Below are 72,089 nucleotides of genomic sequence, written 5' to 3' on the forward strand. Positions count from 1 at the left end.
TAGATTCCCCTCTTTTTCCCATGACACAAGTAGAGCTGCAGCAACTCTTGATATGAACCCCAAACGAGTTGCCCCCCTCACCCCACCTGTGTGCCGAGACGAGCGGATGAAAGGGATTGAAAGCACTTAGAGAGAGGAACGCTCAGGAGGGTGAAAGACCAGTCGAGGTACAGCAAAATGCACAAAGGTGAGAAACAAGCCCGAGCAAAATGTCTTCAAGGGTCTTGAAGGGGGTATAAATATAAAGACCCTGCCCCTAAATATAAGCTGAAAACCGCCTTTACATTTGTGTAGATAGAAAGTTGAGATGCATTCACCCCCACTACGCTATTCATTATAATTGACCAACACTGGTTGTTTAGCCGACCCTGTATAATGGGTGAGGAGACCGACATCTCACTGGTTTGACTATGCATTATAAAGGGCCAGCATCACATCGATCTGTCCTTTTATTGACAGAACCTCATGATCTGTATTACCCCTTTCCTCTGTAGTTTTGTCTCTTGGATTGAGTAATTTTTCACAAATTGACTGGAATAACTCAATGGAGAGTTTACTTGGGGAGTCTACATGCCCAGGCACCACTCATCTTTATAGTTCTTTCCGCATCCCTATCCTTATGGGCATGAAATGGTTGACCGGCCCAAATCAGCGTACCTCTGACTTGACGAAAGCAATTGACAAATAAGCACGCACAATTCCTGCTACATTTTACAAGGTTCTACATCAGGTGTACATTTCCCCATCCAGCAATTCCCTTACAGTTTGCTGCCCCAATGCACCTACAAAAGCGCCGATTGGGTACACTGCCTGTGCCAACATCCAGACCTTCTGGCGATCTGTGTGGCGATACGCAATGAAAGATCTAAAACTCACATTCCCTTTTACATGTTTATAATTTTGAGAATCACACGGGATATTCTTAAACAGGCACCACTTAGACAAATCCTTATAGCCGCGGGCTTAAAGATGATCTTGCATCATTGGACAGAAACCCTCAGGCCCCCCTAGGTCTCTCTTTAAAGCAAAGTTGCTCTTTTCTTTTTCATATTTTGTGGCTCTCTGTTAAGAGTCTCACCCAGAGAGTAACAGCATTTTTTTTAAAAACCTGGCAATTACATCACTCCTTGCCACAAGGCTTTAGGTTAAACTGGTGAACTCTCCTTGCAACTTCTACAGGACTCTTCTGGGCTATGCGCCCCCCAATTTTACTTGTACGTTGGTGGACTTTGTTGACAGAGGTACAGTGGACTGACCTATATCAGAGATGCATTTCTTGATTTACGGACTTGGACAGATGACTGGCTCTTGGCATCTTTGTTTTTTTCTTTTGTCTCTACATGATACAATGATCGCAAAGTGATATCAAGGGATGATGGAAATAACATGAACATTTGCATGAAATGCTGTCACCATGCCTTAGACTGAAAGATGGAAGTTAGCCCAGAGATTAAAGAAAAAAGTAACTTTAAGTGATAAAAAGGCAAAAAAGGCTCAGCAGAGACATTTATTACATAAAGATAAGCCTTAGTGTTTTATTTATAAAATTGTTTTACTAAATAAGGAAATGACACTAATAATTGTCCCACAACTTTCATTATATAATTTGCTGTACAGAAAAAAAGGGAAAAAACACTGGTATCTGAAATAGAATTCCTTGTATTCCATTTACAAAATATAACAACGCTGCCTTCTAATATACAATAGCTTTCATATCCTGCTTTAAAGCTGTTTAGAATAGATTAACGTTGTATAAAAAAACAGCAAGCATAGATTTACATTTTAATCAAAAATAAACCCTTTGCAAAAAAAACTTTAACCCAATAATCTAACAGTAAATAATTTAGCTACTAAAAATAACATTTTCCTCTTTAAGAGAATGGGTTGTAGTACGAATTTTAAGTTCTTTCATTGCTGCGTGAGTTCAGATTGTGTGTGTCTGTTACCCATCGTTTCTGTGTGTCTTTTGCCATGGACTTGGTAGCTGCACATAAATTGCCGACAACTCTTAGTAGGTCTTGCACATTGTCGAGAGAATTTTACCATCGCCATTTGAACCATTGAGAATAATAGAATTAAGCAAAAAATGGATAAAAAAAAAAAAAAAACACACACAAAACTGTTCAACACAGCATTGTGAATCTTCATCATTGAGAAATCAAAGAGAATCTTTAATGCTTCACGATCTGGAAAAAAAACAAGAAGTCATTGTTGATAACACGGTCATATACAGCAAAACAATGTATACAGCAGAATAATAGACCTTTTACGATTATTATTATTATTTTAAGAGCATACGATTTTAGTAAGGTGGGTTGAGGTGAGATGAATCTTTTTTTTTTTTTTTTTTTTCCATTTATTGATACACCGATTACGTGTGAAAAATACATATAATACGGAATGGAGGACTAAAGTACAAGATAGTGGCATGGCCACAAGCATCTGCAGGTAAGAAGTCAAATACATGTACCATCGCAGGGCATAACATTAGGAGTGCAATACCGTGTAGATCAATACATTCCATATATCACATGGATCATGAGACGAAAAGTTGTACAACGTACAACCATCTCAGATTGTGTTGATGTCCTGGAGGACCACAGCAATTCCTCCATTTGAGCCAAGCCTTCAAGAGTGGAGGATTGGGGGACTTCCAAAACTGCAGTATAACTGCTTTTGCCGCATTGAGTAAGTGAATTGTTAAAGAGCGTTTGTAGGCGGCGTGTGGAAGGGGATTAAGATGTAGAAGCACGGTTTCAGGTGTGTACTGCATGTCAGGAGCACAAACTAACTCTATGACCTTCCAGACTGCACGCCAAAAAGTTTGGATCGTGGGGCAAGACCACCAAAGGTGGTAAAGGGTTCCCCTCACCAACCCCACACCGCCAAATGAATCATTTTAACTCAGACATTATGACAGACCAATCCTGGGGAGTTTCACCAGTAAGGGATTTTTACAGGCCATGTTGGATCCAGAGAGGTAACTCAATAGGTTTGATCTAATCTGATATATTTCAACGCAGCCCCCCCCCCCGGGGCTGGGTGGGCCCAATATAATACACTTTATAGCCAATACCTACAGATCAGACCTAGACGGTTCCCCGGGTTAATAACTCACACTTTGTCTGTTGCAACCCAACAATATAGCTAAAACATTCAAATAATTGGAGCTGCAGAACGAAGGCATGTGTTACAGTATGTATACGCACATCTCATAGTGAAACACACATAGTATAATTGCAGCACATGAAAAAGGCCATAAAATTGTAAAAAGCCACATTATACATGGACGGACTGCTCCAGTGTAGTAGAGTCTGAATATTCCTTTATACTTTGTCTAGACAATACCAAAAAAAAGTAAGTACGAGTGGGTAGAGTAGTGTTTGGCAAAATTATATTCAAGTCTTTGCTTGGGTTGCATGTGACACTGAATAAAATGCCCCATGAACTGTAACTAGTACCTGGTTATCAGACAATGTGTGGCATGTCCAGCCATTCCATACAATGACTTTTACCAATAATACGTAGCATATATGCAGCAGACGCTGATAGGGCTTTAAGTTACTCACCAGAAAGCTTGAAGCTGTGCATCCAGTTTCTGGATTCTTCGGAGGAAGGTGTCAACCTCAAACACCAAGATTCCATTGTGCTCCAACTCATCTACGATCGGGCAATGCTTGTCTATATAAAGAAACCAAAATCCATTACTTTCCAAGAACAGAGAAACAGATATATTGTCAATTATGTTTTTTTTCTATCCCATTCTTAATAGAACAAGGTTTCTTCAGTGAAAGTTGGCACGTTGCCGACAGTACTGTTGTCTGCCATGGGGACAGATGCACTCAGGTACAGACTGGTAACCAAGTGCCTTTTCAGTCATTCCTTAAACATGCAGAAATCTGAAAATAATTATTTTGTAAATATGTTGGATACAAAGGAGGGAACTTATAGGAACTTATTCAACATGCTGTTCTAGAGTAAAAAACGAGTCTGGGTGAATGTTGGTGATATAAGCATGTATTCTATAAGGGGAACTAATAATTGTTTTATGGTTTGGTGGAAGTGGTCAGGAGATCAGGAAAGTTAAATTTAAGATAACATCACCTGTCAAATACACTGCAAGCCTTGAATGGATACGCTGACCCTGGAGATTAAACATACAGCTAAGATTCTCCGTATGGCCATTTAACCGCGAGTCACACTGATGATAAGGCAGAATTTCAACATTGTTCATTGTTTTGTGCAATTTCAGCACCCGCATCTTCATCTGAGAAACAGATTCTTCTCTGTTGAAACAAAACTCTGCCTGGTCAGTACCTGAGCAGTTTCTTATAGCAAAAAGCTGGACAAACTACAGTTTTCCTGTCTCAATAAATCTACATGCAACACAATGTAAAAAAAAAAAACAATATTACAAACAACTAATAGGATAACCTGTACAGACGTTTAAACAGCAACTGGATGAATACTTGCAAAAACATAATATTCACGGATATCATTTTTAAATTATGGGGAAACAGCTTCTTGATGCAAGGAGAGATCTGACTGCCATTCTGGGGTCAAGATGGATTTTTCCCCCTAGTTTGTTACAAAATTGGAAACGGCTACAAACTGAAATTTTTTTTGGCATCTTTTGTATCAACAGCAACAAACAGATATGGGAAAGGCTGAACTTGATGGACGCATGTCTTTTTTCAGCCTATATAAGTATGCAATACTTTCCCTAAACAGACAGACTGGAAACACACCCAAACCATCTTCTAATCCTTACTACCTCTTGCAGCCATGTTAAGGCCAACCAGTCTGTGCCATTCAGGGGACTTAACAGAAGAAGTGTGTTATTCCTTTAATGAGACTTTGGATGCTCCGGCATGTCAGTATGTATAATCTCTCCACCAATGCCGTCTTACACGTACTCCATTTTTTTCAATCCATTTAAATACCGGTGGGGAGTTCTCTGGTTCAAGTTAGAACAGAAAAAGGTGCATGAAGACACGGGGAAGGATTGTTACCTTTTATCTTCTTTCAGTTTTCTCATCTCTCTAAAATGAATGAGCCACTTCCAAGGGGACGTTTGGTTCAACTTCTCCAGCACTGCAGCAACTTCTTTTAGTGTCGCTAAATATGTAAATGAATACAGAGGCCTCTGTTAATTGTGTAACATTTCATTATTGTTACTTTTTTTGTTTTCACCTTTATACCAACTTTTCATGGTGTCTTGTTTAAAAGAAAATACAATGATTTGTGCAAAATTAAATCTTAAGCTCAGCACACAGGAAAATGTGTTCACCACAGGGTGGCCATCAGCAGGGCTCACTCTTAACCAGACAAGTATTCAGTAAGTATGAAGAGGAAGATAATAACCTTCATTGTTTAAAGAATATTATTGGTGTTATCTGCGGAGAAAGCACGAAAATTAAAAAGACTAACCTAAGGACATTGTTTCCAAAACAGATTGATCAGAAACCACAAATCCACCATCTTGCAACAATTTCTCATACAGAGAATCTGTTATGTCTTCTGGGCTGTCGACACCAGCAAACGATACGTTTGGTAGAAGCTTTAGCTGCAGCAAGCAAGGAATCTGCAGAGATGCACAGAAACACCATTACTGCACACAAATTTAGACAGAGATCACTCTAACAGCCATGAGTTTTCTATTGTAATGTGTATTCGTCACATTAAACCAACCACCAGTCTTCTAGTAATTCAGTTATAGAATGAAAAATCTATAGAAATGCCTGTTATCCAGAGGCTAAGATGAGGACTTTATATTCACCTGTTACACCAGAACAGTTTGACATCCTACCCCACTCATTAACATCATTTATTAATAGGAGTAGGGCATTGGGGAGACCCTGAATGATGAAGACAGGGTGGGAACACATTGGACAGACTCCTAGACCTCTATAATGCACTGGTATACCCCCCCTGTTTCCTAAATACCGTATCGTGTGTCCATGCCAGCATAAGTCCACACAATGGACTTATGCTGGCATGGACACAAGAGCTCATGGATATATGTACAAACGTAGTGTCAATGTCTACAGAGTTATTGGGCGCTAGTAAGGTTTTAGAGAGGCACTCATCAAGTACAAACCGCCATTGCTAAATGTGATTATGGTATAAAGTATGAAAAATGTTACTGCCATAGCAACCAAATGGAATGGTCCAACAAAATACTGTTTGTTGGAATAGAATAGTAGAAGGACATTGTTAAAGCTGCATGGAAAAAACTTGATCCCCATGGTTTCCTGGGGTGATCTGGCATCATCGTTTACAGTTTAGCTTTCCAAATTTAAAATCCTGTGAATTTCAGATAGCGATATTAAAATTCACTTTGCATACCTTGTGAATATGAGAAGATATATCTTCATTCCTTATAACAATCAGTAGATTATCCGAGTCGGCATGCTTACTGTTACAGAAGTGCTGCAAATTCACCGTGGTGTAGCCTTTCTCCTCCAACAAACTCTGTGGAAATATCAGCACCAAATACTTAAAGCTTTATCTTAAGATGAAACATGACACCTTTTGACTCTGGAATACCTGGCCAATTTTAATAGTTTTCCTACTTTATCTAGGGAAACCTAGGTTAAACTATTCAAAAATTCATAATTTAAAGCAAACCATTCATCACATCACATGAAATAATGGTTCAGACCAAATAATAAAAGTTTCTGAAAACAAACTATTTGAAGAAAATAGACTTACAGTTTTATCTTAGCATGTAAGGATTGTGGCCAAATTATTACATTCCCTGTTACAAAAGAAGATACTGACCTACCAAGTTGTCCCTGGGCAATAGGAATTTTCCAGTAAAAATAAAATAAAAAATAAAAATATCTTAAAGAGATAAACATTCTTTTTAAGAGTTGCAAAGCACTGAAGTGTCTACACCTACTTATAGAGGAGATTTCCACAGGTACTCTGTAAACATTTCAAAAAAAACAGATTGCCTTTTGGTACACATTGAACTCTTGTTCCAGAAGTTTCTGTGACAGTCCATGAAGAATTTTCTGCCCACCGTTATGGCATGATTGTCAGAAACTTAAATTTATTTATTTGCCTCCACTACAATCAATGAAATTGCTTGGGTAGGTGGACCTTGGTTTTTCAGGTTATATTTCCATATCATAGACACACAATTACGCACACAAAAATAATTGTTGAACCTAAGCAAAATAAAAGTTAATTAATATTTTAGTTACCTTTGTCGTAGAGAAGAAGGGGTCATCGTTGGTTTCATGGATGTAAAACCCAAGATTCCTTCTGTTACATTCTTTTGCAACACTCTGTAACTTAAAATGAAGACTGCTACAGACATCTGCAATTATGTTCGTAACAGCTGGAGGTTTTTGGTAAACCGGAACAAATGTCTTTCTTGAATGTAGGAACGCATCTGCCGGCTCTCTGTTCTCTGTACAACCCATTGCAGAGTTACCCAAACTAACCCTGCTCATCTTTAACCGATGAGACTGAACACATTCCTTAAGAATCCCTGAAATGTCACTGTTAGATTTTGCAAATCCATTATCATACTTTAACCGTCTGAAGTGGAAAGGTGACCATGTCCTGCATGTTCTGACTTGGGTATCTGAAGTTCTACTGTAGTATGCTGGTCTGTCCACTAGTTCTTCTTCATCCCTTGTGTGGGGATAATAGGTGCTTGGATGCCCTCTGTCATGTCTTATTTTGTCTCTTCTCCTGCTTGAACAATGTATTGTAATGAGGAGGGGACTGGCTTTCTTGACAGGCCTGGAATAACCAGGAGTTCTCCTTGACCCAAAGATTGTATGACAAGGCGTTTCATTGTAGACATTTTCAATGCGGGCATTTCGTAAAACCCCTTTCAACCTATGAATAAAACGCAAGTGCTCCATATCAAGAGTGTTTTGTGTGAGGTCATCTGAAATAATCCCTCGATTGAAAAATAAACTGTCCAGGGCAGACTTGCCAGAAACGCATGTGTCCCTGTGTGCTGTATGTAAGGCTGTATCGGTGTCTTTTGCATTGTGAGTAATAGTGACATTTCTATAACTCCTAGAGCAGCGATAATCTGAGCGTCTGTGGTACCTTCTTGAGTACTCATCTGTGTCCCACACAGATTGAGAATCACGCTGGTTTCCTAAACACTTTGGCTTTTTTGTATTGGTAGGTTCATGGGGGACCATTATATTTTCAGTTGGTGAACTTGGACACAAAGTATCAGGTTCCCTAGGAGGAGTCATGCTAATTGTCCCCCCTGGGTCATTTCTATCTTCTTGATGATCCTCATAATGTTTGATAAACGTTATGTCCTTATGTGAAGTTTCCGACCAGTGTTCATATTGTTCCTTACTTATACTTGCAGTGCTAGCTATGAAGCAAATATCCGAATGTTCCTGGATAATATTTTGTGCCATACTCTCGCTACATAGTCCTTGGGTTGGAGGTGTGCCTTTATTTTGATCAGGCGCGTCAGATGCGTCTGCGGGAGACTGTGATTCCTCAGGTGTACTGCTGTCTAGGATAATCACCTCACATGTGTTGCCGTCAATTGCCTTGTCTCTATCGGGACTTGTACAGCCAGCAGACACGTCAGTGATGTCAGAATAACATTTATCACTATGAACGTCAGACAGTTCTTCATGACTATTTTTCAGGTTGAATACTTCCGTGTGCTTATCTTCAACTATTTTGTCAGCCAACTCAATCGCTGCATGTTCATCGTGTTTAGCATATACTGGATGTGCATCATCCAACGTCACAGTGTTTAATATGATATTTTCACTCGGTGCTGTTGCCGTTGATCCACAGCTTCTACTCATTTCTGCACAACTGGTATCTAGTGGCCCACGATGGTCATGGGAATCAGAAATATTCTCCTTCAGATTACAATCTACCGTACTGCTGACATCTTTCACTAAGCCATCGTCGAAGTAGGGTTCTTCGGTTAATGTATTAACGTCAGACTTTTCACTTCCAACACAAATTCCATTGTCTGATTTACCACTCTCAATAACATCAACCTTTACCTGACAGAATGCATCCACCTGACCACTATTTGGTAGAACATCTGGTAGCTTTGATTCTTCATTTAAACAGTACACCTGGACTTCACATTCATTATCTGTGATCACTGCTTCGTTTGACACATTTCCATAATTTCTTTGATAACAGACAGTTCTAGGCTTAGAGGTGTTGTCTGAGATCAAAGCAGCATCTCCTTGTGATTCTAGTCCATCATGACACATTACTTTCTCAGCTAGCTCAGCCTCCCTCTCCATATCCTCCACACAGTGAACATCATTACTAACGTTTTCGACAGGAGATACTTTAGATTCAAGCTTATTTAACTGGTCACTTTCACCATTGTCCATTATTTCCATGGAATTTACATTTTCCTTCTCCACGTTTGAAGTGTTTAACCCGGATATATTGTCTGCTGACTCTAGCATGTGAAGGTCTGCAGTGATCTCAGGGCATGGAAGCTCCAAAGAGGTCTCAACTGATATTTCAGGCTCTTCTCTTGTTACGCTATCCATCTGTAATGTAAACACACAGAAGCATTGAAAAGATGTAACTAAGAACAATGTTTTATGCATCAAGTCTGGTTTTTATAATTTCTATGCTCTGATGAAGACACACTGTGTTAGGTCTGAAACATCAATTATGATGATGAAATATTTGCATGTAAACAGAAAATTGTAACGGTATTCATTCTGCGCATTTATGAATCCCCATTCTTTTACTGGACTACTGTTTTCCAACTTAGAAGTGCGCTAGTTCCACAGAGATACCCTTTTTGGTATGGGTGTCAAATGTGAGGTGGTATATATATATGCTTATTTTATAGATCTCCTTTAGGGTTTATTACATAGCATTGTAGCTGTGAATGTAGATAGATTTAAACTGGACGATCTAGACATCAATCCCTGGTTATCATACTTTCCTCTAACTTCATATACAAATCACTTAGCATCTGCATTAGCTCCTGCCATGCCAATGTTTTTGCTTAATTTCCATGCCACTGACATCTCCAAATGTCACATGCTGCAATCAAATAATCCTTGCCCAGGCAGTTCCTCCCTTGTGATTTTAAGAGTAGGGTCACCTTTTCCCTTTGAACCAGTATATCTTCATTATGTCAATGCTACTGCCAATGTAACTTTTAATATTAACTTTCAGTCTCTATTATTTATAGTGCCACTAATCTCCTGGCATTCAATGAATATGAATTGGGTTGGGGCTTCGCATTACTAGGAGACTTCTCCTACATGAAGGATTAAGAGGATCTTGTATAATACACCATAAATTGGTAAAATTTCTTTAGTACCATCTCACTGCTAAGGATAAATATTAACAGCATTGGGTCCCGAAGTTAAACTATGCATTACATATGAATACATATTCAGACCAATTATACACCCCCCCATTTGAAGTCTTTAAAGTGGGGGTGCGGCCTATATTCGGGGTTTAGCGCAGGGATGCGCAATTCGTATCACCAGATGCCTGGGATGGGTGTTTTTTATTCATTTAGCCCTGCTGTGGGCAAGCAGCAGGGTTAGGATCCAGGTACCCCGCAGCACAGCCGCGATGCGCTCAGACAACCTCGCTTGCTGCCAACACTTCCGCTGGGGCTTCTATGGTGGAGCACCGGAAGGTTATGTCACGCCGGTGCTCCATTATGGAAGCCCTGGCGGAAGTGCCGGCAGCGGCATACCAGGGGGGCATAAAGCATAACAGGGGGGCAGAGGCAGAGCCTTAAAATGGCTTTTGTTTTTCCATATTTCTGTTAGATAGATACCAATGTTAAAATACATGTATTCCTGTTCATTAGGTAAAATACTGTTTCAGCATACCACTGTGTATTTTTTCTCTAAAAATATTTTTTTCTTTAAAATAGCACCAAACTTTAAGGGTGTGGCCTATAATCGAGCCAATACGGTATATATTTAGTTATTTTTTCATCATGGTTACCCTAGTGGAATAAAAAACTGTTCCATCTCTTGCACGTACCGAATAATCATTGACACTATTACTTGGCTTATCCTCATTTGAGGTAGATGCAAGGGGTTCCACATCCTTCTCAGAGATCCCAGATTTCTCATTCTTCTGAACTTCGTTTATCCACGCACTTTCCTATTAAACATTTAGAAGAAATATTATTACATATCAGCCATGCTATGAGCAAAAAGTACGTATTAAGTTATCTTCCCTTTAATTATACTAACGAATCAGCAACGTCTTGCTACATTCTGGTGTATGAATCGTAAATTGTTTTACTGCCAGGAAATACCGTTCAGCTTTGCAAACTGATATTAGGATATAAGGTTTTACATCTGGTTTCCTTATTGAATCAGGGTTGATTTACTTATCTAAATTTTCTTACATGTATAAACCTTGAGAACAGTGTTTTGGGATAACTCACCTTGAGCAAATCACAAAGTAAATTGTCAAAATGCTACTTCTTCTAACAAACATGCAAACATATTCTGATTGTAAAAATGGAAGACTGACTACAGAGCATTTCATTAACAACTGGATTTGTAGATTGAATTTTGTGAGATGGACTCGCAGTACTTTCGTCTTTCTATTTACAATTCTACAAATGCATCCAACTACTAAATGGACATATCCCACCAAAGGAATTCATAGGAATTTTGACATGCAACTAAACAAAAAAATATAGAAAATGCTTTTTCACCTCCTGTTTCTCTTCTGCAAAACTTTTCGTTTGGACTGCGACGATGGATTGTCCCATAAAGTCATTCTGATTTTCCTGGGGCGCAATGGAGTCCTCGGCACAATTATCACATGCTTTCCCGCTCGGGTTAAAGTCTATTACGTCTTGTCCAGAAGCCTTAGCTTTTTTCTGTGCAACAGACAAGGCAGGCTCCTCGCTTTCACACAGAGAAGCCCCTTTGTGAATGTTAGGTGCGTCCATTTTTATAGTCTCTGATTCTGAATTCGCAGCAATGTTGTCACTAAGATTTAAGTTACCATTTTCCCCACTACCTTCTTCAGTATCCTCTTTAGTAACGATTGTCATATGGGACTCTCCTTGTTTAGTCTTTGATATCTGTAAACAGAAGTTATATATACACTATAGAAATATATATATATATATATACATACATACATACATACATACACATGCTCAAAATACATTCAGCTAGTATGCAACAATTAGCTTCTATAGGATTTGGTCACAGTTCACTGCCAAACTCTATTGTATGTTTCAACTTTTGAATGCCCGTTTCCAACTATAGGATATCCAATGGGATACATTAGGCCTTTTTTTATTCCTGGCCATGGCTAATGTTTGGGAGCGTGCAATTTGGGTGCAGACATATGTAAGAAGTAAGTTGTGTAACTTATTTAAACATGTACAGTACATCTATGTTTTGCACTCTGTGGCCAAGCTCTGAAAATGTCTTTGTATGTTTAGTGTATAGGTTTGTTTTTTTTTTTAATTTTATTTACTTTGACTTTCTGCAAATAACATTTGTTTTCCAAATATTTGTTACTTAAAATCAGGCTACACCAGTAAAGGAGTATGCTTACCTTTCCAGTAACCAGAGAAACAATATCGAAAGAGTTAATGTCGCTCCCATGTTCAGCTTTGCCATCGCTTTTCGAAAAGTTACTGGCAAAGGGGGATAGATCCAATGGTTCACGAACGACGTCACTCAAAGAACTGGAACGACTAACAGTATAGTTGGAATCAATCCCATTCTCCAAGTCCATCTTTGAACTGGTTTTACAGACAGACCGGTTAGTTGCCGCTGCATTATTCTTAGTGTTCCACAATGAGACGTCTTGAGCGTCATGCTTCCCATCAGTGTTTATGTCTATGTTTACTTTACATAAAGGCTCAGCCTCACATTCAGTTGAAGGTGGATATTCATTGTCATTTCCTGATTCGGCCTGGTCCTTTTCATTTTGGGATACTAAAGATTCTGAGTTTTTCACATTCTCTTCTACGTGTACCAGAGTTTTTCTCTTAGATGAATGAGCGGACGTAACGGCTTTGTCTAGTTCATAATCCTCTTCAACCGGTAAAGATAGTCTTGTAGTTTTGAGGACCCCACCAGCACTCTTACTCTTATCCACATCCGGTAAAGGTAAGTTATTGATGTCGGGTACGTTCTTACATTTAGGAGAACTCGAGTAGCAGTTAAGCCTCTCCAACTGTGTTTCATGTCCATCAGACAGAAAAGCAGCTTTTGTCATGCTGATACGTGGCTTGCTCTTATTTGGACCTTTTAAAGGTACAACCTCAGCTTTCTGCAGACTAGAGATATTGATGTCTTCCTCGGCGGCCGACTCTTTGTTGTCATGAACTGCATTTGTATTTAAAGCTGCTAAATGACCCGTTTGACAAGTGCTCTTCTGCTGCAATTTACGTGAACTAACAAACATTTTTGGACACTCTTGTGCGCTTTTATCTGAATCCACCTAGGAGAGATTTGGCGTAAATTTTGTAAAAATAAATAAGACCAGTCTGCAGAATGCATTAAAGGATTGTTTGGTTATTTTTCTTAATTATTAAATCTGAAATGCAGCATGTAAAACATTGTAAAAATAAAAAAAATCAGTCTACTGAATGCATTAAAAATAGTTAGTTTTATTTTAATTATTAATAAACTAATAATTTTAATTATATTTGAAATACGACATGTACCTCCACTTTATTGGGATGGACAACATATGCAAGGCATCAATTTAGGGGACTCGAATAGGGTTTTTGACAAGATCTTTCCTGTGTCTATAGGTTAGTGTCCTTCGGCACCCACACCTTTCAATACCATAGGACTTTTTTTTTTTTTTTTTTTTTTACTGTTGGGATTCTGGATCTTCCAATTTTATCCCAATGATCCTTTCCTTTATACAACAGCGCAAATATTCAAAACACCAGCAAATGAAAAGTATCTCACCTGTTGTAGTACACCGCCAACATCCCTTAACTCTTTCTTTAACGAAATCCTTTGTTTCTTTGCACCAGATTTGCGTGCAGTATGTGCCAGTGACCTTCCTTTCTTGACTTTACTTATTTTACTGAGAGGAACATTTACATTGGGATCCAGAGAACCTGCTTTAGGTGTCTGCCCAACTTTAACTGCTCCGAACTCCACAAATTTATACAAGTCAAACGTGTCTACGATGGTATTAATAGACACATATTTGGCAGGGTTGCTGTGTTCCACCACTTTCCGTGAACTGCTGTTTAATTGCTTGTTAGACTTGCTGTAAAAAAGCGCTAACCACATATGAAGGATTATTTTCACGTCCTCCACCTTCTCCTTTAGGTAAGTATTCCATGGTCTGTAAATGTACAAAAATAACATAATGAAACCATTATTATAAAGAAATCTTCCATGTAGACTGTATACCATATACATACAGAAATGCAGAAATAAACCTACCCATGCAGAGCTCGATTTATAGTCTTCTCCAAGGAATCGCTTGTAAATTTGCTGTCCGACTCAAAATTATATTCTGCTTCCCAGTTGAAGGTAATCAGTAACTTATCCCCATTTTGCAACACAGTCCGTGATTCTTTATTTACAACGGAGGACAGATCCCGATTATCGTTGGTTAGACATACAACTTCGCTAGGGAAATGCAAGTTTCTGGGAGGACTGGGCACAATCTCTGCAGAAGGCTCATTCGGCTCTACCGGGCTTGGGCTGGCAAATGTTTCTTCTAGAGGAAGCTGGGAGTATGAATGCTCAAGACAAATCTTGCTTGTGACGCTATTACAATTCTGTGCCTTAGCAAGTGGATCATGAACGTTTGATAAAATGTGTTTTTCCACACTGGGCAGTAAAGTGCCGGTCACCTGGCTGGCATCACAGTTTTCAGGCTGGTCTTGTTTGGTCTCCAACGCCAACTCACGTTCCAAGGGTGGTGTAAGATGAGGAGGACTGCAAGGCACTGGAGTTGTGAAAGTCGTTCCTGGATTACTTTTGTGAACACCAGCTATTTCACTTTCCAGGTTGTCTTTTTTTTCTGCCAACATATGCTCTGATAAAACACCGTTCTCTTGGTCAGTGAGTATACTAGATAAACTGATGGTGTTCAAAGCCAGGTCAGCCAAGAGGTTTAAAGCATGCGACTCATACATGTTAATCCTCTTTTCAAAGATATTTGCTGTTGGAGAATCAGGAGAACGTAATGACGTCCTGGTGTTTTGCTCAGGTGCATCCTTTAAATCGTTAGATGAGTTGCATGGCTCACGTTTCAATTTTCTCGGCTTAGTCTTTTTAGAACTCAGCGCTACCTCTGCGGATTTTCTTGGGCTTTCCGGCTTGGTATTAGACGCAGACGGTTCATTTTCATTAGCTAAGTAGGGAATTGGAAAAGAAAAGATTTACAACAAAACGCCCAACACATTTTAAATGAATGTAAATTTTTTTCACAGCGCCACTTAAAATAATTATACTTAGCTAGTGGAAAAATCCCAAATATTTGGTATTTATTTTGATTTTGGTATACTCGCATACAATTTTAACATTTGTTTCGCTGTTTCTAGGACTGAAAACTAGACATTTTCAAAATCTGATGAGTTGGGACTATAGCCTTGGCACTTAAGTGTAAACGTAAAGATTCTACCTATAACGCAAGTTTCGGATGTAGACATAAACACACACCACTTCTGTTGTGTAGTGGTGGATGGTTTTGTTGTTTGGGTAAATCAATAAAAAGAGGAGCAGTCTGAGTGCCCCTATGTATGGGAAACGCGGTGGTCACATAGGGTCCACTCTAACAACCAAGTTGGTTGACAATGAGAGGACCTGGGAAGAGGTATCTACAGCAGTCTCAGCTAGGCCTAGCAGTTGAACACCAAAGTGTTGGTGGCATCATTTTTTGTTGCTATTTTTTAAACCTGCAACCCAAATTAATTAAGAGATGTAACTTTTTTGTTGTTGTAAGTTACGATACACTACGGCACGGTGAATCTGTAGTGTTTGGTGGCTGCTGGTATGTCTTTTTGTTCAAACAGACATAAGTGTATTGATTGCTTTTATGTAAACGCGTGTGTTGGAGTTACATATTTCCCCTAATCAAGTTGAATCATCTGCTGGAACGGAAAGTCCTTGTTTGAGAGCACGGTGGTCTAGATAACTTACATTCTATATGGGTTCATCTACATTTATTGGCTTCTATTGGTAGAACAGCGTCAGAGACCACATATGCATGAATCAATTTGCACATTATTCCAATTAATTGGACATTAGAACTGTTATTTAATATTTGGCAGATTTTGGATTGCTAGATTATCTATGAGAAAAATACAGTATAACAAATGTCCTGGTATAGAATTAGATGGCTATATAAATGTTTGTTATGCGAGCCACATCATAGTACATTCCAAGACTATTAGATAAATACTTTTGAAAAAAGATGAGAAGTTACAATCTTGAATAGCTTTTTGGCTCATAGGTCCACTGTAACCAAAAACGTTATAAGAATTTGACGTGTTACCAAGTTGTGAAGCCTTGCGTTTTTGAGGTCTAGCAGACGCAGAAGGTTGGTCTTGATGTCCTGTTCTTTTTCTGGTTTGTGCTGGCATTATCCTGGAAGGGAGCTCGTTTTTTCTCCTCTTTTCAGAAGCTGTTGTCTCCATGAGTATGTCCTGTTTTTCCTGCACAAACTCAGCAGTAAGTGTTTCAGCTCCTGAAAGAACATAGGGATGAGTTTTTTTAATACCAACAATTCTTAGGCATGCACCGATATCACAAAATCATTTATATCTCCGTTTAGGGCTGCAGGCAACACTGATATTAAAAGGTCAAAGATATCAACACAGCCCCAGATAGACACTCAATTATAAGTAGCAGAAAGGCTCACAGATTAGGCAAATATTTGATGCAAAATACAACTATTATATTAAATTAGACCACATCGGTTACAGAGACCAAAGATGTCCACCATCAGATAAACTGTGGTTAAAAAGACATTAACCTGAAAAAAACGTACCTCTTTTTCTTCTCTGTGAGTAGTCTACACTGGCAAGCTTAACCATCGTTTTGCTTGTAGTGCTGGCAGATTTTTCAACGTAAATTTTTTGCTTTTTGTAATTAGAATTGTCCTCTCTTCCCTCAGAGCGCAACAGAGTAGCGTTCTGTAAACTCTTACTCGTGCCTTTTTTAGATTGGATTTCTACGCTTGCTTTCTTTTTGCTTTGGTGCAAGTGTCCTTTTCCCTTTGGTACATCCGCAATTTCAGCTTCAACTTTAGTACCGGCTGCTAAAGACAGCTTAGATTCTAAGGCGTTATTAACACCTGCAGCCCTAGAGACAGTATTATCATTAGAGTTGGACAGTTTTTCTGTAGCAAGCGTATATGCTTTTAGCAGTGAAATACAGAAATTAACAGGGGATGAGAAGTACGACTTCAGTTGGGCAAAGGCCGTTGGTTTGCACTTTTCCTGCGCACAGTCGCTTGTTTTATCACTGGGGAAATTATTCAAAAGAGGTGGAGTGTCCCCAAGATGTCTTTCAATCTCTAGAAGGGTGTCCTTTTTCCTCTGGGGAAGGGCATGCCTTTTAAAATATCGTTCTACCAAGGCATCAGGGTAAGGTTCATTCTCATGATGTGAATGGCTCGCCTCCCTAATGGCATACTGAAGACCTGGCAACAGTCTTGTTACTTTTAGAGAAAGTTCTTTTTTGGTAAACTTATTTTCACATTCTTCTCTTTCTGTAACAAGAAATAAAAGGTATAGCAAATAAACTGATGCAATCTTTCCTTTTGTGTATGTAGATTCTGACAAAGTGTACTTTACTCTTTAGGTGTGAAAACAAAAAAATCCTGTCTTCTATGTCAACAATTCAGCTTCAAGCAGCCAATCAGTGGCAACAAAATAGCACCATGGGTGGGGCACTGTAGCGTCTCTTGAAGAAGGAAATTAATTATTATTATTTTTAATAGGTTGAAGAATGCATATTAAAGTACCTTCTTTGTTGGTGAAGCTGCATGGGACACTGGAGTGTCTATTAAAACATACATCATTTTTAGTACACATACCCAAGTGTAAACTATATCAACTGATGCGGAGTAATATTTATCCCCCCCACCCCCGCCCAACGTAAAACAAAAAATGATTTGCATTTATTTACCTGTCTTGCCTAATGACTGTGTACGAGGAAATAAAAACAGGGCACAGAGACTGGAGGTATGGCTCTGACTCAGATCTGCAACAGATTTAAAAAAAGCGTATGTTTTATGAAAGTCCAATTATTTTTTTTTTATTACTTTATCTGAACAAAACAATTACCTTTGCTGGAATGGAATACAGTGGCTGGCATCAAAATGAGAAACCCTTGGTCATTTATGAACTTGATGACTGCCTACAAGTAGACAAATAAAAAAAAAAAAAAAACATTTTAATGCTCCCTATGCATTTAACAGTTCATGGATTTTAAAAACAACAAATCAATTTTTGGACCAGCCAGTGTGACACTTGGCTTTGCCGGGGCTCGACTGTGCCATTAGCAAAATTAAATACACTGCCAATGATATCTGCGACGTGCCTGGAAAATGTTGAAGGGGCCATGTTCTCAAAGCCTTCCATTAGTATCTGATATTGAATACGCAAGTTTTGCATAAAAGGACTCGCTTAAAAATAAATTTGCATTATGCCTTTAACACAGTGAAGTTTATTGCTCTAAATGGCTCTCCAGTTCATCTCTATGGTAGAACAGATTACCTGTCTTCTAAAGATAGGCCGATCTCTACGAGGTTAGGGGGAAGGAGTGTATGTACGTGCATACTGTAGCATCAGTCTGTGTGTATATGTATATATAGTGCTGAAGTCGGTATGTCTACTGTATTGTAGTGCCAGACAGTGTGTATGTGTGCAGAGTGTGTGGTTTTATATATGTATGTCGTTGGATAGTGTGTGCAGCATTAGTGTGTATGGTGTATGTTACAGTATGACATTAGCATTAGTGCATATGTCAGATTATAGCATAAGGTATGTAAGCATGCATGTTACCATAATGTGCTACTGTTTGTGAGCATACGACGTTAGCATGTTTGTGTCTGTTACTGTATGGTGCTAGTGTGTGTAAGTGTAAGAATAACGGTTAAACATACAAGCTTGCGTCTGCTGTACTGTACAAAACGGTGCAGCACTGAAGAAAAGGTGCGTTTTATATCGTATTGCCCCAATAAACATCCTGTAACTACAGCCCAAAGGGTAATATATAAAAATAAATTCATGATTGGGGAAGAAAAACAAATGCTGGCTACTAGCTCCAAACCATATTTGTCAACTCTGTTCTAACTGTGTAAGTAGGCTCCGCTCCAACATATCAGTCTGGCTCCTAAATTCTGCAACCCTTAATGCATTTAAGTGAGACTCATTGAGTGCTGATCTCATGGAGAAAAGCTTTGACATAATATCTAGTCATTTCATACACAGGCTGTCCAAATAAGACTAATAAACTACATACATTATACACACTGCACGGTTAGAGTGTATAATGCACTACTATAATAATGCATTAATTAATCTGTAAATTAGTTATATATTTATATCATAGAAATAAGATAAAAAGAAAGCAAAGTAAAACTAAACATATGCAAAATGATAAAAAATGCAAAGGGTTACAGATCATATGTATTTTCACTTTCCATTTGAAACTGAAAGTGAAATCTAGATCTGTTACACAAAAGAAAGGGGTTTCAGAGAATTCATTGCTCTGATGTTTGGGGAAAAGAGAACATACAAGAGGGTTACTGTCGAAAAAAAGATGTTTCCTGATTTTGTAACTCTTCACTTAATTTATATGCCTCTTCCTATGGATGTATCAAGAAACTAGACTCTTGGATCTGTACGGCCACCATTTGATCTGAAGAACCGTGGAAGGACTGCTAAATATCTAGATGTAAGTGGTTTGAAGATCAGACACAGAACATGTTTACTGCAAGGAGATCTTGGCAAACTGGTCTATTATTAATAATAATAAAAAAAATAGGTTAGAGAGGAGCAGCAGTTATAGATTCTATAGACACTCATACATGAAGATTTATTGCAGCGTGAGTTTGGATGTTGAAATAGTTTTAATGTGTAAAGCAAGGTTTGAGTAGCAGGAGGCAGAAAGTTTTTATTATTTTACATGCAAAATGGGACATAGTTGTGTTGCGTTTATTGTACATAATATGTGAAGCTGTGGAGTAGATTTTATGCACTGTAATCTGCCATTTTGTGTGGCCATACATAGGTCTGAGATAGTGAATACATAAAGAACACGAATTAGGTTTCTAGTATTGTATGCTTTCTTATGTAACCGTTTTAACAGTTCTTATCGGAAAGAGCTTAAAGGTTTCACTTTCTGTTTCTGAGCTCATCCCAGATACACTAATTGAACTACCGATAGTTTCGTTTTAACTCAGTATTCAATCAACAGATGTAAGTCCATCCAAAAAGAAAGAAAAAGTTTTAACCCCTCCATGACTAGGGCTTTTCATGCCCTAAAGATTTTTTTTTTGCCATTATTTCTATTTTTCCATATTTAGCAGACCATACTTTTTTGTTTTTGTTTTGGATGGCCACGTGACTCTTTAATATTACCCTATTTTTAATTTCTAACCAGTTTGGATTTTTTTTGTTTAATTATGTTTCTAGTTGTGAGGCATTATGGCATATTGGTTATAGATTTTATTATTTGGGATTTCTTAATTCTTATTTTCTGGCATTGCTCCCAACGTGGCAAGAAATCACCTTGGTGATCTGTCTTGTATCTTGTGGAAATTTCTTCCCTGCTAGAGCGCAGATGTCGAGTGCTGAAGCATGGTGTGTGTAAAAATTGCGCTTCATCACACACTACCACTGGACTCTGGAGCAGCAGAAATGCGTTCTCTGGGGCAATGAATCATGCTTCACTATACGGAAGTCCAATGGATCTGGTGGACACCAGATGAACGATACGTACCAGAAAGGATCCACTGTAAAGTTTGGTGGAGAAGGAATTGTGGTCTGGGTCTTTTTTTAGGGTTTGGACTAGCCCTCCACTAAAGAACATGTTCATGCTACAGCATACAAAAACATGTTAGACAATTGTATGGTGCCAACTTTGTGGCACCAGGGAAGGCCCTTTCTTGTTTCAGCATGACTGTGCCCCTGTTTACAAAGCAAAGCCCACAAAGACATGGTTTGCAAGTTTGGTGTGGAAGAACTCAAGTGGTCTGCACAGAGCGCTGACCTCAACCCCATGTTTGGGATGAATTAGAATGCATATTGCGAGCCAGGTCATCTAGCATCTGTGCTTGACCTCACAAATGCTCATAGGAAAGCAGGAACAAAATGTCCTACATTACCATGTGTGCAGGCTCATTGATAAGGAAATCATTGATAAGGATACTAAAAAAAAATAAAAATAAAATAAAAAAAAAGTAGCTAGGACCCTTTGCCCGGACAAAAATCATAATTCACTACTGTCAAAACAGGTAATATTACCCTTACCAGGTCTTTATCTTGCATCCATATTTGTAACTTGCCTAACCAACTTCCAGAGACACTAGAGGTCAACACTTGATAAAAGCTGTAGTAGACATTTTCACAACATACTAAAGAGAAAGAAAAATTACCACATGAAATTAAGGCATACTATCAGTTTTTAAACATTTTTTTTTATAGTTTATATATATATGTATGTATGTATGATCTATAGCTGAAGTTATTAATGCCATTTAGTTATGATCAAACATGTTAAGTCTAACATTCCCTAGAAAAAAATATTTTTTTTTATTAAATGAGGTTTTCAAGAGAGTTTTAGGTTTGACTTCAAAAGCATAATGGAGAGAAAGTTTAACCTACAAGAAGTGGCGAGTGTGCTGAGTGTGTCACTGGGCTGCCTCGCATAATAGATGGGTAAAGTCACTAGGCTAAAACTGAAACGCATGCTGATAAATACACCCCCCAATCTGTTATGACAAAGTTTGAACTTAATGGACTTAACTGGCAATGGGTTAGCACAGATCTGTATCTGGCCCGATGTGTTAATACAGGTTAATAAAATAGAGATAATATTACGATTAGCTTGATATAAAATTTCAGTTATAATATTGTATATATATATATATATATATATATATATATATATATATATATATATAAATATATACATATATTAATATTTGTATACACACATTTACCTTCCTGCCCTGTGAAATCTGTGTTCTCAAATATGCCCTGTGGTAATTTTTTTCTCAGGTCATGCAATCTGATTACTTCTTTAATATGAAGCTTCGCTGACCTGCATGTGTAAAAAAAAGAATAGATATAAAGTGTTATCGTATGTTACCATCTGTATGGTTCTTAGTGAGCAATTTTAGGGGAGAATTGGTCCTTTGGAGCAAAAGAATGCAGTTAAAGCGAGAAAGCTGCGAGTGACATAAGAGAAAGCAAGTGTGTGAGTGAGAAGGTAAGTGTGTGAGTGAGAAGGTAAGTGTGTATGGTATGTATGTTTGACTGTGTGTGAGCATAAATGTATATGTGCAATGGTGTGTGAGCATGGGTAAAAACGCATGCCAATAAATATGCGAGTTACTGGGAGGTGCAAGGGCCCATGGTGCAACTTGGCTTTAGCTGTCCCTCAGTAGTCCACAAAGTGTCAGTCCTCCCCTGTACACGGCGTTTAAGTTAAAAATATATATAAATTTAATTACATTTCAGATTTTAGAATGCACATTAGATCCTCTGCCATGGTTATTGCCACAAGCCAGATGTAATGAGCATACAAGATATTGAAAGCACAGACATGAAGGCAGTCAAAGGAAGTTGGTAAACGTATAGTTCAGATATATAGGCATGGATTCAAGAAATGTGGCAGTGCTCAGCGCATACAAAAAAATGTAATATGCAATAAGGAAGCATCCTTTCATATAATATAATGTATTACTGCAGGAGTATAAACGATGTAATGGATATTATGGAGACGAAATGTGTGCTGTCAAGAGATCACCGGATTCTTTGATATCTTAGCTTGGGCAAAGAGAGCTCAATCAAAATGTCTCAAATTCATAATAATGCTCAAGCACTAATTTTGTCTTTCATTTTGTATTAAATAAGGTTATATAAATGGGTATTATTTGAACTCATTACTGGACAGTGGTCTTCTGAAAGGGCCCTATACAATGTTATATTGAATTATATAGCTATACCTTCTTATCCCATTTGATCCCTCACTCGCCTGTATTCCAGAAAAGTGCAACTCACCAGTTTTATTTGTGAGTAACTAACAGAAACAGATTTCATTTTGAGATGTAAAACTTTTTTCATATTGTTTTGTATTCACTTAGTTAACCCACATATGCAATCAAAATTAAGTTTTTCACTTTAAATGCATTAGGCATTTCAAGTAGTTTAACTAGATTCAAGAAAAGCTCAATACGCACATCCAAGAAGCAGAGGAGAAGAAACACAATTTGCGTGTTAGACTTTTTAAGTTGATAAGAACCATTGGTAAATTAATGAAATTATCTCACCCCAAATACTTACACCTGAGCCGGAATACAGTAACTGGAAGGTGACTGGAGTGCTATATCACACACTAGTTGGTCCTGGATGTATAATTGTCCTTTCCATGCAGTGTACAACACTACTCAGAAACATAAGAATAAATGGATGAATATAGCATTATAAATTTAGAAGCAGGTTAAGTGAGAAACATAGCAACAGTTCAGTTCGCCTACCTTTGTCATGCAGCTGCAGCCTGCTAAAGAAAAATATGGAGAGGATTAGGGCAAGGACAATAAAAAAGGAATACAGTTTTGCGTGACAGACACCGATCTTAAAAGGGAAGTTCCAGCCCACCCCACCACCTACATATTCCTGATGACCTTCAAATATACTACTTTGGTGAATTATATCAATTTGATGTTACATGGCAATGAAAATCAGTATTTGATTTAGGGTGTCCTAAATAATGTATTATTTTATGCTATTGTGTAATGACATAAGTAGACAAAAAATTAGGGTGTGAAAAATGGTATGAAGTCTACATGAAAGTAATCCCACTTCAACAAGAGAAAACACAAACCAAAGCAATGCTTACCTGAATATTTGGCATTTAAAAAAAAAATAGGATTCAACATAAAGTATATAAACATAATTATAGAAATAAAAGTATAGTATAATCATCTTATATTGGTGTACTGCAGGCAGATGCAATCCCAGGAGTAGACTAACAAAAATCTATGGAATTACTTACGCATTAGACGCTTGGTTTTCTGGCATGTTACATCTGAGGCTGTCGCATGGAGAAGCTACAATTATACATAAAAAGTTTCTTGTTCGATGTAGACAGTCATTTTGATGTTCCTACCCATAACACAATACTAAAAGATAAAAAAAAAAATAAGTAAATCGGTATTATAAGATTAGCATTTTCATTGTAAACGAGGGGTCGACCTCGTTTTTTTCCTTCACCAATAATGTTTTCATGTTCATTTATTACCCCCTGGTCTGCAGTTAAAATATATTTATTGGGACAATACAACATAAAACACACCTTTCTCCAGCGCTGAAGTTAACCCTTTCACGACAAGGGGTATTTTGTGCCATAAAGACTCAAGCTTGTATGTTTAACCATTATTCTTACAATTATACACGCTAACATCTTATGCTCGCAAACACTAACACCGTACAGTAACACACGCTAACATTTTACACTCATGTACACATATGCAAACATATACTAATACCATACTGTAACATACACAACACCATACCCAAAACCCAAGTGGTTTCTAGTCGTCATGGCGACCAGGCCCCTGGAGTTTGTTGAGCCCTGTTGTAAGTAACAACAAAATAATGAACCAGTGTACAGTGAGGCTGGGGTTATCATACTGCCATAATTTGGACACTATACCTTTTTAATTATGTTTTTTTCTGTACTTGGAGTGGTTCAAACAACATGTTTTTGGGGTTACAGGGTGAACATGTCTGTGTTAAGGTATATCGTTTCTCTGTGCCTTGCAGGGAAAGCGACAGTGAGCCTGTGGGCTGTTTGTTCCCTTAACCTTTTTCACACCTATGTTCCCCTACCATCACATTACAGCTGGCAGGTAGCAGCCCTGCAGGTCAGTGACAGTCACTATGAAGCTAGCTCACAACTATTACTTCAAGGCTTGAGAAACCCTGGGGCGCCAGGTCACCATGGCGATTAGAACCCCCTTCCTGGTGCCAAGGGTTTTGCAGGGTTGTCATCGTTGTTAACTCAGCAGCCTATGCTTTGCTGCGGGGGCGCGGTGTAGTGCCTGCCACGAGGCTCCCAAATGGGTCACTTAATGCACGGCATTCGCCTCACCATGCTCGGCAGGAAAGCCTAGGGTGCCGGGTTAACGATGGCAGAAGATAGGCAGCAACATGGCTGGTCTCCACAAGGTTGGGGGAGTAGTGTATGTGAGTGTGTGTATACTATAGTGACAGTCAGTATGTATATGTGTATATGTATAGTGCTACAGTCAGTGTATGTATACTGTAGTTTCAGAGTCAGTGAGTATGTGTATATTATAGTGTCAGAGTTGATGTGTATATGTATAGTCCTGGAGTCAGTCTGCCAGTGTTATATATGTGTATATATGTATAGTGGTAGAGTCAGTGTGTGTGCGCGTGTAAATGTATAGGACAAGGTAGGTAGAGTCAGTGTGTATGTGTAATTTTATACATGTATAGAGTTAGCCAGTGTGTGTACGTGTATAAGAGCGTGGTGCTAGCATGTATGATGTTGTTTATGTTACAGTATGGCATTAGCATGAGTGTGTATGTCAGCATATAGTGTTAGAGTGTGTGCATTAGTGTATGGTGTCAGAATGTGTGCACATGAGCGTAGAATGTTAAAGTGTGTGTGTTACTGTAAGGTGTTATTGTGTGTAAAAGTATGTTAGTGGATGGCAAGGCTCAACAAACCCCAGGTGCCAGGTTTAGTAATATATGAAAATAAAATATGATTGGGGGGGTAGTTGGCTCCTAACTTTTTAGGCTGGCTACTAGATCTCGAGCAAATTTGTCGACTCCTGTATTACTTTCACTTTGGGCCAAACAAAATCCATGGATGCTTGTTTTGTGTTAACAGAAAACATATGAGTTACCAATCTCAGTACAAGAAAAAATAAAATTAAAAACACCCTCTTGATAGCGGTCTCTCCAAGAAATAAAAGAAGAATGAGCATACATAAACCGTAAAGTATGTATAAAAATTCCATAAAATCATTACACTCTGCTGAGGTCTAAACAAATATTTGTATGTTTAAGGAGCTAGACAGAGAAGTATTTCAGTTATTTTTAAGATATCCCAATTGCAAACAAAATTCTGATATTTTACGAACCTTGTAACAATCTCATGGCCCAAACCCAAAGTGTATTCATCTTAATAAAAAAACCATGAAGGCTAACCTGACCTTGCCCAAAATCGAATCCCGTCTGATAAACTAGGCAGGCGACAGGCAGGCAATTAAAGACTGCTACAAAAAAAATGGTATCAAAGAGAAAAAAAGGCAGCAAATGGAAGATAAAAAAAAGTAGCAGAAACCATTCCCAGGCTAGCAAATCTAGTCATCAGAGCAGTCTGACAAAAAGAATTAAACAACACGCATAAAACATGCCACGTCTGCTGCGTCACTAACATTATACTGATACAACATGAAATGCGTAAGCAAAACCTCTCAAACATCTGATGAATTCTAGCACCTCTGTAACAAAAATTACTTTATGAGATGTATCCACTGGTTTCAACCATGAATCTGCTGTACCTGTACTGTTGGTCTAGAACTGATGTTCTAAATAAACATTGGGGTTTATTCACATAAGGGGGTGTTGACAGGAGAGTTGTGTTTCCGCTCATTGACTTCATTATTTACTATTCTTTCATGGGGTTGATGTGACTCATCTTGAAATCTGTACATGTATGAGAGTTTTGATAGTAACCGCAAGTAAACTAACTACTTGCCATTTATACGATTCTTATGTGAAATATGTTATGTGATAAACCTCAAAGTCTTGGTTAGCGGATATCAGGATTTTTTTTCTTCAGCCCCAAACATTTTCGAAATCAGAGGCACACTATGTGGCTTATTTGGGTGTCAGATTCCCGGATTCCATGATCCTGCAGAGCATCACGCTTCTTGGTTCTTGCTCATTCGAGGTGGCGCTGTTAGCGAAAGCAGCCACATTGTTTGGTTTGGCCTATGGCTGGGCGGTCATTGGCAGTAGCATATGGGAAACAGCCGGTCCCCTGTGCCGAGCGCATTTTGTTAACCGTTACCAACATATAAATAATATACAAAGCCGATGGCAATCACAATTTATAAACATAGAGACAAAATATTATGAAGAAGGCCATTCGTGGAGTACAGTCCACATATACTCTGTTCCCACGAGGTACTTTGAGTATATCATCCCAAATAACACCCTTTCACTGCTAAAACTATGTGACGGTCACAATTATATCTAAGCCACATTTACAAACTGAATAGACAACTTGTAAAAGAAGCATAGAAATGATCCAGCATTTAGTCCTTGTTATTCTAGACACCCAGGAGGCTATTGGTGGTAGTGCAAGTAAAACACTTGATAGTAGCCTAAAATGAGATCAAAACAGGGAAATGTAACCCTGTACTTGCCATCCCTCCCCTGTATATGTCATGCCAATTATATGTTAAATCTTCATCAGTACCCACCTGTCAGATATTTCCATATTCACAAATGACCCCACCCTTGCCTAAAACCTACACATGACTATGCTAAAAAACATTTCCTATATAAATAAACGACAATCAAGATTTGTGATTTAAAAACAAACAAAGAAACAAAAAAAACTATAGAATCAGATAAAATAGTTATTCGGGAATTTTAAAGTCTACCCATAATTACCAATGATTATAAAATAAGCAGTTTTAACCCTAGAAAGGCTATCTCGTTTATACATGTCTTATTGTCCTGTGCAGTAGAAATCAAACAATGCTTTAGTAGTAAAGAGGGCAGATTTGATTCTACATATTGATTGAAAAAAAAAACATGTATGCACTGAACTCCAAGTTGCTACTTATTGTCCTTTTGGTAGCAACTGTAATCGTGATGATGCAAACAAATGTCTGCCAAGGTGAAATACCGTCATCACTTACAAAGCATGGAGACACAAGGCGTAGTCGAGCAATCCTTCTTCCCTTTCTGTCTGAGGTTTCCAGCCACCGCTTCTCTCAGTATATGATGGGCTGCGCGTGATAGGTGTTTGAGCGCAGCCACGCGTACAGAGCTGGGCATTCACTGTCACTAGTACAAGAGCAAGTAGGCGAACCAGATCAATGACCAAAACGAGAACACATGAACCAAATACGCTGGTAGGATCCTGGGACAGACAGAGTATTGCTCAATACTCTGAACTTACACGTAAACAATGACCAGCGATACATCCACACCGGTGCCAGCGAAGGAACTCAGTACCGATTTCACGAAACTTACGGTACCGCCGCGCTCTCCGTAATGATCATTCCTCACCCCATCGTCTTATTGCCCCTTTTATTTAGCATTCAAGGCCGTTTACTGTTCTTTTTACAACCACATGCATTTGCGGGCAAGAAGTTGTGTCCCTCGGACCCCGTCTCTGCCGTACGGCAGCTCCTGGCTAGTAAGTAAGGCAGACGTCAGCCGACAAGTAAAGGAACGGTCACTCGGTTCGTTTACTCACCTTCACACGCAAGAAATCCCCCAACCGCAGGAAAATGTCTGACGCGCACCCAACACTTACTACTCCAGGGGCGCTCTCAACCCCGGAAGTCATTCCAGAAAAGAAAAAAAGAGAAAGTGAAAACTCATCCGGAAGGAGAATGTTTGTGGGTTTCTAGTGTCAGGTTACAGCACTTTCGCATTTCCGTCAGAACCCACACATTGTAGTACGTGTAACGTTTTATTTGAGTTACACATACAGTGATATTATAGGAACTAGCAAAATATTTATAAGTGGCATATCTCACAAAATACCAATCGGTAAAGGGAACATACATGCTTTACATGTTTCACACACAAGGGGTGCTGTGTTTGAAGGACGAATCTAAATAAAAGCAGTGTAAATAAATGCATTAATGCTTCACACGCTCCGGTGCTTATTCATGTGTCTATGACTGATCACTTAAAAGATAATAAAACATTTATAAGTAGGGTACATATATGTCTTAGAGGTTTCATGATCTTGTATGCTTAATCATAGGCTTATATAACTCAGTTATCCCTGGTACTTTCTGGCTACCCAGAGCCCACCATTGTGCGATGCGGGTAGGAGCGGAACATGCTATTTTTCTTGGGGAAGTGGGCAGGGAGTGGGGTATGCCACAACGGCGCTCCCACGACCCAGACTTTCCCCTTAGTGACCCGGAGAAGCGGTGCTTCCCAGTACTCCCAACCATCATCATAATCAATCTGAATAATCAACAGCTTCAACACATCGGAACCAGATGAACTCATCCCCATCCAAGCAGTCCTCTCCTGTTGTCTCAATTCCACCTCAACCACCAACTAGATTGTAAGCTCGCAAGAGCAGGGCCCTCTCCTTTGAACCAGTTTGTTATTGTATGTGTTATTGTCTGTGTTTCTAAATTGTTCTTCTGACTGTAACAGTGCTGCAGAATCTGCTGGTGCTTTATAAATAAATGTAATATAACGTAATTCCTCTGGACATACGGATGCATATTCTGGACCTGAGATGTACTGTACCATTTTTATTGAGGTATTCTGTATAAGTTTGCACCAGTAGGAAGAATAGATAGGTGTAGATCATTCACTTATTTCCCATCTTCACTGCTGCATCACTCTTCTGGTTGGAATTCCACTGTCTTGACTCTCTCCGCTGCAGTCTGTCTTAAATGGGGTACTCAGGAGTAATTATTTCTGAGAACCTAAGTAAAGGGATTTAACAAAGTACAGGAGGAAAGTTTATTTCAAAGAAGGAGCAATTCAATGTTTCTATATTCAATCTTCAATCCTGCTGCTAGGGAATCCTGCTGCTAGGGTGAAAGCATTAGGAGTAGATGTGTTCCCTCAATGCCTGTGTATGTGCTCTGCAGCCTGCAACACATTCTGCAGTGCCGCTTGCTCTTTCCTCAAAAAAGGACATCAATGAAACAAACATTGTCTACTGATGCCTTAAAAATAATCTTTAGCTCTGTTTAACTTATGTGCTCAAGTTTCACATAGATTTATAGTTGCACTAACCACCGAATAGCGAGCAGCTGTTGCAACTTCCTCACGTAACTATTCACAATAAAGAGCCAACAGATATAGGTTCCCTCCAGCAAAGACTGAGCTGGCCCTGTATGATGCATAATTCAATGGGTGAAGAAATTTCACTGATTTCACCACACATTTTGCAGGGCCAGACAAGCTCTTCCTGCAGCAGAAGTTCATTGGGATTGGAAATTAATTTGTAAATTTAGTGAATAGACCCCAGTGAGCGAAAGCACTAAGACCACATGTTCAAGTGTGACTGGCCACCATTTTGCATAGCAGTCCTGTGTACGTTGGCTCTTTATTAATAAAGGCTAATAATAAAGTAATACAAACTGTAAGCAAAAGATAGACTTCGTAAACTTTACTAATAGCAGACTTTAGTGTTTACGTATTGCTCAGGTTGATAGGATCCTTGATACGGCACACGCTTACACCTTTTGGTTTGAGTCACATAGGTTAAAGTTACGTGGAGGAGCGATGTCTACTGATGTACCTAAATGGCTAGCATAATGTAAAAAACATTTAGGGTCCATGAAGGTCAATAAATGCAAACACATTAGATACACAGCATTAGCGTGGGGGGACTAAATTAATGTAAACGTGATCTACTGCTAAAGAAACATATGCTCTGACGTTTATAAACCAACTTGAGGTCCATCATCAGATGTTCACCGATGTGGCGTAACCTCGTTGCCATGGAAACGGATCTCGACCGTACACTCATAGCCTGAAATCATATATATAGGCTATATATATGATTTCAGGCTATGAGTGTACGGTCGAGATCCGTTTCCATGGCAACGAGGTTACGCCAGATGCGTCATTATTTGAACATGACTATTTAGTAGATTTAAAACCAATCAACATTCCAACATCCACGTTACATTCAAAAAGTATGATTGCTTCGTATACTACAGCAGGGCATAATCCCCCACCCTCAGATATAACCATCGCCGGAAAGCAGACGGGATTCTATTACAGTACTGCTGCTGTTGCCTGCAGGCCCGACAACAGCACAGTGCACCGGCAGCACCAGCTGAAACTACTACTCCCGACATGCTTTGCAAGCGCCTCCTGTAACGGTCACGTGGATGATATCGTCGATTGTGAAGGAAAACCGGGGCTGTCATTTTTGCGGTGATCACATCTAAGCTTCCGGTTGCGTTGTCATGGAAATAGGTGACCCACCTATAACCACCACGTCGGCTCTCAGGGGCCCTGTAATTGGAGACATTGGTAAGAGGGTATTTTAGTTAGAAAACACGGTCGGTGTTATCAGGTACCAATCAATGTGCACACGTTGACTAATTGCTTTGCCTTTGAACTCACCAAATGTTCCTAAATATTTAGTATCCGACTAAGGAGCTTAAAAATGAGTTACATAAATGAATACAATATATACCACTTTTCTTAAGCGTGAGTCCCACTCTTTACTATTTAGTCCACCCATGTGAATTATATAATGTGTTTTAAAATTAGGTGGGCTTTCTTTGTGTTCCATGGCATAGATTCTATGATTCTGTAAAGTCACCGTTTGTGCTGAAAGACATAAAAAAATATATAGACCTCAGAGATGTCATCGTGACATCATAAACCGTACAGACTGATCACTAGAAAGATCCAGAAATTTTAAAAAGAAAATCATTTATTAAAAAATATCAAAATAACGACCTATCTGCCCTTGGAATAAAAACATTATATAACGTGTGTAGGAAACATAAACGTAAAAAAGAGTGGTTAAACAAACTTATAATATGTGGCCAGAAAAAAAAGCTTGTCATTAGGATGAGAAATGCCTTTGTTGTTAAGAATCTTTTTTTCCCTTCATGAGCAGATTTCCGCAGTATATGCCAGAAAAAGTATCAAGGCTTCCTTAACCTAATTGCCTAAATGAAAATGAATTCAATTCAACCGCTTGATTGTTTTTAACAATGAAAGTTGAAAGATTGTTGGCATTAGGCCCAGACAGATACATTTTATAATTGGTAAAGCCATCTGCGCTTCAAATAGTATTATTCAAAGCCGTATTATTAAATAGCTCTAGCTCTCATGTGGTTAGCTCAATTTATTTCTATTTAATATTTAATATTGGGTATCAGGGACAATCACAGCATTTGCATGTCAAAACTAGCACTTGTAAACCGTTAAAGAGCCTGTAGCAGTTCACGCCGGAACTGACGTTCCATGCCATCATGGTGAACATCATGATGGTCGAGAGTGACATGGGTGCGAAGGGGTTAAATCCTTTTCCCACTAAACTACCAATCTGCCATACATGGTAATCTGCTAGTTTTAAAGGTTTTTGTATAGTACCAGTTTATTAGAGCTTCAGGAATCGTCACATCTTAAAAAAAAAAACAAAAAAAAACTAAGAATAGTTATTTCTGCTTGAAATAATTGACTACCGTGGGATTTTGTCACTCAGGAATTGGATAGAGCAGATCTCCATTTAGTACAGAACCCAGGGGCACGGAGCAATTCACTGGGGTTGTATTAAATGTATGCCATCTACACAGTGGTGGCGAGTAACTCCGCAGAGCTTCTCATAGAAACGACTCATAAGCAATGTTCCCTCTAATTTTTCTTGGGTGGTGTGCGCAGAAAATTTCTGTTGTGCAAAATTTTTCCCAGAGCCAAAATTTTGTGCCTACAATATGCTTCTACAGTCCATATAAAGCGAAGTTGGTGGAGCTGAAAAAAAATCACATTGCAAGGGGGGTGGAGCTATATATTTCCAACTCCATGGTCTAATTTAAAGGTGAAATTCTCACTGCAAAAGTTAATTATGAGCGAATCACGAGCGGGGTCTCCAGGCTGCATAAAGGATCAATATATATGTGTGTGTGTGTGTGTGTATATATATATAATTATTTTTTTTATTGGGAAAAACTGCATAGCTTCTGTCGTTAGGCAGGGGTACAGTATAACACTTATCACTATATACTGAGGCACACATTGACGGTATTGCAGCATAACTGCTATCATTATATACTGAGGCAAATATTGACAGTGGTGCAGCATAACTGTTATTATATACTGAGGCACTCATTGACGGTGGTACAGCATAACTGCTATCATTATATACTGAGGCAAACATTCACGGTGGGGCAGCATAACACCTATCACTATATACTGAGGCACGCACTGACGGTGGTACAGCATAACTGCTATCATTATGTACTGAGGCAAACATTCACGGTGGGGCAGCATAACACCTATCACTATATACTGAGTCACAGCACAACACCTATCACTATACATTGAGCCAGACATTGCCAATAATGTAGCATAACCCTTATACCCTTATCACTATATACTAAGCTAAACATTGATGTGGTGTAGGCCTACCGCTTCAGTGTCTGGCTTAGTATATAGGGATGCACCGAAATGAAAATTCTGGACCGAAAATTCAGCATTCGCTTGACCGAAACTGAAAATGACCCCCCCTTTAAAAAAAAACCAAAAAAAACACTTTATTAAAAATAACATACCAAAATTGGACAAAAAACCTAACAACAATATTATATATTAGTACTTTTCCTCCTCCTCTTCTTCGTTCTTCATCTTGCCTCTTCTTCTTCTGTGTCCTGTCCTTCCGGTGCAGTGAAGGTGGTGGGCGGGGCTTCAGTGCTGCGCGCTAGGATATGACATCACATCCCGACGCACAACATCAGTTGCCGCGCGCATCGGAAGGGAGCAGGATCGGAGGTCTGTATTAATAGACCTCCCACTCCCTTGATTGATTTTAAGCCGGTTGGAGGGAGATCCTTGATCTCCCCAACCGAGCTTGCTCCTCCATCGGCGGACATTACTGGACGGACTGCCCGCCCCCCCCAGCTCCCCGTTAGGTACTGTGCGCACAATTGTATGACATGTGCGCTCTCTCGAAAAGTTATGTGCGCGCGCACAGCTTAGAGGGAACACTGCTCATAAGTTTCAAAATTACGTTTTCTGCACAATGAATATTATCTTAATATATTTGGCTTTCTTAAACATCGGTGCTGCGCTGAATTGTGTGACAATAATCCCTGCTTGACGTTTGTTTTCTTAATTAGGGAATTGGGTTGACCGAACACCAATTCATGATGCTTCAAGACATGGCCACACGTTACAACTTAAGCAGCTGATCGAGACCGGAGTCTGCGTGAACTTGGTGACTGTGGACTCCATAACCCCCTTGCACGAAGCTTGTCTTCAGGGACACATTCAGTGTGTGAAATTGCTGCTTGGTGCAGGAGCCCAGGTTTTGTAACATTATATATTTTGTAATGATATTTACAACACACAGCCACAATTATCCATTTGCATTAACTATTTCTTCACTTGGCCATCTGGGTTGCTAAGAGCATGTATTGGGCATAATCATAACACATGGTGATTTAGTTTTTGTATATGATACTAAAATAGATAAATATACATGTTCTGTGCTCAAAGCCACTCATTTTAAGATATGTTTCTAATAAATGACTGTACGATCAATCACATTCCTTGTGACAGATCTGATTAACACACTAGCACTATTTTACTGATAACTTTATGTTTCACTTATACATATTACCATTACTACAAATATTGGCCTGCTCTCTCCTTATAAATTAAACAGATTAAGTCATAGGTTTGTGGCTGTTCGTAGAAAAAGAAGGATTATCAGCATTTTTTTTTGCCCCAAGTAATTAGAATTTTGCCGTCACTAGCATAGTTTTGTAATTCTCTCTCTCTCTCTCTCTCACACCTTTCTTTTTAATTTAGTTTCAACTTGCAGTTGCAATGCTTGAATGTATATATATTTCATGTCTTTATTAGGTGGATGCTAGGAATGTTGATGGAAGTACACCACTTTGTGACGCCTCTGCCTCTGGCAGCTTGGAGTGCATGAAGCTGCTCTTGGATTATGGAGCGAAAGTGAATCCTCCACTTTTTACTGCTTCCCCTCTTCATGAAGCGTGTATGAATGGTATGTGACCCTGGAGTCAAGTTGTTTTTAGTTATGTTATTTATTGTAGAGCTATTTATTCCATAATTCGGATAGGTGTGCGATATGCATTTGTTTTGTTTCGCTGAGATTAGCAGTAACATGAATTGTACTGCACCTTACATTTAAACTTCATTTGTAAAGAAACAAATCACCAAAAAAGGCAAAAAACTTTGCTTTAACATTCAAAATGATTAGGTATGTATTATGCTCTGTTAAAGAAAGTTTGGTTTCTTTTTGCACTATGCATACTTTTTTTCTTTCAATTTAGAGCACACCATTCTAGGTGCTTTATGGTAGAGTATAGGATTCCCTTTTTCAGGCAGTCTAAGTACTTTTGAACAGAGGCATGTAATGGCCTAGGCAGATGTAGGGGTTGGCTGCCCCTCTGCTGCAAAACCTGGCTCTTAGGTGCGTCGCTGTTAGTGTGCCAGTTGGTACGATTAGCTAATGCCTTGCAATGTTCCCTGCCACAATACAACAATGTTACATGCATTTTATAGGGTGCTAACAGTGAAAAGAAAATACACTGGAACCTCCTATGTTTTGGGACATATTTGAGTAAGCTTTAAACTATTCCAGGTAATCCTGAATGTGTGAAATTCTTGATAGAAGCGGGTGCTAATCTAGAAGCTCATGACTGCCACTTTGGGACCGCACTGCATGTAGCCTGTGCCAGGGAGCATCTTGACTGTGCCAAAGCCTTACTCTGTGCAGGTATGTGCGAGATTCGTTCATTCCATACCTTTAACTATGAAGTGAACATGACGACAAGCTCCGTCTCATCTCTGCTCGGTCATTTCAAAGTAAGGCCAACACAGAAAGTAGTGCTAAAAAAATAGCTTTGTAACTTTTCTCCTATTAAGTCTTATGTGTTGGCCAGATCTATGTATCATAAATGATGTTTTATTGTAGAAAAATAAAATTGTGATTTATAAGGATAATTTCATAATAAAGCAAGAGCTATGAACAAAACGACCTTTGTATCAAATACATTTGCTTAATTTTATTCAAATACCTAGGAGTATAGAAAAAGTTTGGTTATTTACACAATTTAATTTACAAATAAGCATATATTTTTTTTAAAAAAACATCGTACACTGCAAATGATTCAGTTCCCATTCTGAAACTGAGCTCAAAATCAAGGACTATTTGACATAAAATAAATAACAAAAACATTATGATTTTTCATACTTAACACAAATTTACTTTATTATAACTAGTCAACACGAATGCTAGGGCAGCCTTTTTGTAATCATGTTTATTGTATAGAAACATTCCATATATATATATAGTGAAATAGTCAAAACTTGCACCACTAGAGAGCCCTTTTTGTGTTCCTTGGTGCTAACTGGTCTTATCCCCATAGCTAGCAATGAAAAAGTCCTGTTGATGATTCTTCTTTTTACTGGTGTGAGAACACATTAAAAACCTGGTACCAAGTAATATTTACACGTAGCCCCTCCAGATTCTAAATTTGCTGTGTTCTCAGGAGCTAATGTAAATGCAGCAAAACTCCATGAAACAGCCCTTCACCACGCTGCCAAGGTGAAGAACAAGGATCTGATTGAGATGCTTGTTGATTTTGGAGGAAACGTTTATGCCAGAGACAACAGGGGGAAAAGGCCTTCTGATTACACCTGGCCAAACAGCCCCACTGCAAAATGTTTTGAGTACTATGAAAGTAAGTATTGCTTGGGCTGAATTATTATGAATAATGTTTATGTTTCCAGTTAGTCCATTATAGTTTAGTTAATGTTGATCAGGAGCAATATTGTTCTTTGTAATGTTGTGAGCACCAGCTTTAATTGTTGAATTGTTTGGAATTGGAATTGTTGAAAGTGTTTGTCAATTTATAGTGATTTGCACACTTTTTTTTTTAGAAGTGTTTCTTCCTTCGGGTTCTTTTTCTGTTTCTGACATGACATTAAAATTCCATTCCAAGGAAGTTTAAACACATTACAAGTGAGATTACTTGGGTTTCCTCCAGAAAGCCCTTTATAGTTTACACCTACATCTTTCAAAGCTTCTCATTACATCATTGGACCTGGAAACTACTCGCTGATAGCCTTGTATAGGCAACAGGTCATCGTCATGCCATTCCTGTTGCATAGTTCTCTGAAGTTATTTATGTCCTCTGCTTATATGATTCCTAGTCTATCATTTACGATTACAAGCAGCAGAAGTAACTATAACTATAATAAATTGCACTGTTTTAATTATTCTTTTGTGACTGTTTTGTACAGTGTGTGAATATCTGCGTTTTGTCAAAAGTATCTTAAAGTTTTCAACTTCTGCAGGGATGCCCAGAACTTTGGCGCAGCTTTGTCGGATCACAGTCAGGAAAGCCCTTGGACAAAAAGCAATAGAAAACGCCTCCAAATTAAACATACCTCCAAGACTTATCGAGTATATTTCGTATAAATAAACTAATTAAGAGGCTGCCATGCACATCTGTCCTCCCGAACTAGGTAATACATGCACACTTAATGCTGACTTTCAAATGAATATGTTAAACTGTTTTTACATTATTGCTTAAAATAAAGGTTTTAGCTAACCTTATTCCCTTACAGAATAGTTTACATCACATCCTTAACATTAGGAGTGCAATTATACAGCTTACTTATAATTGCTTATAATGTCTTTTTGGGAAAGATCAATCATTTCTGCCTGCTTGCCTGGCTTGAGAATAGATTAAAAACATCTTTCTTGGTTAACTAGGAGAGTTGCAAAACATTATTTGTTTAATTTAAATGTAATGTCTATGTATTTCTATCAGTTAGTTCAAGTACTGTTATGGAAACATAGAATTTGATGGCAGATGACAGCCATTCCCCATAAACTATGTATTTTTTCCAGTTGCAAAAACCCCTAACATTTTTAGGTCCTTGGTCTTGTCTTTTGATCAGGAGCCTTATGCCTATCCCATATACATTTAAAATCACAACACATCTGCTGGAAGGCTGTCCCGCTTATCTGCACGCCTCTCAGTGAAGTAAAAAGATATGGAGTTGTATTGTGTTAGCCATAGAAAGAGAGAAAGCTAATTTGGTAAAGATGATACTTTTATTGGCTGACATATAATGGATTGCAAGCTTTTGAGACCATCTAGGTCTCTTCTTCAAGCATAAGACATAATAGAGAAGATCTTCGGTAGTGTCACAATAATTTAGAACCACTTTTAACCTCACTAGAACAATCATTTTCTAGGAGTAGGTGTTTACATCTTTATTCAAAAAATTCCTTACCCATTGTGTGATGTATACAATTTGTGTCTTCCTTGACGTAGAAATATTTGGCCACCCTTACCGTGTGTCCCTTAAAAGCAAACTTGAGCTACTTGCGTTACAATATATCACCAAAGAGAGCACGTCCACACCTGCTAATATGTTGTTAATTAGATGAAATGATCAGTTTTAATTATAGTAGTAGCTCTTCAGTAGAGATTGTTTATGCACCTTGAACTGATATAACTGGAATCTTGAGGCTTTAAGCAGTTCCCAAGTTGTGCAATCTATGGCAGACATTATTAAATAAATTATTGGGCTGTCTGAAGGCTTTCAGTAAAATCGGTGTCTCTCTAAATTATTGGATTTTCTGTAATTGTGGAGTGGGTGATGTATGTGCACCTTCTGTATAATTTTAGTAATCTTTTTAAAAAAAATATATATATTTTAGTTATTCTAATTAAAAGTTCAGGTTTCACAGTCCTTTCTTTCTCTTTAATAAGCATTTAAAAATAAAGATTCATCTTATTTACATATTGCCAACAATGTCCATGGTGCTTGTTACAGTACATACATTGAAATGGTTGGACAAAATTAGAACAAACACAGATAAGGTAAGTAGGGCCCTAATATACAAATTGTAATAAACATACTTCAGTGCTAAGATAACCATCCACAAAAGTACATTGTTTCAGATTGAACATAACTTTGTAATTTATATGTAATTTGTTTTGTTAAACCTAAAACCAATGTTACTAATGTTTTCCTTTTTTTTTTCTCTCCAATTCACTTTCAGTCAGCTGTACGTCAAAATGTAATGGCTGAATAACTCGTGACGGAATACGCCATTTGTGTGGAGCATTTGTACAAACTTGGAAGCAATGTATCCACACAACATATATATGGGTATTTCTAACTCATGTTTGTAAACATGCATTATTGAGGCTCCACATAAGCGCATAACATGTATTTCCTACTCGGTAAAACTGGATCATGGAATAATGTAAAAGGGCAAGTCCCATCATACTTTTAAAGCATTTAGTTATTGTTCTATAGTTCTAAGAGATATATATATGTATTTGACGTTGTCATGTAAATATTTATGGCAAAAACAGCAAAATGCTTCTGTATGTATACTCGTTTCGTGTATGGTGTATCTGCTATTATCTTAGGATAGTACGACCCTTAGTGTCCGAAGTCTGGATAGGAAAGGCAACAAAGCTGTAGCCAACACTGGGTTTCCTACAGGTAAATTACACTAGGAAAGCAGAAACAGAGGGACACCTATGCAAAACTTTGACTTTTTCCCCTCTATTCTTAGGTAACAAAAACCTTAGTGCACATTGCTAGGTACGCTACTGGCAACGTAGGTACATCTACAATAAAAATACAGCGGGGGATCTTATTTAATCTCAAAGTCACTCCTCACATCCATGTTCCTGAAAGTAATATTTACCCAGTAAATTGTAAAATTATTTAATGCTTTAAAGAAAGCAATGTTTTTTTGTATGAGTTTTATGTGAATGAAAGAAATTCTTTCCGTGTCTATTAGACCAACTCTAAACAAGAATACTTTTCTGTTGGATTGGGTTTTTGTTGTGAGCGCTTTCATAGACAGACACATAGCTGGAGACTTGGGAGCTGTGCTTACAAATATCTTCAATATTCTGTTTAGTGCTTTTGAAAATGTTGATGTTTTAAGCGCTTTTGTATATTGTTTACATCCTTTATCGTATCAAGACACTTTGTGCGATACACGTAACTGATGTATAAACAAAATTATGTCTACAAAGAGACAACTGCTGCTACACCCCTGTTGTCACCAATTATTCTCACTTTTGTAACTTGATTATTGTTTTATTAAAGTTAGTGCCACCAAAGGATTGCTGCTTTGATTTTTATATTTAATATCTGTTCTCAAAATATTGTAAATCAACAGATGAGCTGAAAAGAGCAGGGTATGAATGAGTTTTATACAGGCAAATTACCATTATGTGAAAAGGATGGATGTGATGTTTAAAGAGACCTCAGCAAAAATTATATCATCATACTTCATGTCTCTTATCTTGTAAAATACGAGTAGGAGCCAAAATATGTTCAGGAAAGTGGTTAACAAGATCACGAATGTGTCACAATGGGTAGGTCTCTTTTGAACATCAGAAATCAACAAGATAAAAATATAAAAAGGTGTTTAAAGTAACTTATCTAGCTTTGTTATGCATTCATCATCAGGTTTGTACAATGTTAGAACATGCTCTAGATCCATCCGGATTCAAGCAGTGCCTATAAAGAAATGGAAATTATGAATTTGAGAAAAAAGGGTTACAGTATAAGATTCTGGACATCTCTAACAAGGTCAAGTGTACAAAAAGATAACACACATATGTGGGCATATATGTATTCAACAGCACTTGGAGTATGTGAAATTACACATATTGTTACATTTTAATACAACATAATATCTGAGTATCTTTTTGGATAATCACCTCATCCAGACCATGGAGCCATCACATGGACCGCAATATGTATTCCAGGCTTCAGGATAGTACACCAAGTACAGTCTTGTACTCTCAATGTGTTTTGTTTCATTTTGATGTAATACCCAGTAATGAGGAGACATAACTATATTGGTGTTTCCTGTGGGGAAACTCGGTGGGGCCTCCATGCAACATCATAAACTAGCACATGTTTTAGATGGACATTGAGCAAGTTCTTCACTTTTACAAAGCAGCCGTCTTGGGGAAAACTGAGGCTGTTTTTAGTTTTCAAACTGCCCAGACTGTAAATTATGAATACAATGTATAGCAGGACATGATTACTGCAACAAAAAAAGAAGCCTCATAGGAGGTCTCATTAGGGAAAAAAATCTTCAATCAGTTCTTGAGAAGATGGGTCCTGAAATTACTGCAAAAATTGTAAAAACTAGCCAGCACAAAGACCATAACCCTGACAGTATGCACCATTAAAAAGGGAGATTTAGGTGTTGTGAGGTTGTTCTTGTAAGCTGGTATAAACAAGTCTCTGGAGGAAAGAGTGTGCTTGTGTATTCAGCTGGGACACATTATCTCAATAATATAACAACTGTGCTACTACAGATCCTCCTGCGATATTTATGCCCTTGCCGATTTACTGTATGATAAACTGCTGTCATCAGGGGCATTGTGAGAATGGTTTTTCACTTCCTTAGCAATAGGACTTTATGATAACGTACATTTTGTAATCAGTTTTTACTTTCATTGCTTGTCTCTTTATTAAAACATACCTATTATAACCTGACTTCCCTCACCTGACTGTTTATTCTGTAAATAAATGTAGATGCAGTCTTATGGGGGTAATGGCACTGAATCCCCTGCTACCTCTTTACTTGGAAGTCTAGTGGGGAAACAAGGAAACCTGAGATTCAGACTGCACAGATGTCTCTTTTTCCTGCATCTCATTATCACATTTCACGGTTTATTTTCTTAACTGTGCATAGAGAAAAGATGAATCTGTTCAGTTCATTAGCTTTTTCCAATGCTGGTAACTCGCGGGCCTGCAAAACATCATTTTGTAATTTAGTGAACCTTTGCATTGTGATTATTTTTTTCTGTTTTGTTTTGTTGCTACACACTGCCATCCCATGGACATATCTGACCTAACATATTTTAATCATTCTAAATGGTGATACTGATAATCTAATATCTTTTTGTGTACATTCTGCTGAGCGATGTATGAATAATCAATTGCATGAATACACTCCACAATATGGACGTTACAAGTTGCTGTTAAATATTAAGCAGTTTGTTTTAAAAAAAACATCACAGTTAAAACCAAGATGGGACAGAGCTGGTCACAAACTACAATTTTAACCATTAACCCCCAATGCTATCCGATATTGATTTATTTCAATAAATAATTAACAATGACCATGCTTTAGGGTTAAGCTTTCAGACACCTGGGCAGGGATGAGTTGGCTCAGGGGCTGGGGGCAATTCTTTAAAAAGGCACTGATTTGAAAGAAGGCACAGAGCAAGATAAGGGGTAAGTGAGGGAGGCAAGGCAGAAGAAAGTAAGAGGGTGAAGGCGTGGTAAGCACCTGCCAGGCTTGGTAGCATTTCTTCCATGTAACTAAAAAAGTATTTCTTTAAAGACTGTAAAATGACAAAAACCCTGTAAACTGAGGAATATAAAAGGTGCTATTCCATGTAGGGTGCCTCATAAAATATCACTAGGTAAGTGCTCTGCCATGTACAAAGAAAAAAAGTGAAATTTCATTTCATTTATTCATTTTTCCACAATCCAAGTCCCATAAAAACAGCATTAGAAGGTAAATGGACATACCAGCCTTCCCTGTATGTTACATTGGTTGAAGGAGCTTTGCTGAAACCAATCATAAGAACAAATACATATCTGTAGTGGCAGAAATGGGAGGACTAAGCACACCAGATGGTTTCATTGCAGATTTAATGTCCATTCATGTAAATTAAATTGACAGCAAATTATTGAAAGAACAGCGGCGTATTTTAAAACGAGTAAGCTCATTTAGCATGCATGCAGCCTGTCCACATTACACATCTCTGCAAAAGTGATAGAGGGTTTAAACTCTGATAGTCAATGTGAACTAATGACTGTGCAAAGGTTTCCAACTGTGCCACGTACCAAAATGTAGCACAACTGTTAACATTTGCACCAACATGTCATGACTATGTTCAGTCTACATTAACCATAATGTTTTGCAATGGTGGGTCATTTGGACAGGGTTCCAACAAACTGCAAGTGTTAAAATCTCCGTATCTCAATATCCATATCCATGGTATATGTGTCTTATAGGCCATCATGTTTGTGTTTCGCCAAAGAGTCTGCTAGGTCATTACCTTCCTTATCTTCTCTTGGTACATTAGAATGACCACTTGTTTTCTTCCAATATAATGTCATTAGCTGTCACTATATTATCTGCGGTGGTTATTCATTTTCCATATTTCACACATTCATCATCTCATTCATTTTTCCACCCAGGTAAATATTCCACAAAGCTATTAGAGTCATTTTTAGAATCAGTAACAACTACCAATTCTTTCAATTGATTAGCTTTAACGGTTTCCACAACTTTGTACACAGCTTCCAATTCAGCTATTTGGCAAGACTTAGCCCCAATCCGATAACCTTCTGAAGTTTATGGACATTGTATCATTCCAAGCATTACCGATTCATGACAACATGAAAAGGATACCCATCTACATAGACCTTGGGTAACATTTTTGGTTTTAAACCCACTGTAGTCATACAATATATATACCTAACAATCTGATTAAATCGTAAGTTTGAAGCCCAGCTTTTTTACTATAAAAAATACTGCATTTAGATATAATATTTTGTTAGACACCTACACTGTAGTCATACCATTGGAACTGTTTGTTTAACATGTGTCATATAATGACAAATAGCATAGTGTAATATCAGCTTGACTAATAACTACAAAGTAGAGATGATATTAATGGGCAACATTAGCAAGACAATCACCATCAATTACACCGTAATTCAAACCAGACTCACTGTCCTTATTCTGTCTTCTCTCTTACCAATTTCTTGCAAGTTTCTTTTTCAAAGCTATCTTCTACTTCTGAAATTCCACACCGCTGGCTGGGAGCAGGGTGTGAATGTGTATTTACTTGGCGATGGAAAGACTGGTTTCAATTAGGTACACATTAACACTTACTGCTTTCTGAGTTTGATAAATGTATGTTAAGGGTGATAAATTATGGCTGCAGAAACATGTTTCTCATTGATTTCATATGGGCATACTACAAATGAAAAGCAAAATTAACCACTTAAAACCTTTACAGCATTCCATGCCATCATGAAAAAAAGTGTCCCAGTGCTTCCAGCGCAAGGGAATGCCTACATCACATAGGTTCCACCTGAGAAGCCACCAAACACATTGCGCTCATTATGATGGTATATGCAGCATTAGCACTTTGAGGTCTGCAACTTAGTTTGATGCAAAAACATTTGCATCAATGCCATAGTCTATGGCTGGTGGGTGGAGGAGAATTTGTATTGAGCACCAACCATGGTCTAGGGCCAGAGATGTTTTTGTGCACTTGAGATTGATTTTATTTTGGAACGCTTAACAAATCAAAGGAGAAGCAATGTTAGAACAAGAGTTCATATTCTAAATCTAAACAGAGATTGTAATCTAAATGTAAGCCAGTTTTACTTTACCAAGAAGGGAGTGGATACGTAGAACATCCTATCATCAGAAGTGGTAGAGACTAATGAATACATGGGATATGCTTAAAGCTATCCTATATCTAAGAAAAGACCAAAGTCTTTAGATCAGGAAAAATTGGTGGGCTGAAAAGTTCTTATCTGCAGTCAAATTTTGTGTTTGATATTATTTGCAATATTTTTATTTAAAGGTAAAGTACAGATTAATATTAGGAACATGATATCATGCCACCACCCATGCATGACATCACCACAACATGCTCAAACATGACAGAGTACTGCCAGATATGTTTTTCCATACATTGTACTCTGCAATCATCTTTTTTCTTGTCATTTTTTCTCGTACCCTACGATAGGATAGGCATATTTATTGATGTCCAAAAGGCTAATCTCATATGAAATTTCAACGGCCTAATAAACCATTCCTTTCACCCTTAAAGAAAGACCGTTCATCTTGGCTCATCACCTATCAATCAGCAGCTTATTATTTATTATAGACAAATGTTATAATATGTATGCTGCTCTCCAGCTGAACTGTAAATTGTTTATTAGTAGTCATGTTCCTTACTCACATTAATGTAGATTCCATCACTAAGTTTTTTAAACAGGTTGATAAAGCAGATGAAATTGTTGTGTAACCTGCTAATGCGTAACCTAATACACAGTATATTGCGTACTTTACTTGTAAGTGACAAGGTGCAACATGCGTTATATTAATCTTGGCAGAGGAGCATGAGTCACATGTACAGAATGTTCAATGTTTGAATGCCAGGGTATGGAAATGTCTGGATTGGGCACCTACTGGGATTTCTGTCTGACATTAGCGGTTGTGAAAATAAACTCAAACAATAGAGAATGATAAAAAAAAAAAAGATAAAAAGATCAAATATTGATGATGACCCTAGATGCAATCTAAATGATTTTAAAGTATTTAAAATATATGTTATATATGTTTTATCTTTGATGAAGAGTAGGTCATATTTTTATGGTTACTTCCTTACCTTTTGATTCCGGAATTGAAATTATATACACTTTGTTATGTCCTTTTTACCTATTTTACACCGTTGCAGAATATGATGGTGCTTTATAAATCAACAAATAATAATACTTAAATTCCCTACAATTTCACACAACACTCCCTCTTAAGACTATGTCTATCAATGATATAGATAGGTAATGGACATGTCAATGTATCGAAACAGAATTAATCAATGAAGTGTTCTGCAAGTATTAGAGAAATAAAGGACCACAATCTCCCAACCAGTGTCTTATATTTCAGGCAAGTAGTCTGTGCTTCAGACAGCAACCCAACTACATGCTAAAAAGAGAACCCATTATTAATGGCTGTAGCACAAACAGATTATAAAGCAATATTAAATGCACTATACAGACAATGACAAATTAAAACAGACTGAAATTGTGTCAGGTCCTAGTTATTAAATCCCAAAATATAACAAGATCATCTGTACCTATTCGCCAGAGAATCTGGTAGAATCTGTAATGAGCAAAGTCCCACTTTTTTTAGAATCTCTAAATTAATTGCACCGACAGAAAGGTTGGAACCATGTACCATGGCTAGTTTTTGGGTTGTAAAAGGTATTCTAGAACACCAGTTATAGCAAACTAAAGATGTTTCTGACATAACTGAACATACTGTAAAATGTATGAGAATTCATAGAAAAATAGAATACTTAGGTACAGACACAGCCATACAAAATGAAATGGTGGTATAAAAGAGTGGGAGTCAGATGAAGAGAGAGGAAAAAGTGCTACTGTAAAGGAATAGTGTTACGGCATAGTCTCCCCCCTAATTCACATGATTTATTATTCATTTCTCTTTTTTAAATAATGTGCCCGATTCACCAAAGTCCCACATTCTGAATTCTATTAACATATCTCGCATACAAAACTTGAATAATTTTACATCTCCTATTCTTCTGGTGGATAAATAGCTACATTTGTTGACAATTACTCCAAATTTGACCTTGTACCATGACATTTGATTCTATGCAGCTATTGTCAGTGACTACTATTTTGCTGGTACTCGGCTAGCCTGTAACTTTTTGTATATATTACTACTATACCTTTTGTTTGCATATAATACCAGGTTATTATTGTTTATAATAGTCCATAACCTACTATTTTGCCTCAAACACTCTTTTCGTACGTGTGGAGTCACAAGCTCAAGCACTTGGGTACGAGTACAGTCAGGATACTATATATTCAGTTACTTGATTACTACAATAAGCCCTGTTATTACATGTTGGATGTCTCCCATTTTATGAAAAAAAATTACCTTTGATGTTCGACTCAGTTCAATAAAAATGACCATCAAATTCCAAAGATTTTATGAAAAGTGGTGGATTCTGCAGGCACATAAATTTCGCTACATAATGTAGACAAAAAGATTGTGTTTCTCTACCCCATTTACTTGTACCAACTGAGGGTAATAAAGATTTAGGGGAAATTATTTGGTCAAAGCACAAATATACTTACCTGCCATGTCAATGGTCCAATAATATCTTGTAGACAAATAATTAATACTGTTATATAAAACCTTTATCAAATTAGGGAAGTTGTATTTTGATTTTCTCTCAAATTATCAAGTTGCAATAAAACAGAGATTACACGTGTCATGGTCTTCCACCTTCCATTGCTTCAGATCCTTTCTGAAGTTGCAGTGCTTGTGGTAGTCAAACAGGAAACCATTAGAATAAATATACATATATATTTAACTCATATTACCTCTATGTTTCTCTGTAACCCTGGAAACCAAAGCCAAATATGACATACATGACAAATCAAATGAGATATTGGTATTCATAACAATACAATGACACGTAGAGAACACTATACAGTAAGAAACCAGCCTGAACTATTTAGATAAGGGCTATTATAAAGTGCTTGGACCTGTGTCTCTCCCATTACATTCCTGGGACCTTGAATTAATATTGAATGTTTAAAATGTGCAAATACGTCAACAGAGGAATACTTTGATCAATCGTTGGCAGACGTCAATCCCTCTCTGTCCTGTGTAGGTGAGGCCATATAATAGATCAAATATACAGATCCTGTCAGAGTACTGAATGTTCTCCATAGGCCATTTATTTTAACAATATTAATAATGTAGATGCCAGGAGCTGCCCATCGCATTGTCTATAAAAAAATTAAGAGGCACTATAGTGCCAAGTCCTGCAACATTCAGAGTGCCAGGTGACAATGCCAATATAAAAAGGAAGTGGAATGTATTTATCATGTAGCGTATACAACGGCAACTTATTTGGCTACTTATGTATTGCATTTTGTGGCAAGTTTCATCCTAGGTCTGCACAAATGAATACTCTGGAAGATCTATGACCGTGACAACCTTCAGCGTGCTCAATTCAATAACCAACTTGTCAGGACTCAGGTGATCAGGTCGGGTAGGAGCCCACGTGCAGGGGATACTTGGGGTTTGTTCTGTAACCCATGATGCATTATTATACAAACAAAGACACCACAAGCAGAAATCTAGGTAATCCAATGTATTGAGTGTATATGACAGGACAAGCAAATAAGGGTAATACAGTCTGTAAGCAAGAAACCGGACGTATGGCAGGATAAATAAATACCGGTAATAAGACTTTTGGCAGGGAGCCCGCTTGGAAGGGCACGAAAGGCAGAGAGCCCACTTGGAAGGGCACGAAAGGCAGAGAGCCCGCTTGGAAGGGCACGAAAGGCAGAGAGCCCGCTTGGAAGGGCACGAAAGGCAGAGAGCCCGCTTGGAAGGGCACGAAAGGCAGAGAGCCCGCTTGGAAGGGCACGAAAGGCAGAGAGCCCGCTTGGAAGGGCACGAAAGGAAGGGCCCGCTTGGAAGGGCACGAAAGGAAGGGCCCGCTTGGAAGGGCACTTGGAAGGGCACGAAAGGCAGAGAGCCCGCTTGGAAGGGCACGAAAGGCAGAGAGCCCGCTTGGAAGGGCACGAAAGGCAGAGAGCCCGCTTGGAAGGGCACGAAAGGCAGAGAGCCCGCTTGGAAGGGCACGAAAGGCAGAGAGCCCGCTTGGAAGGGCACGAAAGGCAGAGAGCCCGCTTGGAAGGGCACGAAAGGCAGAGAGCCCGCTTGGAAGGGCACGAAAGGCAGAGAGCCCGCTTGGAAGGGCACGAAAGGCAGAGAGCCCGCTTGGAAGGGCACGAAAGGCAGAGAGCCCGCTTGGAAGGGCACGAAAGGCAGAGAGCCCGCTTGGAAGGACACGAAAGGCAGAGAGCCCGCTTGGAAGGACACGAAAGGCAGAGAGCCCGCTTGGAAGGACACGAAAGGCAGAGAGCCCGCTTGGAAGGGCACGAAAGGCAGCGAGCCCGCTTGGAAGGGCACGAAAGGCAGCGAGCCCGCTTGGAAGGGCACGAAAGGCAGCGAGCCCGCTTGGAAGGGTATGAAAGGCACACGGCCCGCTTGGAAGGGTACAAAAGGCACACGGCCCGCTTGGAAGGCAGGGAATCCACTTGGAAGGACACAAAGCAGGTAACCAGGAATGATACAGGTGCAGAGCCATAGCAGAAAGGTCCACAGACTTCAATACAAAGGCCCTGACTGTAGGGCAGGCTCATAAAGGCAGGGTAATCCAGATAACAAGGCCCAGCTGAATGTATTGATTAGGGCTCAACTCAGGTAATAAGGTACACCTGATCCTAGTAATTGAGTTCTGAGTGCTCCAGAGGGCGGAGGGTGGCCACTAGTGGTAGCCGATTTATATACCACACGTATGGAAAAGCCATGGTTCAGGCAGCGAAAAAGTGGACCCTGACACAACTCTTCTAAAATTGCATCATTGTTAATGTGCTTTATGCATTGCTGAGTTGATATGATCAGTAATTCATATGTCTGACCAGGGATAGGCTCCCACATTGCTCATGGTGGACATGTACTGAGGTCTGTGGTGCACAATTTAATGATGTGTCACGGTCTGCCCAGGCTGCGGAGCTGCATATCTGTCCTGCTTTAGTTTCTCTGCTTTGCTTTGATCCATTCCTGGATTTCCTTTTGCTTTGTTCTATTTTCCATTCCTTGCTTCTGCTCCGGCTCTTTGCTTCAGCTCTGCTTCCTTTATTAGGTGTGCCCCACCTGTGTTCTGTTTGTCTCAGTCTGCAGTCTAAGGTATATCTCTGTGCTGTGTTTGGTTTACATGTGTGGTTTGTTTTGTATCTTGTCTGCAGGGATTAGCGTTAGGACCCACTGTCATTGGAGTACTTTGGCGTAGTGGTGGGCTAAGCATACTATGGCCATATCATGTGACGAAATCTCCAATAGTTATCTTGTAGTCCTAGGCTAGTTGCTGTATTCATGTTTGTCTGTCTCTTCTGTACCTTTGCCCTTCTTCCTAATCATCTGAGGATTCCGGTTCCTCTCTCCTCTCCCCATGTCCCTGTTAATATGTCCTATCCTTGCTTATAGGAGAAGCGTCCGAGGGTTCCGGCTCCTCACTCCTTCCCCTGTGTTCCCTGCCTTCTTCCCTGTCCTTTGTTGTGCCCTGTAACATGTATGTCTTGTCTGGTTAGGTTTATTCCTTGTCTTGTGCCTGTTTATACTTTGCTCTATTCTTATCTTGTTTCTAGCCACTTCTCATGTATATCCTATATCATGTTTCTTGCCTGGTCTCCCTTTCCTTTGCTGTGTTATGTGTCTGCTACATTAACCCTTTGCTTAGCCTTCATTCTCCCAGCCTGCAGCATCCTGCTCGTTATCCGTGTGATATGCTTCATGCCTGCTCCAGGGTGCCTGCAGGATTCGTTTTATTCTGGACTACATCTGCTGCCATATCAGGGCGCTGGTGTTTGGCTGCACTTCCTTGGTGCTCAACGCCTGGGTGAGTGTGGTCACCCTGCACCAGGCCCTGCCCCAGACTCCACTGCTGCATCGAGACTCCTGCAAACAACCATCGGGCGCGCTGGGCCCTTCCGGTCACCAGCTTGGACCCAGTCCGTGACACATGGCCGCAGGTAAACGGCCAGGAGTTCACGGAGTGGAGTTTGCAGCGTCAGCCCTTCCAGTGGGCCTCCGTACCCGTCAGCCCTTCCAGTGGGCTTCCGTACCCGTCAGCCCTTCCAGTGGGCCTCCGTATCCGTCTGCCCTTCCAGTGGGCCTCCGTACCTGTCTGCAGCATTCCAGCCCGGTCAGAGGGCTATCTATCATACACCCCACCAAACGGGGTTTTCTGTTGTGTTCACCCCACCAAAAGGGGTTTCCTATCGTGCACCCCATCAAAAGGGGTTTCCTCCTAAGCTCACCCCTTCCGGTGGGCTTCCTGTCTTGTGAGCCCTTTCCGTAGGGCTTCCTACCGAGCGTGCCCTTTCCGTAGGGTTTCCTGATGTGTGAGCCCTTTCCATAGGGCTTCCTACCGAGCGTGCCCTTTCCGTAGGGTTTCCTGATGTGTGAGCCCTTTCCGTAGGGCTTCCTACCGAGCGTGCCCTTTCCAGAGGGTTTCCTGCCAAGCTTGCCCCTTCCGGTGGGCTTCCTGTCATGTTCCGGAGTTTGCGGCCAGCGACCCACTATGGACTCCCAGTATGAGTGCCTGTATCCGGGCTACCCTGGTTGAGTATTCTCCAAGTGGGCAACCTGCCGTGTGCCCTGCAAGTGGGCAACCTGTTGTCTGAACCTGAACCCGTGCCTGAACCGTGCCTGTGCTTGAACCTGTACCAGTCGTGTCTGCCCAGCAAGTGGTTTCCTGCCGTGTCTGCCTTGTTAAGTGGCTTATCTACCTTGCCTTCGTCTGGCCCTAAATGTCTGCTAGAGACTACTTCCTCAATCCCGTACAGTCATTCTGATTCCTGTTTTTGGAGGAGATTTGTCTACTTGCGGCAGTGCTGGTCATCGTAGGACTCCTACGTTTTTCGGACTCTGTATGCTGGTTCCTGGGTTGACTTGTTTCCTCCGTTCTCCCGTCAGAGGGCGGGCCCTCCTTCTATTGATGTTTCTGTTCGCGTCCGGAGGCCGCTCTTTTCGGAGGGGGATACTGTCACGGTCTGCCCAGGCTGCGGAGCTGCATATCTGTCCTGCTTTAGTTTCTCTGCTTTGCTTTGATCCATTCCTGGATTTCCTTTTGCTTTGTTCTATTTTCCATTCCTTGCTTCTGCTCCGGCTCTTTGCTTCAGCTCTGCTTCCTTTATTAGGTGTGCCCCACCTGTGTTCTGTTTGTCTCAGTCTGCAGTCTGCAGTCTAAGGTATATCTCTGTGCTGTGTTTGGTTTACATGTGTGGTTTGTTTTGTATCTTGTCTGCAGGGATTAGCGTTAGGACCCACCGTCATTGGAGTACTTTGGCGTAGTGGTGGGCTAAGCATACTATGGCCATATCATGTGACGAAATCTCCAATAGTTATCTTGTAGTCCTAGGCTAGTTGCTGTATTCATGTTTGTCTGTCTCTTCTGTACCTTTGCCCTTCTTCCTAATCATCTGAGGATTCCGGTTCCTCTCTCCTCTCCCCATGTCCCTGTTAATATGTCCTATCCTTGCTTATAGGAGAAGCGTCCGAGGGTTCCGGCTCCTCACTCCTTCCCCTGTGTTCCCTGCCTTCTTCCCTGTCCTTTGTTGTGCCCTGTAACATGTATGTCTTGTCTGGTTATGTTTATTCCTTGTCTTGTGCCTGTTTATACTTTGCTCTATTCTTATCTTGTTTCTAGCCACTTCTCATGTATATCCTATATCATGTTTCTTGCCTGGTCTCCCTTTCCTTTGCTGTGTTATGTGTCTGCTACATTAACCCTTTGCTTAGCCTTCATTCTCCCAGCCTGCAGCATCCTGCTCGTTATCCGTGTGATATGCTTCATGCCTGCTCCAGGGTGCCTGCAGGATTCGTTTTATTCTGGACTACATCTGCTGCCATATCAGGGCGCTGGTGTTTGGCTGCACTTCCTTGGTGCTCAACGCCTGGGTGAGTGTGGTCACCCTGCACCAGGCCCTGCCCCAGACTCCACTGCTGCATCGAGACTCCTGCAAACAACCATCGGGCGCGCTGGGCCCTTCCGGTCACCAGCTTGGACCCAGTCCGTGACATGATGTTCTATGGACCTTCACAAACGTTACCACTGACACTTTGCCTATCCCTATGTCTGACTATGTCTGTTTGGAATGGTCAAAAAGGTAGCTCCATGCAGATGCCAGTATCTTCATGAGCATACCTGTGAACTTCCCAGGGTAGGCTACCTGGAGCAGGTCCAGCTGTGCATATGGGCAGGGTTAGCCACAGAGAGCATTTAGTGAGAGGGGAAGTGGACAGGGAGTAGGAGGGGAGTGGGCATGACCAAACACCACTCACCTGCCCTGAGAAAGAAACTGACCCAGAGACATAGGGAACGATGGCTTCACCGAGATACTCTAGGTCAAACCTAGAGAGTTCCCAGGCATGTTCGTAATGTTGCTGGGGAAATATGGAGCCACATATCTCGTTTCCTCCAAAACATCCTCACATATTATGATACTAGCATTAGCATAGACACATTAATAAGATTGCAGGGAATTCAACCACGTGCTACACCCTAAATCAAATAGTCCAGGTTAGGTAGACCCTTGGTTGATTTGAAAGTGCTACTTGCTTATGACTATTTGCTGTTGACTGTACATGAAGAAGTCCTCTTCATTCTCTGTCCCTTCAGCCTATTGTTTTTATTTGTCCCTTTATTTAGATATTCTGTGTTCTAGTTCCAAGTCCCTTCACTTCTTCTACTCAATGTTTGATATTTACATAGGTTGGGTGCCAAGTGAATAGAAGTGGAAAGGTACTTTTCTTGTTTGCAGAGTATCTCCAAAAGATCTTCATGTATTACATCATTATTTATTTAGTTGTTGCTCATACGAGCTGGACCTAATGTTCCCCTCATTCACATTTTTAATAGTTTCTTTGTTGCTTGCGTGTGTTGGACCTCATATCAATAAACATTGTACAGACAGTTTCCAAATTCATGATTATGGCAATTACATTTACTTTAAGATTAAACAAACAGCCACAGAGGCATGGTGATAAAGTTAGTTTACGGCAGACTGTAGTAAATATATTAATCAATTGATAAAACATGTTAGCTTAAACATGCTAACTGATATGATCTTTATGACTGGCTGTGTCCCCTAGACTACCAACATAGACATAGCTAATGGCATAACATTCACTGCCCGGGGTGCGCACTGCTTGCCATTCACAAAGGGATCCAGGCCACAGTGAGTCCGGCACTAGTGCTGGTGCCACCTGAACTAGCTATACCTTAGACAGCTTCTTCAGCAATGTACCTGAAGTCAATAAAATCAGGTTGGGGTGTTTCTTCCAAATGGTCATTTATTTCACCACAACTTATTTTATGTTGCTTCTTCATACTTGGCCCCAGCAGGTTGATCTTCATATTTCTTCCTATTTGTCCCTTTCACTAATGTTGTTGTTTTTTTAATTATTGTTACATTGGCTAGGCCTCAACAGAGTCAAGCATTTAGTTATCTCTAAAAAGGAACTGTTTCGAAATGGGCCAGAAGTTATGTGGGGCAGACTGGTTCCTAAACTCCTCCTAAGACCTCTCTTATTTACTGCAGTTCTCTTTTTTTATTGCGCTTATTGGTCCTTTGCTTATAGGTTTCTAAAATGTTCTTCTCCACCAATAGAATGGTTAGATAAAATAATTAATTTCCACAATACTGCGAAACCATAATAAATTGACCAAATACAGAGAAACCTTACTATATTCAACAGAACATTTACGATAACCATATGCACATAGACTCCACGCACACTTTAAAACACATTATGGAGATACCCCATGCATAGCATACATGTCTTGTAAGCCCCTATCCCCTATCTGTTGTATTCCCCCATAGTTCTTCTCTCCTAGACATAGGCTACCCACACCAGATTCAACATTGCATCCATCCCCTAGGGCTATATGGTAGAGGTATATACAGGGATTAGAAACAGAACACCTTCCAACTTGCTTCGGATTCCGAAATGCAAGCTCCCCTCTTAGACTTTAGGTTGCAGGCTGTAGTCACAGGTACCCCCACTGGTCAATAGCAGATAAAAAACCAGGATAGAACTCCACAAAATGACATAGATGAAACACTGGGCAACTAGAGGCTTGCGGAAATTGACAAAAAAGGTTTTTTTTTGGTCCATTTGTTTTTGGACTGCAAATTTTGTTTCCTGTCCTTTTCGGTTCAGATGAAAATCAGAGGTCATTTAACAGAAAGGAAATTTCAGTTCAGTTGCTACTCACCTTCATACACTCTCTCATTGGCTTTCACACTCTCATTCACATTCTGTTAAACTCTCATTCACTCTCTTAAACGCCCCCTACCTTCTCCGCCAACTCTTCTGTCTTCTCTCTTCTATGGAAGTTCACAGAGAGGTTGGATAATGAAGACAAATTCGCTGAGAAAGAGAAGCGTTTCTGTACCTTTCTTTCTCAGGAAATCAATCTGCATTATTCTGGCCTTCCTGTGCAAAAGGTTGGCAGCCAATCAGGGGAAAGGATGTGCCCCGAGGCTCCTCCCCTTTGTGTAAGTTCACCAGGAGAAGAAGAAGAAGAACGAAGACACAAGGAGCATAGGACAAAGAAAGGAGACAGGAGAACAAGAAGATGCAAGAGAAGAAGCTGAGCTGCAAGGCAAGGTGAACGGGACATGAAATCGGTTGGCTGAGAAGGTAGAGAGACATTCAGAAAGAGCATGAGAGAATGAGTGTGTGAATGAGAGTGTGAAAGAGCATGAGCGAGAGAACCAACAAAATTAAAATGAAAATTCAACGCTATTTGCTTCATTTTCATTTCTTTTAATGAGGGGCCCTCCTCGTTTTTGGAGATGACGTCCCGACATGCAGGATCAGTGAGTGAAGACTGCCTTAAAGAAGAACCCGTCAACAATCGTGTCAGATTGCCGTTTCACAGCGATGTGTGTCAGTTATCAGTTTCCTGGGGGTCTCAGTGGCGGATACCAGAATTCTTTGTGGCGGACACTGTTGTCCGTGTACCTACACCTTGCCAAGTACTGACTATATACGGCCTAGTACCTGGAAATAGAGGGGAACTAAGTGACTCTGTTGATTCAATGCAAAGAGTAAAAATTTTAGGAATAAAATAAACTTCCTCATTATTCTTCCTACAGCCTGTAGGTGACAGTACGGGAACAAGCAGATACTGTAACTAAAAGCAAATGGAATCTTTGAATTATAATCATTAACATTAATCCAGGATTGTGGTCTACAAATGAAGTATATACCGGTATATATGCATATATCAAATACTCTGATCGCCGTAATCAATGTATGAATAAGCTTGTTGAAGAAACATTTTCAAACAAATCTAGACCTGCTAATATTAATTCATGAGATCATTACTATTTCAAATACTAATAATAATAAGGATTATTATTATTATTATAGCAATTGTTTTTCCAGTAGGTTAGGAATCTTTTGTCTACAAGCATCCCAAACTTCAGATTTCTAGAAATTAGTAGTCTAGATCTGGGGCTCTTAACCTGTGGCATATGCCACCCCTGGAGAGATTTGGACCGACTCCATGGCAGGTGTGAGTAGCCTAAGTGACGGGCCGCCTTATACCCCAGCTGGGTACACCGGTCAGTTCTCCGTTGCTTCCTCCCGGAACCACAAGGGTTAACTGCTTCCAGCGCCAGACGATACTATGAGGAAGGGATCAGGAGCTGGCTCGATGTCCTTGATGTAATAGCACCGTAGCCCGCCGAGACGTACCCAAATACTGTGCTGTAATTGTCCTGATAAGGACAATGAGTGATCTAGCGAGCCTCTGAAGCATTAGATGAGACTAATGTCCAGGGAAGTAACACACACTTTATTGGGAAAACACACGGTCTTATATACAGTTCAACAGGGAAAATGGCCATAAATCACGTCCACATATCCCTGCCCTGACAGTCCGGTGCCATACTCAGGCCACCAAGCCCCGAAATGTCCCCTTAACCCAAAACGGGGTGATCCCAAGGGAGCGGCGGTGATCCCGGGGCACTGAAGGGTAGCTTGGGGTCCTGAGAGTATCCTGTCCAAAAAGCGACATGATCAGCTGTGGGGACCCCGAGCGGCAGCAGTTCTAAGTTTCCCTGGGGCGGACCACGAGATAGCCAGGCGTGCCTTCCGTAACCGTGCCGGCTGACACCCGCTCTCCTGGAAGTCCCGTCGGTCGGGAATCTACAGACGGCTGCCTCTCTGAACCACCCCTGGTCCGCACCCCACCATCCGTGGGGCAACTCCACAAAAGAGTGCTCCGGTGGAGTCGATGGTGTCTGGGTTATGAGGGGTTAAAGTCCATGGGCAGGGCATGTGAAACATGGACAGGGCAATACGTGAGGTGGAACAAAAAGCACAACTATAATCACAACATACACTGAGAAATACACGAGGGGGGACAGGAATCACAAACAATAACTACTATAAACAGCATTTATTAACCCAGAGTATGAGACAAAGCCTAAATTTGGGTCCGTTAACATGGGTGGCGTGGGTTATAAGATTTTTCACAAGATAGGTGTAACACCAAAAAGGTTAAGAACCTCTGGTCTAGCTCAAACAGCTGCTAATGGTGGATCTAAGATTAAAGCAAGAGAAAGGTGCTCTAGATTCAATGTAGAAGGAAAAACAAGACAGATCTTCCCTACTCATATGAAGGATTAAAATGTTAACTGGACCATTTTATAAGGCGTGATTAATCATTATGGAAGAAAAAGCTACTACAAACACACATGTAACACAAAGTGCTGTTTATTCCTAATTGATTTCACAGATGCTTTCTTTAGCTAAAAAGGAAGACTGGGCCAGACCACAGCTCAGTAGCATTTTCTCATTTTATAATCCCTAAGCTTTATCAAGTTGTCTCATAGAAGCTGTTTTGACTATCATCTACTCTGGTAAAACATAGCATGTCATGTTTTTCCATACATATGATTTTTTTATTGCCCCATTACAGTGTTTCTGACCCTTGTCCTCAAGTATCCTTAATCTGGAATTCATTATTCCAGAATGTTTTACTGCATCACATACCTGTGGCACCAGATTCTTTTAAATAAATTGTTATATGTGCTACCTAAACTCAGGGTTGATAGTATATAAGTCCCTCTAAAAAAAGAGCCCTCAGGGTTAAATGAAGGAATGTCTGTATGAAGGAATGGCACCACTTATGCCTTTCATTTTTATATCTTTTATTATATATATTTTGCCTGAAACAAGCAGATTGTGTATTATGCGAGTGTTGTAGCACTTTTTAACACATTTTCGTAAGGTCTAAGTGTATACAATAAAACTACAATATAACTTTGGTTGCCTTATTTTGGCCATGTAGTGTTTAGATTACAGAATTCTCTTTTCATTGAAGGTAGTTTTGACATTTTACTTGTAGATTGCGTGCTATTGACATAAGCACCATTGAGCAGTGTGTATTGAGGCTATTTGAACTGATAGTAATTCTATCTCTGGCTTGTAACTAGCAGTAGACAGAAAAAAAGGTTAGACATGGGAAATGAAGATGAACAAAAAAGGTTCTACGATAAAGGAAACAATAGAAACATAAGATGGAAGGAAGGTATACAAAAGAAAAAAGAGGTGGCTTCTGGCTAGTAACAAATAACTACAATGTTTAATTATTCACAGAGCTAGCCCCTATGGTTTCTATCTCCATAGAGGAACCATGCCTCCATTGTCCTCCTTTTGCATGCACATGGTCTAGTATGGGGAACAGAGTGGTTTGCTTCTTCCCACCAGCTCAGCACCCTAGGCAACTGCCTGCTTTTCCTACATGGCATGACCCTGATGTTTCATCACTTATTATTTATCTTGTCATGCATTATGGTGATTTAGGTATGAGTGACTTGGTAAGAAAGGTTACCGTTGCATTAGCAACTAAGCAGGGAAAACTATACCTTGAGGCAGATGATGCATTTAGGTATGTTTTGGTGATTTAGTCCCCTTAATGCCTTTATGAAGTACTATTAGGACCCACAACCCTCGGCGGGCATAATCCCGAGAACAAATATTATATCACCTTGGACTGGTCGCCTTCACTGATACTAAATGACGAGACTAGAATCTTTCTTGTTAGCAGTAGGAAGGATCGCTGGCTTAGCACTGATAGATGAAGTTTTAAGGCACATGGTAAGTGGCACCAATCAGCTGCAAAGGGCAGGCCTAAGCTAATTGCCCAGTAGTAGTCCCAAAACATTTGGCTAACAAAATCCACAAGGCATTTTATTCTCTCCTGCCCAACCCATATTTGCCAAAAGGGATTGTATTGAAAATACAATCACAGGAAGCTGCTGTCATGGTGTGAATAGCGCCAAAGGCCTTTATTGCTCTAGACACCCAGCAAGTTGAAATGCAATAAATATATCTCACCAAATGCTTACATACAAGAAAAAGTGTATAAATGAATTCTTTTCTATATAGAATTTTTTATCATTACAGTTAGGCTACTCTTGTTATAATGTAAACTGTCTGCGTTTCTCTAGTTTGAGTACTGCTGTTTGTAAATAATGTCTGATGTAAGGTTTTCTTTGCTTGTTGACATCATCTATAGTATGACATAAAATTATATATATCTATATATATAATGATGAACATATGCACACCTCCACTTAGTATGTTCTCCTTCTATGTTGACCACAAATCCAACAGCCAACTTCAGTGCACTGGAACGCTGGAAATATTGGACTACAAGATAAAACATACATTACCCAAACTGTGATTCTGGGTGGGTAGGAAATCCTGAAGTTTAATCTGATATTTATTGTCTAACTATGAAGTGTGCTGAACATTGCCAAATGAATCACATGATCTCCATTGTTCTGAAGGTCTACATTTCCTGAAGTGTCCAAAGTGTACGCTGGGGATGTACTATGTGATATCTCTGTAAACAATGCTGCAATAGAAAATATATCACTGCTACTTGTTTATCTTGGACATTAATTTCATTTTCCCCAGCTGAATGTTTTTACATATTTCCTAATTTATGAACACTGATACCATACAAACGTGTTAATATTATTATATATTGATATCATAATAAACTGATGCTGTGCTATGTGTGCATAAGTATATCTAGTATTTATTTATGCAATTACAAACATGTGGATAAAAAAGTGACATCAGAATGTGGCCTGGACACTACTTCATCAGAAGTGGTACATATGTCTTGTGCATAAGTCTAGTATATATACCACGGTATTGCAGGTAACATATAGCTTGCTTATGATCACATTTTAAACAAATCCTCTTGATATACAGACACAAAAGCTGCAAATAGTGTTGTCTTTTTAAGGTTCCTGATTTATTTTTGTTGCCCGTAGTTTGCATACATGTCCTGTAATTTGGCTTATCCGACAATGTGACTTATGTTTTGTACAACATTGCATTGTTAACATTGTAATTTTATAGCTAGATTGTCCTAATGATATCTTATTTTAATCAAATGACGTTCTAAAAAAGAACGAAATCTTGAAGAAGAGAAGTGCGACCAAGTGCTTACAGGTTGATACAGTGAAGCTGATCTTTATGGAAATATTATATCTTAGTAGACTGCCTGCACATGTTTGTAATCACCTGCACGTCAGAAGAAGCAAATCTGATAGCATTAGCAGTATGGAACTTTCTCATTTTCTACGCACACAGTCTCTGTTTTCCTTAATCTTCATGTTAGTGCACTGCACCACTCCAGTCTGTTTTCTTATGATTGAACAAAGACCCTTTCAGATTTTGTGATGGAGAAGCTGAAATCCTATCTAAGAGAGAGAAAAAAGGTTAACTTTACTATACACAAGAGATTTTAATGCCTCCCCAACTTCTGCACTGAGGCTATTAAGCGTTTCGTGGAACCTGTGAATAGATTTACTGTTAAAGGCCGGTAAAATCATTAGCTTTGATGCAAGCTTTTCTCTGTGGACTTACCAATTTACAGTTGTTTAAATAAAAAAAACCCTTTTCTGCCCAAACCAAAACTTCAGAAGTCTTAGTTATTTTCTCATGCAGGTCATGATGTTGTGATTAAAGTCTCAAAGGGTTTCTCTACGGTCTAGCCAAATGATTACAGTAAATTCCACTTTGAGTAACTTCCCTTAAGATTCAGTTCTTAGCGTACATAGACCTTTTCTTTTTTGTATGCACCACCTGTACAAATTATTTGACACAGAGCTCAGGAGGTCAGTGTTCAGTAAGCTGAGTATATCCTTTCATTCACTCTACAGTCCAACTCATACTCAACACAGCAATCCATCCTACTGCTAGAAACATTGGTTCATATTCACTCGATTCATTAGATTGAGAAGCCCCAGTTAACATGCACACGTACAAACCTGCTTTACCAACGAGGGAACAAGAAGGGTTCATTATTTGAGAAACAAACGCTTGCCAACTTCATAAATACTTATAGGAAAAAAGGCTGTAGCAGTTATACAAAACGAAATTGTATATTCACAATGATTGTAATGCCCAAGAATGAACCTCAAGGAATGAAAAAGCATGCGATGTTGGGAATTTGGGCGAGTTTCTTTGATGCTTATATCTGGTCTAGGTGAAAAATGAATCCTACTACTATGATTTAGGAAATATAAAAAACATGGCATGTTTGACCCCTTTAGGCCCGGAGGTTTTCATTACCAAAGGACCTAGCAACATTTTACTATAATATGTTTGTACTATATGCATGATTCCCCTTTTTCATATTAAGTAGGGCCTTCTTTTAAAATCATAGAAATACATAAAACATAATAATTAGTAGATAAAAAAAAATGACACCCCTCTACAGTCTTCGCTGAACTTTATGCTACCAATATTTAAAGGCATCAATTAAATTTGACAACAAACTTTGCGGCGGTGAATTCTGCATTTTTATTGTTGCTTTCATGGAAAATGTCTTTCTTCAAGTCTCAAAACCTCTTTATGCAATTAGGTTATTGTGACATCCTCTAGAGTGTAAGCTTGCTTGAGCAGGGCCCTCCTTACTTGTTGTTTCTGCAGAATATGACGGTGCTATATAAAACAATAAATAATAATAACCTGTCCGTCATAAAACTATGATATTGTTGAAAAAAATATATTGCTTAATTTTATCTGTTATGAAATACCTTGCAGAGATTTTGATCTGTTTTTGAATATTGGTAGCAATCTTTTCACAGCATGCTAGACTAGGAAGAATTCTTGAAAATAAAAAACAAATATCTGGCTATCTTTTGGGTACATTCCCTACGTAGCTGAGGATGTATAACAAACATCAGGCCCTGGGGTTTCATGTATTTTAAATTTATTAAAATACATATTACTTATTTGGTACAAGCATTTTGTAGGATTAGTTTGAAAACCTGCAGGCATTGTTTCCTTGTTGTTATGCTAATTTTATTTGCAACAGTGCCTACATTATTTTATATTATGTAATGCTATGATCAGGTTTCATGTTTCTTACATATTACATGTGTATTTAAGATGGAAATAATGTTTAATAATCTTTTTTTCTACCCAAGAAACAGCTGCTGTATACCAACCGGTCTCATCCAAAAGGTCCGTAAAAAGAAAAAGCTTACAAAGCCAGCTTCCGACTTAGTTTGACATATACGTGTTATTCATAAACTACGCAGACAAGAAATCACAACAGTAATATATAAAACACATGAAAAGTATTACCAGCCCAGGGGAATTATACATTCTCTGTCATAATGTTTATTCAAGACTAGTTGTGCCATGTCTTGATTTACACATCTCATTTCCTTTATAATACCTGTGAGCTATTATACATAATACAAGGTGAAGCTCAATAGCCAAATATCCCGAGGCTAAAACAAGCCCCCTGTTAACGTTCAGTTGCTCACTCATTCATTATAGTGCTAGAAGTTAAATCCACGTTAAGAGACTGAGTCAACATAACACCAACACACCCAAGTCTCATGGCAATGATATCAGATCTTTCTACTAAATCATTTTGCTTAAATCACAAACTTGAGATGACACATATAGGTTAGGAAGTACAATCTGAGGTATTTAACATAAAGATATATTTTATAGCAGACTCCGGTCCATGCGTCATTCCAACACCCTATGTGACGTAAGGAAGGATGAATACATCTAGATCTTAGATTATGAATGTAAATGGTAGTAGGTCTGCAGTAACAGTATACAAAAAATGTATTTATTGAACATCCGTATGTTTCCTCTATTAGCTATTTTTCTTTAAGTACTGGTGTAAGCTCACCTATTCTTTGTGCCCAATTAAGTAATATGTAGTGTTTTTTTATGTTATCCTTTTTAGTTTTCAGGTACTTGAGAAAAAAAAACCTGCCACATCAGATGTGGAGTAAGTACATTCACAACAGTGGTATGTATAAAGCCTGGTTTAAATAAGTCATATTGATTAAATCCTCCGATTGGACTAACAGAGGAGACGCTGTCCCCATGGCTAGGCCTTTTTGGGGAAGTGCACAAAGTGGCCAGTGATGCATATAGATTCCTGGAGAGAGAAGTACAGAAACACTTCTCTGGAAAGAACCCCTGGGACCCATGTAAGGGATGGGTCTGAGTAGAAGCGTCAAATAGGCGGTGGGGGCAGCTTTTTATGTCTGTAAAGTCGGCTGCCCTGGTCACCCTAGGGTCAGAAGGAAGGAAAACCGTACTGACTCTGACAGTCTCCTAATAATCTGCAGAGTCAGTGCAGCAAGTACTTGTTACCCTTGCTGTAAGCACTCCCCAGCCACATATACAGCATCCCCAGCCACTTAATCTCTTAAATTATATAATTACTTGCCTCCAGAAGTGTGGTTAAGCAAGTGACACACACTTGGCTGACCAGCTACCTACCATCAACAAGCATGCAAGCCTGGTCCATCCATCCATGATGATAGGGAGTGTGGAAGGGGGTGCAATCAATATCGAAGACGGCCTTAATGAGGCAACAAAGTTATTCTTCATAGAACACTGTTCTTAGTATACTAAGAATTCTTTCATATAGACGCTCTTGTCAGTTACTGGGCATTGTTGTATTAGCCTGTCAACAACAAACAATTACAAGCATATTTTCATAGAATCAAAATGTATGTTATAATTACTCACCTAATATGACTTCTGTTTACTTGCCAACACAGCAATTAGTTGTGGCACCTTCCCTTTGTCAAAACGAGAAATTAAATTGGCTCTTATTAACTGTTATGAAACAGTTTCTTGCTTTAATAAGCTTTACTTGGAAAATGTATTATAATGATATTCTCAAATTGAAGCTATCTATAGTACAAAATAATTATCTCAGTGTCTTTCCAGGAAAAAAAAATAAAGTCAAGAGTAAATGTACTGGTACATGGTTGGATGAATCACTTAAATGGTTACAAAATCAAAGAAGCCTGAACAGGAAGAAGCATGAACAGGAAGAGCAGAAACACAAGAAACAGCCCTTTTTGGACATTTCCTGGGACTAAGCAAATATATACGTTTGCACAATTTTTTACTTAATAAATATTTTATTTAGAGATAATCATATTTCTTAAATGGATGATGAAGAAGTTATAACAATTTTAAGGATCAGTGATCATGAAAATTAGAAATTATTATTTATTGTTTTATATAGCGCCATCAAATTCTGTAGCGCTGTACAATTGGTAGACAGGACATAACAAGTAGCATGTAACATAACAAATTGACTAACAGAGACAAGAGGTGAGGAGGGCCCTGCTGAAACAAGCCTACAATCTAGGATTAAAATTATCAAGTGTCTGTGGATGTGAAGCATGTAAGGTGTTTTCTGGTCTCCCTCTCTTTTGTGATGTCTTGAATTAGAATAAATTATTTATGACTGCAAGCATCTTTCTGGCAAGGGTGAGGAGGCCCTTTATTCTTTACTGCACCTAGATCTTCACCTCATGCCAATACTTCCCCCAGGAATTGAGTCCTTAGGCTGTGAGCTGCGACATGGAGAGGCCTTGGTGGCTTTTGCGGGTGACATGGCAGTGCAAGAAAGTCAGGGTCAGAGATAAGATGGGCCAATAATGAAGAATCCACAAGAAGGACAGAGTCAGAGGCAAACCAGGTCAGGGCAGGTTAGCCGCAATTCACAGGAGCCATAAACAAAGTCAACAAGGAAACAGTCTGTAATGCTGCAGCACTGAATGCTGGGAGCAACATGTTTAATTATGTAGACCTCTAGTGACTAATTGGTAATAGGCCACAGGTGAAATGACAAGTGTGCCTAGAAGGCTAGAGTTTAAGTGGGTAGTGGCCGAGTCTGCAGTACAGAAATACCTATTTAATACAGAAAGCTGCAGTAGGTAATGTCAGGAAAATATATGGCAGCCGCCAGCCGGTACACCAAGACCCAGTTTTTAGATGTTCCACCTGATGTAATTGCTATTCTGTGTTTACATCAATGATCACAGGCCATTTATCTTTGATGGCCAAATTAGGCCTAATAACTATTTAAAAATAAATCTATATTCACTAAGCAGGCACCTTGTATCACAATTAAGCCCATTTTTGAGGCATGTCCCTTAAAACATTTCACTTTGGTGCAGCAGACCACCCGCTGGAGGGTACACAGAAGATAGCCATGCAGAACCCATTACTGTTTTTGTTTCTTTTTTATTTGCATAGCTAGACGTTACACATTGGCCAGACTTGTTGGCAATTTCTGTGCAGAAATGGTTTGTTCAGAAACAATGTCTTTAAGCTTCTCTTGCAGAAACATGTTCACATTCAGTAGCAGGCAAGCATGTCTTGATTCTTGACCAAACACATTTATGGAAGCTTTTTAAGAAAAATTTCCTTTGTATACTGTTCCAAAACTCTGATCTCATACTGAATGTTCTTATTTCTTTTGTTTATGTTATCTGTCTTTTTTTCAGGGCACGTATTTCAGATAGATATTGTGCTGATTTAGTTTTTTGAAAAAATATTGCTAAATGCTATTGTTTACGTTTCTGTTATGTTTGAATGAAAAATTAAAACATGCACCTTGTTATCTTTAGATTTTGTGTGTTTTATTAAATCCTTCTATAGACATCTTTGCACCTATACTATGCTAATAAATGCTCTTAAATCAGGTAGGAAACGTCAGGGTTTTACTTCATTAACCAGCTGAGCGCATAAAAGCATGTCAAATGCACAATGGCAGTGCAACAAACCAATCAGCCCAACACCGATCAAATTATTATGCCTCTACACTAGTTCATTGCGACTCACACTTGACTCAGTATTATAGGAAACACACAACTATTTCCCAGGGCATAATATGACTTTAAGGAAAACTACAAAAAAAAAGCCTACATGGCAATCAATACCTAAACATAACAAAGTATAGTGTATATTAACTACTTTTTATCTACAGTCAAAGCAATGTGATTTTTCCCCCAGGTATTCTACACTCTACAATGTGTTACCATCACAAGCAAATGTACGTGACTGCATTAAAATAAAAGCTAAGGGAATATTTGTAAGAACATTGCATAGTAAATTAGTTCATATTGTTGTAATGAATAAATACTCCTTGCCTAATGATATTTTAGTAAGATGATTAGGACCAACAGTCTCTGTAACTTTGTAGTAGGTGACTTAGAATAGATTTTTGTTATTAAAGTCTGAGGTGGTGGTGCTATGGCGCATAGCAGCAATATTCCCACATATCGTGTCACGTGTGCCCCTCACTAAAATCACAACTGTGTAGAGTGCCCAGGTTAGGACCAGGTTGAGGCTCCAGAAGTTCCATATGGTTTAAGCTGTCTCCACCTTAAGGCTATAGAATCAAGTGTTTCAGCCACTCAAAACCTGATCTTGGCCGAAAGGGTTAGAAGCAACTACTTTTTTTCTTTTTTATCTTCAACAAGCCAGAGGTGCCTCATACTTCTCATCATATGCACAAAAGGTGCTTCAAATGTGGTAGGGTCACAGTGGAAAACAAAATCCCAATCTTCCTCTGGATTTGCAGCCCCTAAGGAGTGCTCGATCTTCTAAGAACTTCCCTGCTGAAGTCTTCAAGGAGGGAAGGCAACCAAAAAGCACAGCCTAGCCTATCCTCCAAAACCGAGTCTTCTGGGACCCAAATCCCTTTTGACATTTTTAGTACAAAAAGCTGAAGTTCAACAACAAAAACATGCCAGTGAGCATGTGAAAACCAATTTTGTGTGCCCGTGGCTGGTGTTATAAAACATTTTCCAACCAGCCATAGGCTATGACTGAGAAGCATTAAAAAAATAAATCATGCATGAAGAATTCATAAGTCATACATGGTGCTCTTACCAACTCAATTGTCCCCACACAAAACCACAAGCCACATGCGAAGTACCATGATAGACCTAACCGTGGTTCCAAATATACCACAGGTACAACATTCTACCCAAGCTTAAGGCCAGAGGACCTTCTCACAGGTACTCCCTTCTCACAGGTACTCACTTGACCTGGGCCAGATGGATAACCGGCTCCCTTTGCTTTCCAAAAATATCCATTGAGAGAACCTTAGAGGATTTGTGCAGGTAGGTAACAATGTTAGATAGCGAGTGACTACTTAAATAAACAGCAGTGAATTATGCTTTTCACAAAAAAAATCCTATTGACTCCAACCTATATTTTGATTTGATGAATGGCTTGAATTACAAAGAGAACAAGAGCAATTGCTTACCTGCCCCCATGATACAATCATGTTGTTATATGTAAATGTTATGTTTATCTTTGTCCTCCATGTTCCTGTCTTGACATACATTTCTGAGATTTAGCACACTGATAAACATTCACATATACTACAATACGTTTTGCATGAGGTTACATTTCTTTGTATTTTCAACAAATGTCTAAAAAATCCATTATATTATTTTTCTGTATACCTCTTTTCTGCCTATGCACCATGGAGTCTATTAATGTATGACACATGCTTGCTTAGACATCAACTATCTGTGGTTGGAACTGTGGAGTTGACAATGATAACTGTCTGGTCACCTATCAAAATATTCATACTCAACTGTTTCCAAAATGAAGCCGTATACAGTTTTAAACAATGCAATTAGGATTTGTAAATGTGATATTATATCACTTGCCATCAACAGGGTTTTGATGTTATCAAACATCAAGTGGATTTCCCTCCTTTGATTGGGTCCTACTATCCATCCAGCCAGCCTTTTGTTCCATTAGATTTAAACTTGTCATCAGCTACATGTATTAGAGAAACAAAATCTGACAACAGATAAGAACCAATCAGCCTATCTAGTATGCCAGTTTTTTTTTCTGATGTGAAGACTCAAACCTTAATCAGTCCTTTGTCTCATCTTAGATTTATATGCCTATATATGCCTATCCCATGCATGTGTTTGCTCATGGCGGAGAGCTGTGAAATATATTTAATGCACATGACCCTTTCACATCTAGATCTTGAATTTAGTATTAAAATAACTATGGTGTATAAAAATTACTACCTGTCTTAACTGTATGGCTGCCTTACTACCAGGTGGTCCAAGCAGCTATGTGGGTGTGGGGGGGCACTGCAGTGCTCAAATGCACATCCAAATCACTGAGTGAGGCTCAGTGTTACATGACCCCATGATAGAGGAGCTTAAAGCGTTACATTTGCTGGAACACTAAATACCTCAATAACTATACTCGTAGCTGGGAACATCCAGGCTCCAGCTGATGTCGGTGGGCGGCCCAGCTGATGTCGGGACCTGTGGTGACCTGTAGTTACAGCCCCTGCATCCAGTGAGCGGCTGCTGAAGCTTACCTAGAAATCCATTCCTGTAGCATTCTAGCTGTGGTATAAAAGGAATACAAAATGTTAATACAAAATGTACATTCTATACATGTGTGTTATCAATGTAAAACAGATTGGTGCTTGTATCTTCACCTTTTCGTTATACTCAGACAGGGGATTTCCATAATCATACCCTCAAGCCTCTCCTTAGGCACTAAAGCCATGTGCTCCATGCTGTGTCCCTCTTTTCTAGGAAGTCAGAATGTTTGCTGGGTATGAAAGGTGTTTTATGAATTCAACAAAGTACATAGGATGATTTAAGAGTAATACAATAAAGCATCAGAAGGGTGCTGGGTTGTATAACTACAAGCGTTAGTAGCAGAAGGAGAGGTGGTTCTGCTACTTTACAGACCTCTGGTCAGACCTCACCTAGAGTGTTGTGCACAGTTGTGGAGAGCCCATTTCTGGAAGAATATTGATCTTTTGGAGAGAGTTCAGAGGAAGGCTACTTAAATGGTGAATGGTTTGGAGGATAAACAATATCAGGAAATACTAAGGGATTTTAATATATATAGCTTGGAGGAAAGAAGAGACAGAAGAGATATGATTAGAAATGTTTAAATACAAAAAAGGATTTAACAAAGTACAAGGAAAGTTCTGAGAAGAAATATTAGTACAAGGGGCCATAGTTTAAAACCTGAAGGTCAGAGTTTTACTTTACAGAGAGGATGGTAGACAAATGTAGCAGTCTACCATCAGAAGTGGTAGAGGCTAATACAATGAGGGAATTTAAACATGCATGGCTATCACAAATCTAAGACAAGACCAAGCACCAGCACTCATGCCATCACTTCTAGTTTGAGTAAAAAAGTGGGACTTTTTGTGAAAGAGTCTCTTAAAAGTAATGCTAAATTACAGGACTAAACACATTTAAACCTTTTTTCATGGTAAAATATTATTTCATATATTTCAACTTGACCTATATTGGAACCCATTCTATTATGTTTGACTTGTTGCTATGGGTGTCTTTCTTTATTGATATCCAAACAAGTGGCTCCATGTCTATTTCAACCTGTTATTCTGGCTTTAGATTAGTTGACATATCTACAATCACCCTTATTTCATGCACATATTTTATGTTGTACACATGATCGTTAATGCATTGTGTAACTGATTGCATCTCTACTTTATGTGTAACATGGTTGTCCAACATGGTCTTGAAAATTCACATTCCCGTCATAGTTCCACAGTTTATTTAGTAAACAGTCAATAATCTCATGTATTCTTCTCAATATGTCACACAGTGAAGTGTTACAGTTACAGTCTTGAAAAAGGCCTAAGCTGATGCCAGGTGGACAATCCTTACATATGTAAGGCTAAGGTCAAATATAACACAATAACACTGAGGGTTTCAATATACACATGATTAAAACAGTCCCGATAAAGTCCTGCTGGGGGAACCCAACAATTGTTGAAATTCGCCGCTAAAGCTTTCAGTTTAGTTTGCTTTTTACAGTATTCTCATACATAATTTTTAACTGACCTTTTCAACACAACTACATAAATCATTCTTCAACAGCTGGTGTTTGGCATTTACTTTTAAGTTAATTATATACATTACATAGATATCACACTGTTATAAATATTTAAGGGCACGTAAGCTTTTATGGCCAAGATACACGTGTTGTGGTCATTAGACGGTCAAGGAAATGTATCACATTTTAGCGTGAAGTGAAAGAAGATCTTTTTGCTTCTTGAATTGTCTCATTCAAGTACATGAAGCTTAGTATAGTGTTGCTTATACCTTTTACTTGATATACAGTCATAATGTTTTCCTACCTGGAGAAATAAAATATGGCTAAATTAGTAATGATCATCCTGAGATACACCATGTACAGGCTCTTGTTACTCCAGAGACCATCCAGAGATGTCTGTATCCTGCCTCTCATGGTTTAATTCACTTACACGTACTGTATATGCTCAAACTTTACCAGCAAAGGAAGTTTTTAACATGTTTTTACATGGAGGTCTTTTGAGGTTTCTTTTTCCTTTCAAGTTAACTGTTTGCTGCTGCTTTGAAGTGGCAATGTTATAGAATACTATTTATAGCTCGACATGGGGAAACATATGGTGTAACTATAAATATATATATAAAAACTATAAAATAAGCAAAAATTGCAAATAAGCAAATTCTGAATCAGATTAGAAACTTATAACACTATTTCCCCCTACACTGATAATAAACCTATAAAAGTATTGCTTTGGGGTATATTTTGTGATTGTTTCTATACAAGGACAGAGTACCCTAATGACGTCAAGCAAATAAGCAAAAATATTCGGTTGCAGAACACTTTTTGAATGGCTTTGTGTGAGATTTTACAGTTTATGAATGTTTTTTAATATTTTAAGTTGATGACAAATACATATAATAGTACAGTTAATAGGTATATGCTAAATACCATCCATATTATTTAAAGAGCTAGAAACAGTTAAAAGGACATTAAGATTAAATACACACTATTAATATGCCTTAATAATTACAGCCCAAAAGAGTCCTGGGAATCTGTACTGGGCACCGTGAATGGTGCAGACGCTGTCTAGCCACTTGGCATTCTCTTGTTTAGAAAATATAAAACTTGCTGCGACCTGTTTTTCTCATGCTCACTAAGTGACCTTAGTTCTATTTTCTCTTGAAGTAAGTTTTGGGAGTCTTTTTAAAAGCTGCGTATCTATAGTTAGTCTGACCTTGTCCCTCATGTCTGTCTGTCATGTGCTATACACCACCAAAAATAAAGGCACAGCAAATGGAATTAATATTTTTTCATACAATTTTTGCTTTTTATTGCATGAGGATAATTAAATGTCCAGAAAAGCCTTGAAATTATGACAACTTCGTCAGAATCGAAATGGAAACCGCACTTTGTTTTATGAGAAAAGTCAGCTAAAAATATAGATTATTAGAACTAATAGGTACTTTTAGTTATTGTCTGTGACCTCCGTGAGTTTATATATGTTTAATTATATATACATATATAATGGTGTTGCTTTGATATGGACAAGAGATCTATAGTCCTGTGGACACAAGCTTCCATAGATTGCAATTAATTAGACCATGATGTATATAAATTTGTGTTTTTAATGGTGTTGTTGATGCAAGTACAGTGGATTCCATTTAATTAAAGTCACCTTTTTTGTTTATTACCCAACTAATAATCTAGAAGAGTTAAATCCCCTTAAATCACAGTGCGATTTTCAAACAGTCTTTTCAATGTAAATTACAACAGGCGCAATGTTAGAGTCAACTAGTACATTTTATTAATGGACAACTCCAGCTGATTCAGAGAAAAAGCCTTGGCTTTATGGCTAGTGCTAGAATTTTTTTGAACATCCAGAATATTGATCAACAAGTCTCAACTTAATATTTGAATAAATAGATACTGCCTAGGACTGTTGATTTAATATTCAGTGAAACTCACATTGGTTATAAAGGGATCTTGACTATCATTTTGTAGAACTTCAACTTCTTCTTTCTTGGTCAAAGCATCTATGACCAAAACATGATGAATCTTTGAACACGAATGAATTTCCTCTTCAATTGCATTGGGTACATTCTCCAAATACCAGGAGAATATTTTTGGGGGGTTTATGGCTAAAAAAGCTGATCATTAAAGGCTTTTAAACCAGAACCTGGTTTTAGGACAAACATTGACTATTTTCTACTATGGAATTGTCTGCCCAGTGCATTTGTTATAAACTGCAAATACTGTTACTGAAAAGTGTGTAATCTGTTTCTCAACTCT

The 72,089-nt window shown here is 38.9% G+C and overlaps 2 protein-coding genes across 2 annotated transcripts; one reads left to right on the top strand and one right to left on the bottom strand.

Annotated features, from left to right (window-relative positions):
• Window positions 1-3,565: 3,565 nt before the first annotated feature.
• TASOR2 (transcription activation suppressor family member 2) lies at window positions 3,566-28,771 on the bottom strand. The gene is made up of 21 exons (XM_053463709.1): window positions 28,686-28,771; window positions 24,210-24,336; window positions 23,692-23,714; window positions 23,498-23,597; window positions 22,153-22,253; window positions 21,461-21,564; window positions 18,269-18,341; window positions 18,111-18,185; window positions 16,969-17,691; window positions 16,474-16,665; window positions 14,412-15,330; window positions 13,923-14,310; window positions 12,550-13,443; window positions 11,690-12,064; window positions 11,002-11,124; window positions 7,212-9,527; window positions 6,349-6,474; window positions 5,431-5,584; window positions 5,013-5,118; window positions 4,105-4,286; window positions 3,566-3,681 (listed from the first exon to the last, which is right to left on the bottom strand). The coding sequence occupies exons 2-21, from the start codon at window positions 24,233-24,235 to the stop codon at window positions 3,566-3,568; spliced, it is 7,116 nt and encodes a 2,371-aa protein (XP_053319684.1). The 5' UTR covers window positions 24,236-24,336; window positions 28,686-28,771.
• A 2,549-nt stretch (window positions 28,772-31,320) lies between these two features.
• ASB13 (ankyrin repeat and SOCS box containing 13) lies at window positions 31,321-39,711 on the top strand. Its single transcript, XM_053465059.1, has 7 exons — window positions 31,321-31,456; window positions 34,276-34,463; window positions 35,024-35,174; window positions 35,775-35,909; window positions 36,685-36,876; window positions 37,493-37,663; window positions 39,220-39,711. The coding sequence occupies exons 1-6, from the start codon at window positions 31,390-31,392 to the stop codon at window positions 37,618-37,620; spliced, it is 861 nt and encodes a 286-aa protein (XP_053321034.1). The 5' UTR covers window positions 31,321-31,389; the 3' UTR covers window positions 37,621-37,663; window positions 39,220-39,711.
• Window positions 39,712-72,089: the final 32,378 nt, after the last annotated feature.

Source organism: Spea bombifrons, chromosome 4 (assembly GCF_027358695.1).
Source record: "Spea bombifrons isolate aSpeBom1 chromosome 4, aSpeBom1.2.pri, whole genome shotgun sequence".
Lineage (NCBI taxonomy): Eukaryota > Metazoa > Chordata > Amphibia > Anura > Pelobatidae > Spea > Spea bombifrons.

What these genes read in the sequence shown, in the direction of transcription:
- ASB13 (XM_053465059.1), top strand. Translation starts at nt 31,390, where the DNA reads ATGGAAATAGGTGACCCACCTATAACCACCACGTCGGCTCTCAGGGGC. An exon ending in TGCTTGGTGCAGGAGCCCAG is followed by an intron (nt 34,464 to 35,023) that starts GTTTTGTAACAT and finishes TGTCTTTATTAG; the next exon opens with GTGGATGCTAGGAATGTTGA. An exon ending in ATGTTTTGAGTACTATGAAA is followed by an intron (nt 36,877 to 37,492) that starts GTAAGTATTGCT and finishes CAACTTCTGCAG; the next exon opens with GGATGCCCAGAACTTTGGCG.
- TASOR2 (XM_053463709.1), bottom strand. Translation starts at nt 24,235, where the DNA reads ATGCCAGAAAACCAAGCGTCTAATGC. An exon ending in TGTATTCCATTCCAGCAAAG is followed by an intron (nt 18,186 to 18,268) that starts GTAATTGTTTTG and finishes AATCTGTTGCAG; the next exon opens with ATCTGAGTCAGAGCCATACC. An exon ending in ACAGTCATTAGGCAAGACAG is followed by an intron (nt 17,692 to 18,110) that starts GTAAATAAATGC and finishes TTCTTGTTACAG; the next exon opens with AAAGAGAAGAATGTGAAAAT.